Source organism: Protopterus annectens, chromosome 1.part1 (assembly GCF_019279795.1).
Source record: "Protopterus annectens isolate FY-2018-M chromosome 1.part1, PAN1.0, whole genome shotgun sequence".
Classification (NCBI taxonomy): domain Eukaryota; kingdom Metazoa; phylum Chordata; order Ceratodontiformes; family Protopteridae; genus Protopterus; species Protopterus annectens.
The window spans coordinates 633,916,284-633,988,372 of record NC_056726.1 but is presented as its reverse complement, the minus strand read 5'-3'; positions in this window follow the sequence as shown (position 1 = coordinate 633,988,372).

Here is a 72,089-nt window from a genome sequence, read left to right as displayed (position 1 = left end):
CCTGTGTAGTTCAATTTCTAGTTCTCCTATTTCATTGAGCATAACATTAGCATCCAAAAAACTTACTGTGTGTTTAGAATAGTTAGAGCTAAAAGTCAAGAATGAGGTGGTTGTATTCAAATAATTATGGAAGAGTTGAAATTGCTCTGTACTTCCTTTCCGTAAGATGAACAAGTCATCTACAAAATGCCCATAGTACAGAATGTTATAAAACCATGGATTGTCAGTATTTAAAACAAATTCCAACTCCCATTGAACTAAAACTAGGTTCGAATAACTATTGGCACAGGGGGTGCCCATGGCAACCCCCCATTTCTGTAAATAGCTTTGTTCGCCAAATAAGAAAAAGTTATTCTCCAGAATCAACTCAAGTAGGTCACAAATAGTTTGAGTCTCTAATGCACTCTTCCTTGCAGATATTAGTCTTCTTATTGAGTTTATACCGGCTTCATTCGGTATGGTAGTAAAAAGACTATTGATATCTAATGTGGTAAGAAGAAGGCTAGATTTATCCATTATTGCTTCCATCACTGGATGCAATTTATGAAGGAAGTCATCTGTGTCTCTTCACACTGTACCATGATTCTTTAAAATTTCTTTCAGTTCTCTTTCTACAAATAAAGACATATTTTCTGTAATCCAACCTTGGCCGGAAACAATAGGATGTAATGGTGGATCTTGAAGCTTTTTATGTATCTTTGGTAAGCCATTAATACTGGGAACTGTAGGATTTGTGACATCTAGGAAGTTTAATAGATCTAAGTCAATTTGCCTTTGTAAAACCATATCATGTAGATATGATCTAACTTTATGTATAGTTCGGTTGACATCCAAAGGTGTAACAGCAGTATAAGTTTTCGAGTCCTTTAACATTTCTTCCATTTTACTGAAATACCATGAGGAATCCATAACTACTATAGCTCTACCTTTGTCTGCTGGTTTCAGTATAACTTCTCTATTCTGTTGTAAATGCTGAATAGCTTCCCTCTCTTCTGAGGTTATGTTACTGAAATGTTTGGTACGGGGATCCAACCTCAATTTCTCTACTTCATTGGTACATAATCTTGTAAATAACTCAACTGCCGGGTGGCTAACAGGTACAAATGTGCTAGGTTTTCTTGGTTTCTTATTGAGTTCCTGTTTATTACCAAATATATTCTTCAATGTAACATTTCGACCAAAACATTTTAGATCAATGACAAATTCACTTAAATCAGATCTAAAAGAGAAAATAAAAGTCAAACCTTTTTTGCAATATCGACTGTTCAGCTGCTGTTAAAACACAACTGGATATATTCACCACCAACGATTTGTTCACATCAGGGTTTTTTCCTCTTCCGGTCTTGACTTTGTGATCTGTTGCTTGTGTAATAATTCTGCTTCAGAAAAATTGGCAAAGTAGTAGTGACTGGTAAGTGGGCACCCTTTAATTTAGATATAGCCCCTGAAGTAGATGTTTCAGTAGTGTTAGTTAAAATGTTGTCAGAACCTGGAAGTTCCTGCTCTGCTGAGAGTTTCTGAACTTCACTTTCAATACGTGAATTAACCACAAAGTTAATATTGCGTGTCTCCAGATTTACTTTTCCAAAACTGGACAGTATGATAAACATCTGAACAGAGATGGTAGAATTCTAGCAAAAGTTCCCTATTGCTCTTGAATGGATGGGATGAAGTCAGAAACTTATATATACTGACTTTGGATGGATGAAATGAAGTCTGAAATTTGCATACATCGCTAGAGTGAAATAACATACCTATACTCTTCTCAGGAAAAACTTATAGGTAGTCACCATGTGAATTTATCGAGGTACAAATGTGGCCATACAAGACATGGAGCCTTGACATTTATCATCACTTAGTAATTGTCCTGCTATATTTCTGTCTTGAGAAATGAAATTTTAGTAATGACATTGCCTATTTTTTATTGATTGCGATGCTTACTACTATATATATTATTTTTTATCATCTCCATCATTGGACATCAGAGATATGTGAAAAACTTCTTTTGGGTTAATTAAATTAAAGAAAAGAAGTTTCATAGTAGGAATTTATGAAAGTCAGCAGATTTGTTTTTTGCCGCTCCTTGGAAGCCACTATTGGCTACTTAGATCATCCATTTATTGTTTGTGCCATTTTTCCTCTATTGAATATTAGAAATATGTAAAGAACTGCTTTTGGAATTATTTGACAAGTTTTTCAATAAGAACACATGAAGGCTAGCAGATTTGTCTTTTGCTGTTTTTTTGGAAGCCACTATTGGCTGTTTGGTTCACCTATTTTGCATATTCTGACTCCAATACATTAGTGTGTGGCATGCTTCTAAGTATGTATGAAAGCTAGCTGCTTCATCTGTTACTTCTTTTGGAAGTGCTGTTGGTTACTAACATCACCTACTTTGCATATTTCATTAGTACTGAACATTAGCAAGCTGTGTGAGGCATCTATTTAAAAAATGGGATTGTTAACCCGGTTTATGCAAATCAGATGGAAAAATCCAAACATGGATTGGCTGGAACCTTGGTGTTGATATTCTCATTGGGTGAATAATTTTGACTGGCTTATATATACAGATGAATGTCCCATTTGATTATATGATCTGAAGAAGAACTATTTGAAAGCGCTTATTGTTGGACAAGGGACTTAATTTTTATTATTTTTGTTCTTATTTTGTTTTATTTCATTCTTTTCATTAAATTCTGGATTTTAACAGAACTTTTATTACTGGATTGCACAGACAGTTTATTTGCTTTTCAGCACAGTGTTAGCCTGGGTGAACCAGCTGTCTTTTGGTTTGTGTAACTTTGTTTTTTAGCTTCAACAGAAATCACAAAATACGGGGCCAGATTCAGGAAGGCTAGTAGTGTAAGCCTCCGTGTAAGCCTCCCGATTCAGGAACAGCCCAAATCTCCATGTAAGAGACAGCTAACACGTCTCTTACACGGACTGGGCGTGGAAATGCTCAATACCTCATTTGCAGCTCAAAGATATGCAAATGAGGTATCTGAGCGATCCACGAAGCAGAAACCAGTCCGTGTAACGGACGTGTTAGCTGCAGAAATGTACTCAGCTGACAACTGAGTACATTTCTGCAAAATTAAAAACGGAGCTATGTCAGCTCCAAATAAAGGGTGCATTTGTTTCATTAAGCATGCCAATGGCCAAATATTTGGCCATTGGCATGAAAAAGTGTTGCAAAAATATGTAATATAACTTTTTTTTTTTTCACGGGATTTTGAGGTTTAACTGCAGCGCACACCCACGCAAACGGGGTGCGCTACCTAAAACTAAAAACCGAAGCTTATAAGCCCACAATTGTGGGATTTATGTATTACATGGAATGTCAGTGGAGGGACTTGCAGACCAAAAACAATATGGCCTCCGTTTAGTGGTTGTCAAGGGGGGGAAGCTCCGTGTAAGACATGTAACTAGTCATTACTAGGCAATCCTATGTAAATGAGGGTTACAATACTGAATCACACTGCCACATAGGTAATGAGCACTTTCTGAGTAGTGTAAGAGTTAGAGAAGGGGGAGGAACAGAGTAAGAGGTAGGTGACATCACGGGGGGGAAGGATAGATACAAATGTTCCAGATTGGAGGGCAATGTAAGGTGAAAGATGACAGACAGACTTCAGGGAGGGAGGTGTGTCCCAACAGAACACTAGGAAAGTCAAGAAATGGAAGGTCTACGCTATCCCTACACTCAAAGTTTCTTGATATGCGTGCATGCGCGCGTGTGAGCGCGTGTAAGGCAGGCTCAACATATGGGAGCGTGTTGCAAACTGTTTACAACGGTTTGCGCGGGCGTGCACGTGTGGAAGGCTGTATGCACACGTTTTAACATGAATCAGCCAAGTTCACACCGTGTAAGGATGTGTGCACGCATGTAACACCGTGTAAGGATGTGTGCGCGCGTTTAAGTGACTGTGAGCGTGTTTAAGCTGGTGTGCACATTGCTCCCCCTCAGGAAACAGAGAGGAAACAGGAAACAACTAAAATACACGGAAACTGCCAGAGGATACTGGTGCAGTTAATTGTTGGAAACAATTGGAAGCAGGCAATTATGTGGGCAGACTAGAAGCCCAACCCAGCACTTAAAACACTGCAAAGAGCAGTGCAGGGTGTTTCTCACAAGAGATACTGCAAGAAAGTAAGCTATCAGAATTGAAAACTGAAAAAAGCTGAACTCAGAGCAGAAATGCTAGGGGCTGCCATAGCTGTTATAATCAGGCATAGGCGAATTGCTGAGGGTGGTGACAATGCAGATGCTGACAGACAACCCAGAGTGAGGAGAAGGAGAAGAGTATACAGGCCCAGGGTCACCTACCATGGGTTACATGAGCTGGAGATAGTAGAGCGCTACAGAGTGGACAGAGACCTTCTACAGCAGATTGTTGAGCTGTGCAGGCCACATCTCACACACAGAACCAACAGAGGGGAACCCATCCCAGTGGAAACCAAGGTATGTGTTGGCCTAAGAATACTAGCAACAGGTACCTTCCAGAGACCAACTGGTGATATGATAGGGATATCACAGGCATCAGCCTCCAGGGTACTGCACCAGTTCCTGGATGCCATGTCAGCACATGTCGGTGATCATATATATGTCCCTAATGACCGTGAGGTTGTGGCCAGCAATATGCGTCTCTTCCAGCAAATAGCGGGATACCCTGAGGTGCTGGGTGCAATAGACTGCACGCACGTACGCATCAAAGCACCAGCTGGTGAGCGGGGTAGAGTCTACATTAACCGCAAGGGATACCCCTCCATCAACTGCCAGGTTGTGTGTGATGCCCAGGGCATAATAATGAATGTATGTGCTGGCTGCCCTGGGAGCTACCACGATTCCCACATCTGGCATCTGACGCAGCTGTACCAATCATTTGCCAGTGGGGACTTCCCACACGGACACCTAGTGGGGGATGCAGGTTATGCACTTGAGCCGTGGCTGATGACACCCATCAGAAATGCACGCACACCTGAACAGGAGCGCCATAATGAGGCACACGCACAAACACGTAATGTCATAGAGCGTGTGTTTGGGCTGCTCAAGTCACGGTTCCGGTGTCTGGACACATCTGGTGGAGCCTTGCAATACACACCAACTACATGTACCCAAATGGTCATGATATGTGCTATGCTACATAATATGATCCTGTGGAAACAGCTGCAGCAGGACCAGCACCATTGCCAAGGCCACCACAGGCAGAGGGTGACTCGGAGGAGGAACAACCTGACCTTGTCCTAGTAGGCAGAAGGAGGCGTGCCCAGTATGCCCTGGCCTTGGCAAAGAGGCAACGCATAGCACATACACTTGGTCAGTAGGAACACTGGGACTGATACCCGCTCTGACTCACTCATATAGTAACAGGGATGCCTAACATGACACAACCTGCTTCCAAACATGTAGAGGGAGTGTAGTATGTGCATCCGACAGAGGCAGCCCTGCAGCACCACCTGAGGCATGAATGCCATGTGTTAAGTAATGTAATACCATGTACCATATGCACACCTGAGGACCCAACTAACATCCACCCACACCAATCATAAACCACAAAAAACACAAACTACCTCATAGGTACCACAAGCTATAGTAACCTAGATGTAATGCTACCCAATGCCAGAAGTATAAATGTGTGCAGTGTAAACGTACACAGTATAGAGAATGTAGATATCAGTGCTGTAATAGAAAACAGGGTCAAAGCCCACATCAGCACCCTGACACTACCAGGTCGCACCTCTGTCCTAATAGCAGGAACTGCCCCAGGCCTACTCTGGCAACGTGAGTGTCAAACGAAATATTACTGTCAACCTGGGTGCCCAGGACCCTGATAACCTCTTCTGTGCTTAGAGGATTGCCACCTAGATGGGAACTAGGGGTAACCCTGTTGTTCCCGAAGGGTATGACTATGCATTGTTTAGCGTTTAACATAAGGCCATGGCTCTGGCACCAGTTATCTGTGTCTATGAGACCCTTCTGAAAGATGTCTGTGTCAGATGGGTTTCCAACTATGCTTCCCAGTTTGCAGTCATCTTCAAACTTTGTCAGCCATAATCCTCCTGTGTTTGCTCGTACTTCGGAAAAGTAGATGCTGAACAAATGTGGGCCCAGGACTGAGCCCTGTGGGACACCACTTGTGACAGCTCTGGAGTGTGACATGGCACCAGCAACTTTGACCCTGTGTGTTCTGTCACTTAGCCAGTTTGCAACCCATGCTGTGATGTATGGGTTCACAATTAAGCTGGTGATGTTTTCAATGATACCTGAGTGGGGTATTGTGTCGAAAGCCTTTGCCAGGTCAAGGTAGGCTGTGTGGACTGCCTTGCCCACGTCAATGGCCTGGGTGACTGTCTTGAAAAAGTCAACCAAGTTTAAAAGGCATGATCTGCCCTTGACAAAGCCAAACTGGATTGGATCCAATGTCTGCAAGTCCCCTATGTCTTCATTTATTATTCCCATTATGATCCTCTCCATAGCTTAGCAGAACAGGCTTGTCAAGCTGATGGGATGGTAGTTTCCGGGGTTGGTGGAGGCACCTCCTTTGTGAAGTGGGTCCACCATTGCCGTATGCCACTCCTTGGGCACATATCCTGAGGTGAGGCTAAGATTAAACAGCTGCCCTAACTGCGGGCGTAATTACTCATTGAGTTCATGGAGCACACAACTGGGGACACCATCTGGTCCCATGGATAAAGTGTTTTCCACCTTGGATGGAGCAGTTCTCACCCCAGCATTGGAGATGTTTGGGGGGCTACAATCCTCTGGTGTAGATACCCCTCCAGTTGGGGGGGGGGAGAAATCTGCACTGAACCTGTCAGCCAGTATGTTGGCAATGTCTGTAGGTTCAGTGATATTTACATCATTCCGAACTAATTCTGAGCATATCTGAGAGTTCCCTCCCAGGTTTCAAACATAGGTAAAAAAGGCCTCATGATTGTCCCTTGAGTCCTGAGTGGGTTTACTCTCAAAACTCGCCTTGGATGATTGTATGGGGGAACCCAGTGTTTTACTCACAATGAGCAGGGGTGTCTTCCCTTCTACAGATTTCGCTCTATCTTGTAGTAGCTCCTTCCTTTCGTTGTAGAGCTTGTTTATGGCTAGGGTCCACCAGACTGGATGCTTGCCTGTGGTACAAAGAGTCTTTGTTTTGCTTGGGATTGCCTGATCCATGCAGTCCTGGAGATGCTGGTAGAAGGCATTTGTAAGTGATACAGTGGCTTGGGTAATGGTGTCCGCTGGCTTGGGGGCCTTGAAAGAGACCACACCAGTCCTAAGAAATGTGAAGTCGGCATTCAAGAAGGTCTTCACTGTTTGTTTTTCTATCTGGGGTGTGGGTGGGATGTGGACTCCCACTGAGATTAGTCCATGATCTGATCTCACCAATGATGGGTATACTTCTGGTGTTGAACAGTGTGACCCCATGTTCGTGATGATGAGTTCTAGTATGTTGTCTCCACTTGTGGGGATGGTGACCAGTTGTTCCATGGCATTTGAGTGTATGAACTCTTGGAACCTTTGTGTTAGACTGTTGTGGCTTGATTAGTGATCCCAGTCTATATTTGGATAGTTGGAATTACCCAGTAGGATGGTGTTTGGAGATACATTTATCCCCTTCAGTGTTTGCAGGACAGCTGTGTGAGGTACCTGAGTTTGAGAGGGTGGCATGTAACATGCCACAAACTGCAGAGCAGTCTTGCTTACGGTTACTGGCACCTGGATGGTCTCCGATGCATCGTGTGTTGCCACCAACCTTGAGGTGAGGGTGTCCTTGATGAATATGGACACCCACCCTCCTTTCTTGGTGTTGTCCGGATTCTGGTGCCGGAACGCATGACATGAGGTAACACCCGATAGTGCCGGGGTGCTGTCGGAAGCTGTGAACCAGGTGTCAGGCACAGCACAGACATCAATGTGCTACATACTGAGAAGGGCATCGAGTGTGTGCAGCTTGAGGTTGAGACCTCTGGCAGTGAGCAGCATTACCCTTAGTGTCTTTCCTTTACTGTGTTCTAGGGTGGTAGGTGTAGAATCTGAATCTTGCATAAAAAAGGCACAATGGGGGTGGCAAGAGCATCAGCCGAAATCAGGAAGCCCAGGGGTGACAGGTGCAAGCCATCCCTTGAAAATCAGCATGGCCTGTCCAGCATGTCATCCCAGGCAGACAGACATTGGACCCCCTTTGAATGACACCATAGTTTAAGCAAATTATTACAGCTGATCATCTTGTCTCTGTTTATGTGGCATCATACTTGGTGAAGGTAGGATACTGCTCAAGGTCAGGGTCATACCTGCCTGGCCTACATAATCAGAGGGATCCTCTATGTCTCTTTCCATGTAGTCCAGGGAGGTACATCTCAGGTCGTTCACACCAGCATGGATAATGACTGGGTCAGACTTGTACTTGCAGTGGAGTGACCTGAGTGCTTGCATTATGTGGTGGATTCCAGTGCCAGATAGGCAGCTTACTGTGACCTCCACTGTACTCGATCTGGTGAGCGGGACGTCAGTGTGTCTGACTATGGAGTCACTTATGACAAGTGTGTCTGGCATTGTGTTTGGCCTTAAGGGCTGTGACTGTTTGGCACACCGACTCTGTGGTCAATGTGTTGCATGTGCTGTGCCCTGTGGAGGCAGTTGTGTGAGTGTCTGCTGTGGTGGCCACTGCCGTTTTGGTAGAATTCTGATCAGAGCCTCTGAGTATGTCTTTGTGTGTCTATGTGTATGATTTTAAGTTGTGATAGTGCCATGTGAGACTGGGTTTGTGTTGTGTGTGGTTACCTTCACCTTCTCTCTGGTCTTGCTAGTCCTATGTTGAGAGAGCTCAGCCTCCACTTTGGCTATATAGTTGCATCTCTCACATGTATGTGTGTTTTATGGGAGAAGGAGAGGGTTGTCAGTGTACATGAGGCAAGTGTAACATTGCCTCAATATTCCCAGGTTCACCAGCTGAGCAGGAGAGGACACTAGCAACTGATCCCTAGACATGCTAGAAGGAATAGACAAAACAATGTTGGAATACAGGGAGATATCAAGCCCCCAAACCACATCATAGTGCTTGACTGACAATACCTACACATACACCAGTGTTTCATAGTGTCATAGTTTACTACTAGGCTATCTGCCCTAGTGCATGTATAAGCCTAGCCATAGTGATGTGGCTATTGCCACCCCTTATAGTGGTAATAAGTGTACAGAATAGATTCCGAATATTGTGCCTCTGACTTAGTAGTGACACATTATGACCCCTGACGTAATTGAATAACATGACTGTGCCTCTGTCTAGTCTGTGCCTCTGTCTCATATGCAGTTGTCCAGATGTCTCCTGAAGAGAGTCAGTGAGGGACTCTGTCAAACATGAACTGGGATACTCTGCTAGAGTGTGAGATGCCTCTGAGTTATGACTCTGTTCCTCCAGCATGTCCTATACATGTATGTGCTGAGGTTCAAATCCTCAGCTCTCATGGCTCTGGTGGATTTGGATTGCTTGCAGTGGAGCATCTCCACCAAATCCTGATTGGACATGGTCTTGTATGTCAGTCATAGGTCACCTGTAAGTATGCGGTATGACACTGAATAAAGCTGGATGTCCTCTATTCTGGAAGCATATGACATGTGTTGAAGAACCCTGATCGTCATGGTAGGTACTTTTGGGGTCTCTCCAGCTGTTGCAAGTGCTGGGTGAGGTACATACCATATGGGGCTTTGTATTCAATCATGGGCCTGATAAGGGACAAGGATAGTGGAACAATGACCTCCTATGATCTGGATGGAAAACCCTCCATGATAAGGTGGGCAAGATAGAAAGTCTTCCTAACCACTTTGGCAACAGGGGTGTCAAAAGAGATGTCACTATCTACATGTGTCCCCAGGTGTCTGATTTGTTTTCTGTGCTCAGTGGGTTGCTGTCTATGTATTGATCTGTGGGTACTTTGTTCCTCCCAAAGGGGATGAATACACATCAGTTGCATTCAGTTTCAGGCCATGCGTCTTGCACCAGCTATCCGCCTTTGTGACAGCATTCTGTAGGATGTATGTGCCGGCTGATGTATTCTCTATGGTGCCTAGGTTGCAGTCATCTGCAAACTTTGTCAGCCACAACCCCCCTATGTTTGCTTTCACATCTGAAAATTAAATACCAATTAAGAGGGGTCCCAGGACACATCCTTGTGGGACACCACCTGTGACTGGCTTCGAATCTGACAAGGCACCTGCAATGTTGACTTTATGGGTTCTGTTTCTTAGCCATTTTGCAACCTATCCTGTGACATATGCTGTTATATGTCAGCTGTTGAGCTTGGCTACGATGCCTGAGTGGGGTATTGTGTCACAGGCCTTAGCCAAGTGCAGGTAGGCTGTGTGGACTGTGTAGCCCTCATCGATGGCCCTACTGACAGTTTCATAGTAGTCAACTAGGTGCAAAAGGCAGGATCTGCCCTGTACAAAGCTGAACTGGGTGGGAACAAGGGTCCGTAGGTCAGCAATGTGTCAGTGTAAGAGCTCCATAATGACTCTTCCCATAGCTTTGCAGACAAGGCTGGTTAAGCTTGTGTGGTTGTAGTTGCCATGGTCTGTGGAGGCATCTCCTTTGTGGAGTGGGACCACTGTTGCCGTACGCCAGTGTTCAGGTACATATCCTGTAGCAAGACTAAGGTTAAATAGCAGTTGTATATACGGGTCCAGCTCCTTCTGGAGTTCACATAGCATGCAACCGGGGATACCAGCAGGTCCCATTGATGCTGTGTACTTGTCTTTGCTGAGTGTGGCTCTCACATGGACATCAAAGATGACAGTGAGGTTACATACAGCAGTGATAACTATCTTATTTTGGGGGTGAGGGAGGGGGTAAATCGCACTGAAGCTGTCCGCCGGAATGTTGCCAATATCTGTCAGGTCACTGGAATATATGTTGTTGTGTACCAACTCTGAGCATATCTGAGGGTTCCCAACCAGGTGTCTGACATAACTGAAGAAAGCAGTGTGGTTACCTCCATTGTCTTTGGTGATTTATGTCCCCAAGTTGACCTTGCATGTCTTTATGAGATAATGTAGCTTTCTACTAGTGCTGATCACAGCTGTCTTCCCTTTTGGAGATGTAGCTCTGTCTTGCATTAGTAACCCTCATCTGTCATACAGTTTGTTTATGGCTGGGGTCCACCAGACAGGCCACTTTCCCTTTGTGGAGAGTGTCCTGTTTTTATTTGTGATTGCATGGTCCATGCTTTCTGACATCTAGCTAAGGGGAGGTCATCGTGGTTCTGCAGTTATCTTTCATCAGCATTAGAAATGACCACAACAGCCCCTGTGGCGTGTACCTCATGCAGACACATCCAGCACCTGTAAAGTCCACAACAGTACCTCACCAGGAGTATGAAAGAGCTGGAACACATGTAATGTGTCGCCTGATTAAACAGAGTGCAGCTCCACACACTGCCATGCTGTCCACCCAGATGCAAGCTGTGCCTGATGTAGAAAGCCATGTCCAAGCTGGAATCAATGCACATGCTGCACCTTGTACAATCTGAATGGCAGGGAGCTATGCACATGAGGGACCTGAACCCCAGCACTGACATACATAGGACAGGCTGTACTGCATTATCCATAACACAGAAGCCACCCCCACGCATGAGTAAACTACCAGTACAGGTTGTCCATAGAGACACTCGTTGATTCCCCTCAACAGGAATCCTAATGAGTGGATGGGAGATGGGAGGTTTACGCTGGGTATCAATGTTATGTCACAGGTAGACAGACGCACAGTATACTAAACAAGACATATGTCATGGCAAACTACACTTACAATGTGTTGACGGACAAACACACTCTCCGACTAGCATTAGAAATGGCCTAGGGCACATCGGTAGTGTTTGCCAATGTACACCCATGTTGTGGAATACACTACTGATGTTGGATGAGGCTGTTGTAAGAAGTTCACATCTGAACATAATGCAACATGGTCAGATAGGTTCATAGGTACATAGGTTTATACTAGGCTATCTTCCCTAAGGCAGGTATAAGCCTAGCACAGAGTTTGTTGGCGTACACCACCCCTTACATGGAAACAGTACTGTACCCATTATTTTGTCATGCCTCTCTCCAGCAGTGACACAGTGACGATCCCCGGGTTAAACGTATGACCTTCCATCCACAGGTCAAGATACCTCTTGAACACAGCCAGCAAGGTGCTCTGCCTCACATGGACCGGGATTGTATTCCACAGCATAGGGAGTCTCCGGGTGATAACTCCATCCCTCCAACATGTCCAACGTACATCCCTGCGAAGGTGTAAGTCACTTGCACTAGTGGTTCAGGTGGATCTGCCGATTCTGAGGTGGAGCATGTCCATTAATCCCTGTTTGGACATGGCCTTGCATGTCAGGCACATGTCACCTCTAAGCAGACGGTATGTGAGTGAATAGAGTGGGAGTGTCTTCAATCTGGCAGCATATGACAGCTGTTGGGGTTCCTTGATCCTTTAGGTGGGGGACATTCAGGGTGTCTCCAATTGCTGCAGATGTTGGGTGAGATACATCCAGAATAGGGCATTCTACTCGATCACCGGTCTGATAAGTGAAGAGTACAGGGGAACAATGACCCACTAGATCTGGATGTGAATCCCATCCTGATCAGGTGGGCAATGTAGAAGGTCTCTCTAGCCACTTTAGCAACGCGAGTGTCAGAAGAACAGCGACTGTCAACCTGGGTCCCCAGGTCCATGATAACCTCCTCTGTGCTTAGAGGATTGCCACCTATATGGTAGCTAGGGTTACCTTGCCTTACCTGAAGGGTATGTCTACACATGTTGTGCACTGTGACTTCAGGCCATGGCTCTGGCACCAGCTATCAGTTACCGTGAGTCCCTTCTGAAGGATATCCGTGTCTGATGCACTGTCCACTATGGCGCCCAGTGTGCAGTCATCTGCAAACATTGTCAGCCAAAGTCCTCCCATGTTGGCCTGTACTTCTGGGAAGTACATGACAAACAATAGGGGGCCAAGGACTGAGCCCTGTGTGACACCACCTGTGACCAGTCTGGAGTCTAACATAGTGCCAGCAACTCTAACCCTGTGGGTCCCGTCCTTAAGCCAGTTTGCAACCCATCTTGTGACATATGGGTTTACATTTCAGTTGTTAGGGTTTTCCACAATACCTGAGTGGGGTATTGTGTTGAAAGTGTTTGCAAGACCAAGGTAGGCTGTATGGACTGCCTTTCCCCAACAATGGCCTAAGTGACCGTTTTGAAGATGTCAACCCAGTACAAAAGGCATGATCTGCCCTTGACCAAGCCAAAATGGGATGGGTACAATGTCTGCATGTCCCCTATATCTTTGTTTATGAGCTCAATTATGATCCTCTCCATAGCTTTGCAGACTACACTTGTTAAGCTTATGGGGCAGTAATTACCATGGTCTGTAGAGGCACCACCTTTGTGCAGATGTGCACAACTGGACCCTAACCAGGCTGTTGTGCACACTATGGAAATGTAAAGCAGTGATAGGACTAGAGCCCAGGATACTGACCACCACAGTGAAAGTACTGAACCACTACACTATACAGTACTACAGTGTTAGGTCAGTATGAACGGATGTTGACAATTGTGTGCAAAGTATCCCATGCAAAACCTGCAGGCACAGTATACTCCCTGTTGTGTTCACACAAAAAGCATTTGGACAGTAACTACACAACATGGCACAGAACACACAACCATAAACTGGAGGTATTTGTTGAAGGTCACACTCATCCACAAATGTGATGGGCTGCAGATTTCAACATATGGAAAGCCCACACTGGGCATGCTCACACACTTAGATAAATGAGACATCTTTCACACAACATGCCATGGGAAGGCTGAACTGGGCATGCTCACACACTTGGTCCAAATGTTACTCCTAGCAACTGTGAAAACACACCAGAGGATGCTCATTCCCCTTTCAAGACACTGATCATGTAAGCACCCTATAAGTATATCATGGGAAAGGAAATCTCCCAGTAATGCGAATAACGTGCTGTGCTAATGCGTCTGTCTCTAGTGTCATAACATAGTTAGGTAGAGGTTTGAATCCAGCAAGTGTGTGTGAAGGGGGGTAAGTGTGTATGAAAAGAACATCCCTTTTGGCAACTGGGAAAACACACCACAGGATGCTCATTCCACTTTCTAAACTCTGATGATGTCAGCACCCTATAAGTATATCATGGGAACGAGAATCTCCCAGTAATGCGAATAGCACGCTGTGCTAATGCGTCTGTCTCTAGTGTCATAACATAGTTAGGTAGGGGTTTAAATCCAGCAAGTGTGTGTGAAGGTGGGTAAGTGTGTATGAAAAGAACATCCCTTTTGGCAACTGGGAAAACACACCACAGGATGCTCATTCCACTTTCTAAACTCTGATGATGTCAGCACCCTATAAGTATATCATGGGAAAGGGAACCTCCCAGTAATGCAAATAGCACGCTGTGCTAATGCGTTTGTCTCTAGTGTCATAACATAGTTAGATAGGGGTTTGAATCCAGCAAGTGTGAAGGGGGGTAAGTGTAAGTGTGTATGAAAAGAACATCCCTTTTGGCAACTGGGAAAACACACCACAGGATGCTCATTCCACTTTCTAAACTCTGATGGTGTCAGCACCTTATAAGTATATCATGTGAAAGGAAATCTCCCAGTAATGCGAATAGCTCGCTGCGCTAATGCGTCCGTCTCTAGTGTCATAACATAGTTAGGTAGGGGTTTGAATGTGGCAAGTGTGTGTGAAGGGGGGGTAAGTATGTATGACTGAAATATCCCTTTTGGCAACTGGGAAAACACACTACAGGATGCACATACCCCTTTCTAAACGATATCACAATTATGTATAGCTTTTGATTACAGACATGCCATGCGTGTTTTGCCCACACAGAATGCCCATGTGTGCGGGTTGTCCCTCACAATAATGCATGACATTGATTAAACCAGTTATGGCAATGCACACATGATGTATGTGTGTGCCAAATACACATATGTACCTGTGACCTTCAATAGTTACCATGTGTGATGCCTGACACATGTGAATACATGGTATTTGCACAGGGTAACATTATGACTGTGGTCTTCTGTGCAGGTGCTGCATGTGGGATGTGTATATACAGTGTGAGATGTAGATGCTATCAGCCTAGTAGTGAGGGATACACACCTGGTCTGGGGCATATAGTCTACATGTTGTTGATGTACAGGTGCTGCATGTTTCCACCTGTTGTGGGAGTGGTAAGACGTTATTCCATAGCAATGCAGTGACTGCATGCTAAGAACCGTTCAGCTAGGGTGTTGTAGCTACACTAATTCATTAGCATTCAGTAATATGTCAGAATCCCTGGTGAGGGTCTGATGCCAACCAAGGTCAGGGGTCTACCAGCCTGTGTCACTTGCTCAGTGATCCCTTCCATGTTCCCTATATTGTATCCCAGTGAGGGACATCCCACATCAGCTGTGGTGGCATGGACAATGACTGAGTCATATGTGTCCATGCATCTGACTGACCTGTATGTTTGTGTTATGTGGTGGACCACAGTGCCCCATGAGCATATCACTGTGACCTACACATTGTCCAGCCTGGTGAGCATGTTCTCACTGTACTGGACAATAACAGTACCTAACACAACTGTGGCAGTAGTGTTGTATAGCTGTACAGACTGTGCTTGTTTGACACACAGGATTTGTGTGCTATGTGTTATGTGTGCTGTGTGCAGGCCTAATGTATGCCTGTGTGCCAGCTGCAGAGATGTCTGCCAGTCATGCAGGATGCTATCCGTAGGCTCCACAACTGACCCGGTGTGTTTCCATGCTTGTATTGCTGTCCGTGTAGGTCCACATCAGATTGGTATTGCTGTCACTGTAGTATTTCATGCCACCAGACAGGTTATGCCAGTACTGGGTTCAGAGTGCTTAGTCCACAGTTTGGCCATGTGTTTCCATCTCATACATGTGTCGTACATCCATGGGTAGGGGATAGGGTTGACTGTGTACATGTGGCAGCTGTGACATTACTACATGACACACATATCCCACAACTGTACCATAGAGGTGACTGACAACTGACCTTTGCACATGCTACCATAGTATTGAGATTGCATTGGTGATTAACAGCACATAGGGCCAATGGTGAACAAGATACATAGGTCCATAGGTTCATACAGGGATGTCTGCCCAGGGCATGTATCCACCTAGCCAGAATGTGTGTGGCTTTCAACATGCATTGTAAATCTGTCTTGCTATGCCCTTTTCCAAGGTTAGTATACTGTGCCTCTGTCTCACAGTGACACATAAGTGATACCCAGGGTAACCCTACAATGTCACATCCAGTCATTAATATCACTCTTGAAGATAGTCACTGAGTCACTCTGCCTAACCTGTATTGGGATAATATTCAGGAATGAAGGGAGCCTCTGAGTTGTGAATGTGCCCCTCCAGCATGTCCTATGTATATCACTCCTGAGGTTCAAGTCTTTCCAGCGTGTATCCTGATGGGATCTGGATATTCTTAGGTGCAGCATGGCCATTAAGTGAGGGTTTGACATGGCTTTATATGTCAGGCACAGATTGCCTATGGAGAGGCAGTATGCCACTGAGTAGAGCTGCTGTTTCTTTAACCAGTCAGTATGTGGCATCTGTTTGAGCCCTTTGATCCTCCTGTCAAGGTACGTATGTGGTATCTGCAGTTGCTGCAGGTGTCTGGTAAGGTGCATGCCGACAGGTTCATCATAGTCAATTATGGGCATGATGAGGGATGAGTAAAGGGGCACAATGTCCTCCCCTGATCTACATGTGGATCCCATCATGATGATGTGGCCCATATAACATGCTTACATAACCACTTTGTCCATGTTGTTGTCAAATGGTAGAATGCTATCAACCTGTGTACCCCAAGGTCCACAATTCCTTCGTCTGCACTTAATGGATTAACACATATGTGGTACTTTGTGGTCACTTTGTGTTTGACAAAGGGGATGACTATACGCTTTCTGTCATTCACCTTGAGGCCATGGCTATGGCACAAGTCGTGTGTTTGCAAGAGGCCCTTTTGGAGGATGCGTGTGTTAGCTGGAGAGTTGATTATGGTGTCCGGTTTGCAGTCACCTGCGACTTGCTCAACCACAGTACTTCCATGTTGGCCTGTACCTATGATAAATATATAATGAACATGACAGCTCCCAGGGCTGAGCCTTGTGGGACACCACTTGTACCAGGTTGGAGGCTGACATGGCTCCAGCAAGTCTAGCCATGTGTGTTCTGCCCTTGAGCCACTGTGCAATAACCATAGTGAAATAGGGGTTAATATGTACACTGGTGAGCTTCCCTAGAATGCACAAGTGGGGTATGGTATCAAAGGCTTATGCAAGGTCCAGGTAGGCTGTGAAGACCTCCTTCCCCTTGACAGTGGCCTTGGTGACTGTTCCAAAGAAATCAAACAGGTTTGAGAGGCAGGATCTGCCATTAACAAAGCCAAACTGTGTATGGTGACATGTCTGTGGGTACACAATATCTAGATATGTGAGGTTCATGATGATCCTTGCCATAGCTTTGCAGACAAAGCTAGTCGGACATATGGGGTGAATAGTGTCCAGGATCCGTGAAGGCACCACCTGAATGTAGAGGGACCACTGTTGCTGTACGCCACTCTCTGGCCACATATCGCGTAGTAAGTCTGGGATTGAACAGTGGTGTTATGTCTGGGTGTAGCTCTTCTTGTGGTTCATGTAGGACACAGCCTGGGACACTGTCTGGTCCCATTGATGCAGTGTTTATTGCTTTGGGAAGGGCATCTCTTACCTGAGCATCTGTGATGTCAGGGGGGGCAGCACTCTGCCGCAAGACATATTTGCCCTTTCAGTGTGGTGGGGGGGAGAAGGCAGCAGTGAACCTGTCCACTAGGATGATGGCAATGTCTGTGTGTTTTGTATTTTGTGTGACATCTTGGATTACCTCTGAGCATATCTGGGTAGTACCACCCAGGTTCCTAACATAACTACAGACAGCCTTGTGATTATCCTCAGTGGCTTGAGGAATCTTCTCTCAAAGATGGCCTTAGACAATCGTATGGGTGCCTGTAGTTGTCTTCCAATACTCATCAGTGGTGCCTTCACATTTTGGGAGGTTGTTGTATCATGTAGTGGCGTCATCCTTCTATTGTATAGTGTGTGTATGGCTGGTGTCCGGCACCCAGGACATCTGCCTTTGGAGAATTGGGTCATGCTTTCATATGTGGTGTCATGATCCATGCATTCCTGAATGTGTCCATAGAATGCCTTTATACAGGTATGTGCAGTCTGGTCCATATTTTCAGCAGGCCTGGGGCCTTTGAAGGTTTCCACATCATTTATGAGGGGTTTGAACTTGCTTGACATGAGCTGTTGACAGACGTGACGCCCTTCAGACAGAGCAAGGTGAGGGTCACATTTAGCTACCTGTCGGGTGATAGAATGTGCCACATAACACAGGCACACAGGTCACTCCACAGCAAGTACAACTATGAGGCAGTCATTGTCCATGCTGGTGCAAACAACCTGAGACATACCTCCCTGGACCACATGGAAAGAGACACAGAGGAGCTCTTACAGCACCCTCTCAAACTCAGGACTCCCACACAGCCTTCATGCTGACACAGGAGAGTATAGATTTCTCTGCAAACACCATCATACTGGGTGACATCAGCTACCCAAACATAGACTGTGAACATTACACAAGCCACAATACCCAAGCTCTAGGGTTCCCATAGATCAGACATTCTTTAGCTATGGAACAGGTAACCAACCTTCCCACAAGAGGGGCAGATGTACTAGACCTGATCATCACAAACATGAGTACAAAATGCTCACCACTGGCAGTATATCCCTCATTGTTGCAATCAAACCATATACTAATCACACTGGAGTACTGGATCCCCCACATATGCAAACCTCGAACACATTGATGTGTGTGTGGGAAATGCCCCTATTAGAAACTGTGACAGTACAGTACAGGATGCAGATCCCCCTTTTGAAACACTGATGATGTCAGGACTCTATAACTATATTACCTGTATTAAAGTCCTCCAGTAATTCGCATAGCGTGCTCCGCTAATGCGTCTTTCTCCAATGTCATAACATAGTTAGGTAGGGGTTTGAATCCTGCAAAGGGAATGTATGTGTGTTAGTATGAGTGGGGTTTATGTGTGTGCACTATGCTGGGAGGGATAAGTGCCTTTTGCCAACTGGGAGAACACACTACAGGGTGCACATCCCTCCTCCTACACACAGATGATGTCAGCACCCTCTAAGTACAGCATTAGAAAGCATTTCCCCAATTATTGCAAATAGCACACTCTGCTAACGTGTCTGTTTCTACTGTCATAACACAGTTAGGTATGAGTTTGAATCTTGCAAATGGAAAGTATGTGTTTTACTGTGGGTGGGGTTAGTGTGTGTGCACAATGATGGGGGTGGGATGTGGCTTTTGCCACATGGGGCTATGCACTGGAGGGTGCTCATTACCCTTAACAAGCAGTGATGTTGACAGCACCCTATACAAACAAAACTACAAAAGAGAAGGTGGTGGTACCAATAACACATGTAAGGTAACACTTCTTCAAGTAATGTCCACAAAACGAAGTAGGATAATCAAACAATTCTTTTATTCTATACAAACAACATGACAACAGACAACTGCCAGTACTCAGTATAGTGTTACATGCTACTGTAACACACACATGTACCAGAATATACCTAGATAGTGTTTTGAAGCCTGAATGTGGCAAGTGTGTGGATGTGGGATGTGTCTGTGTGTGCATTTCCATATGGGAAACATGTTTGATGTGGCAATCAGGGTACCACAGTACCTGATGCACATTACATCTTTGAACTGATGAGGTTGCCTGCACCCTGTGAGTACAGGTAGAGAAGAGGAAGTCAGTAGTAAACAACATAGTGCACTTCTCAAATGTGTACCTGTCATGTATCGACAGCTACTCATGTAGGGTAATAAATAATGGGAATGGCAGGTGAGCGTGTGCATGTGTGTGGGTAGCAGGGTGTGTATAAATGCATGTGTGACAGAACAGATACATATAGCTGATTCTACATAACAACACATGATGCACATTCCCATGGTCAATGTTAGCATGTGATGGTGTGCAGCTGGTACACTTTGGTAAGTAGTATGGGTGCAGATAACAATTGAGGACATTCATACAGTTACTGCAGCAGGACTGCTGGGATATACACACAATCATACTGGAACAGTGAACAGTTACAAACATGTTACTACTTATACACATCTATGTAGTCACCCTGTGCATCAGCAACGTGTTTACCTTTTCCTGCACCAATGTTGTAGTATGCAGGAGGTGGCACAGTGTCATCATATGCACAGGGTGTGGGTTAGGTATGCCCAAGCCAGCCACTGGTGACACCAATTGACATGTGTGTGTATGTGTGTTTGTGAGGGGCAGCAGTACAGGGTGGACCAGTGTTGGTGCAGTGTGTGTGTGTATGTGTTTGCCCTAAATGTTAGGTTTCTGCATGTGTGTAAGCACGCACACAGTCCCACATAATGGCTGCCATGTACAGGGTTTTGTGGACAGCCACAGACTGCACCTGTCAGGTCATCCAGATCAGTGTCTGTGGGCATGGACACGGTACCTGTGCCTGGCAGGGGTGCTACGGGCCGTATCCAGTACTAACCCAGACTGGGTACTGTCGTCAGAAGCAGGGGTGTGTTGACTGGACACAGTTCCCTGTTGGGACTGTCCAGAACCACGTGCACGTGGTCTCCTGGGGCGTCCAGATGACAGCACAGACCCAGCATTGCTGGGGCTGGTGCTGGCACTTGAGGTGCGTGAGTGGGCCTGTTGTCGTCCGCAGCCACTGCCAGCTGGTGCTGTTGCTGGCATACGGTCACGTCGACGTCGCAAACGCACACCATCGCCCTGGCCCATGGACATCTGGTTGTGGAGCAGCTGTTCTATGCCCCCACAACGTCTGTCAACGACATCTGTGAAGTTACGGATAGCATTCGCAACGTCACGCATGCCGTCTGTCATGGCTGTGCGACATGCTGTCAGCTCACTCAAACCCTGTCTGGTGTACCTTTCCATACGTGCCTGTGCCTGCATGACAGTTCGAAACATAGTGGAGGTTGACATACCTCCTTGGGCATGTTGGCCAGAGGCAGTACGGCCACGGATGCCCCCACGAGAACCCATGGGCGACTGTCTGCGTGGTACCATTGGAGGACCCTGCTCATGGCTGCCTTGTGGGGATGCATGTACCACAGGTACCACATTACCCTGATCTATGCCCACTGCAGACTGTCCATCACCTAGGGACAATGGTGACAAAGGATGTAACGGCAGGATGACTGTGCACATTGACGGGGTTGACAGCTGTGTACTGTCAATTGGCTGACCAATGGTGGACCCAGACACACCTTCCTGCACCATTGCAGACATTTCATCATCATCAGTACCTGGGGCACAAGATTCAGGTTCCCTGCTGCAGGTCACCAGAGCAGCACCAGAACCTACGGGAGGAAAACACGGAACACAGATTACAGTCTCAACACATATTTGACAGAGATGCACTTCAATACTAATGCACACATTCAGAAATGGACACGTGCACTCATGGACACTAACACACATGCACACATGGGCACAGGCACACTCGCACACATGCACACCCCACAGTAAACACACACATCAGTACTGTGTTACACTATGCTTAATTTAGTACAACTGGGTATTACAGGTATTATTAACACACTCACCAGCATGTCTACTACAGAGTTACACTACTCTTACTAGTATTATAAATTGTTTTTCAGGTAATGTTAAAAACACTCACCAGCATGTATGGCCTGCCTCGTTGCTAGATGGGAGGGACCTGGAAGTGTGAAGAGAGTAATGTCAGTGGGCACAAGTGTGCCATTTGTTTTGCACATGATACAGTACAGTAGTACACTAGTTCCCTTATACACATCAGCTGCTCATAATGTGTGTATCACACATGCACAATTACATACCATGATGACATATACATACCACATGCACACCTTATGCGTGCATGAAGTAACAGTGTACAGAACAGTCATATGTACATACCAAGAGTTAACTCTAATCTCACCCTTACCTCTCCTCAAACGACAACTCAAACTGTACTTCCAAAACCACTGGCTTTGTTCTTGTTGGACTCCAGGCTAACGTCCCTCTCCCCACCCTCTCTTTACCTTTAACCCCTCATTGTGCATAGAAACTAGCTTCTACCCTGTTTCTTTCACCTTGATGTCCTTCTATGCTCTGACCTACTTCTCCATCCCTCCCACCTCCTCTTGACTGTCTTCCTTCTTTTCCTCACTTCCCTTCTTGACTCCTGCCTCTTCCCTATTATTTTATCTTTCATACTCCTTCTACTTCTCTACCCTTCTGAGCCCCAAGTGTTATCTATATGGCTTTTGCCTTATTGCATAACCGTTATGCTTTAGGTAGAATTGCTTTGAAACCGACAGTACATTGTGTATGACTCTAAACTGTTTGAGTTCCTTAAATGTATGTTGATTTAATTAACAGGCTGGTGTATATTTCTATTATGTTGGCTGTCTGTATTCACAACTTGTCTGTCTGCCTTTATTATGTTATGTGTGGAGCTTTTCTCCCCAGGCCTCTACTGAAAGTGGACATATATCCAGCTAGACTATCTTGGTCAACAAATGTAAAAGTAATAACAATAAATAAATATGGCATCTTACCTGCACGCTCGGTGTCTTGCTGCTGTGTGGATGCAACCTCCATTATGATGCATGACTGTTGCTGTTGTTGTTCTGGGGCTGGATCCACAACACTTAGCAGTAGCCCCTCCTGTCTGGTGAGGGGGGGATGTGTGGCCACCCCCCCACCTGTGGCAACCTGTTGCCTGCGGATATCTGCAGCACGATGGCGGACATTTCTAATCAAATCACTGCAGTGATGTCTCACCTGCTCATATGTCCTATCATGCATGCCAACATCATTTATCCTGCTAACTAGGTTTTGCCACAGTGCAGACCTCTCCTGCTGATTCTGGGTGGTGCGTGAGAACAGGATGGCATAGTCACGCACCAGGCTCTGGTGAATCACGTCATCCTCTGCAGCAGAATATGCTGGGTTCCTTTTTGGAGCCATGTTGATCTGGAAAAGTACACAAACAGGTTATCAGCATAGTATCTCAGCATTACATGGTACACATTCTATACAGGGAGTATTAAATTGTACTTATTACTGCTTGGTTGTAATTTGATTACAGTGTAGCTATCATTCTAAGTCATTTGGACTAAGCACTTGGCCTTCAGACCAGTTGTTTTACATTAGGGAGGTTTGTGGCAAGCACTGTGGTGGCAGGACACATATCTTTCATCCATTGAAGTTGGGAACTGCTGATTGAGGGCCCAGTGTACAAGTGTATTAGTTCTGGTATAGGCAGTTGGCCTTCAGGCCAGTTATTTAACATTAACAAGGTTTGTGGTCTGCACTCATGTGTGACAATAGGATGTACACTGCCATTCATAGCTGGGGACATCTGGTTTCAGGTTTATAGTGCCTGCATATCTGAGCTGTATCTTACTGACATTGCTACACTTTGTTTGCTGTAGCAAACACTACATCCAGGCCTCCTGGATCTACCTTTGTTTATATGCTTGTTATTTGTTAGCTTGTTATTTCACTGGTATGCTACTTCCACATAATACACAGCTTCTCAACACGTCTGTCACTCACTACTGATATCTGCATTGCTTACTGTACATACTTCCATGTTACACATGACAGCAAGTGACTGCTTGTCATTGTTGCATTTACTTAATTGTGACACATTGCACTTAGGTTACCTGGCACTTGCTCACTGACGCTTTTATATCAGTCGGCAGTTGTAGGTAATATCAGTACACCCTCACTCCCCACTGGACCTTGTTTTCAATTATTACGGAATTCACAATAGTATTCTAGCATGTCCAGAGGTCAGTTGTCAGTTCCCTCCCCAGTCCAGCTGGTGAGTGTGGTACTCCAGAGACAATGTTAGAACAGCTGCATGTACACAGACAACCCCCTCCTCCTAACAACAAATTCAAAGTCATGTGAGTGATGCAACCATATACCAAACTGGAGGCTAGGCTCTGTCTACTCAATACCACCATAACCAGTCAGGTGGTGAGGGAAACCACACTCACTACACTTCCAGTCCCACATAGACCTACCATGACAGCAGAACTAACACATGATCACACATGAACATACTTGTAGGCTCGGACTACGGGTCTGCCTACGCAGCAGAGACCTCCTAAGCAGACAGTCAGGCAACCACTACCACGGAAACGAACACGTGCAACACATATCACACAAAGCCAATGTGCTGAACACTCACAGCCATTAACAATAAACAATACACCTCATACACCTGTACTATCATCAGGCACACCAGGCTTAACGAGGTGAGGGTAACGGTGTGCATGCAGCCTGTCGGGCACTATGATCTGCCACATAACACAAACACTCAGGTAACCCCAAGGCAAGTACAGGTATGACTCAGTCAATGTCCATGCTGGTGTGAATGACCTGACACATACCTCCCTGGACTACATGACATGAGACAGTACAGAGCTCTCTGAGCACGTAGCCCAAGACAGTTTGACCCTGACCTTGAGTAGCACCCTACCCTCACCAAGAACAATGCCACAATATCAAGGCACGATGATCCCTTCCATCAATTGACTGACATACTGGTGTCATTCACAGGTGTGCCAATGCCTGCCATCTTGGGGTGGTATGCTTTGCTAGGGACAGCTTGCACCTGTCACCCCTGTCCTATTGGAATTTGGCGGAGCCTCTTGCTACACCCATAGTGCCTGTATTAGGCAAGGCTCATAAGGCAAACCCACATCCATTTGTATCACAAAGGATGAGGAAGTAAGAGTGATGCTACTCAACACCGAAGTCTAGACCTCAGGATGCACGCACTCAAAACCCTACTTAGCATTCTGGACATCGATATCTGTGCAGTAACATAAACCTGTTTCAGGTTTCACAGGAGCACACCAGTACTACCAAGTTATAGCTGTTACCATTCTTGTCGGCCCCAACACTTGAACAAGGGAGGGGGAGTATCAGTATTCAATGCAGATTCCCACGCCTCCACATTGGTGGCAAAGTACAACATAGGTGTTAGGCCATTGAGTACAGAAGACGTAGTTGGGGACCTGGGGAAGAAACATGGTAGCGGTCTGTCATTTGTCAACCACATGGCCAATGTGGATTGAAAGACATGTTATATAGCCCAGCTAATCATGAGGGATTCACATGTATGGCAGGGGAGGTCATTGTGCCTCTTTACTCATCCATCATCAGGCCTATAATTGCGTACAATGCACCTTTTGGGATGTACCTAACCAGACACCTACAGCAACTGGTACAGGACAACAGTACCTCATCAAGAGGATGCAATGGCTCAAACAGATGTCATATGCTGCCCAGGTAAAGGAGATCCAGCTGGACTCAGTGGCATACTGCCTGTTCAGAGGCAATCTGTGTGTCATATACAGCCATGTCCTACCCAGCGGTAATGAACATGCTGCACCTCAGGCAATCAGAGTCCCATACAGCCACATGCTCAGGAGACCTGGACCTCAGCACTGACATACATGGACATGCTGGAGGGGCATATTCCTAACCAAGAGGCTCCCTTCACTCTGTAATGAGCTCACACTACAGGTTAGGCAGAGTCCCTCATTGACTCTCTTCCATAGGAATCTGGATGAGTGGATGGAGATCATAGTTGTACCCCAGGTATCACTTCTATGTCACTGTTAGACAGAGGCACAGTATACTAACGTTGGACAAGGGCATAGCAGCATAACTTGTAATTGGGTGGCGGAAGACAAACACATTCTACTAGGCTTACCAATGCCCTAGGGCAAATAGCCTAGCATGAGTCTATGAACATGTGTGTACTGCTATAGTACTTCTGCCATATGTTGCATGTGTGTGTGTTGTGGGGGATGCACAGGTAATGGCCAGATATGTCTGCACAGGCGACACATCTGACACACTCTGGGTGTTCATCCCTACATACTGGATGTGTGTTGCCATCCAACCCTGTGATGTGGACACACATTACTCACCCTGGATATACATATCCGAACAACACCACAAGCACAGTACACTACCTTGCTATGTATGCATGTAATTACACAGTTATTCACTAGTTATGACAGTGATGCTATCCATGCAGCCCATTGGCCCAGTGGAGGCAACAACACACACCGCCGGCCCCTTTGCATATGCTTACCACAGACATCCCACATACTGCATGTACTGTGCACACACATATCTAACCCAGAACAACTGCACACCACTTATTAATCCTGTCCAGTGGACTACAGATACAGGCATATTGTATAACAATAGTAGGAGGCTACTGCAGCACAGGGCAGATTCACATGACGGCAAGGCATCTGTGGTCAGCAGTGTTAAAATGCTTCACATTTACCAAATGCACAGATATTGGCAACATTGTTGCAGAAAGTTTAGGTGCAGGTACCCCCCCATTCTCCTACACATGTGGTATTAGTTATCCCAGATGACTGTAACCTCCCTATCCTCTCACATGTCCAGGTGAGAGCCACCCTCATCATTGCAGAACACATAGCATGACTGTTACGAAATGGTATACCTGGATGTGTGCTACATTCACCCCTGGAGGACATAGCACCACATGACAGACTGATATTAATCCCTGGCCATACTACGGGATATGTACCTGAACAGTGCCATACATACACAGTGGTCCCACACCAATGAGGAGTAACCTCTACTGACCCTGGTAACTACTGCATCATATGCACAACTGGCCTTGTGTTCTAAGGGAAGTTTTAAGTATGGGCAACATGTACAGCAATATTACATATGTATATATTTCAGGACTATGTACACACAACCTATCTCATGGACATACCTATAGATAGTGAACTATGATACATTTGGAGGTGTCACAGTAAACACAGTATTAACCTGCTACTTTGCATTACCTGTGTTTGTGGCAGCTGTTGCTGTATCAGTGATGCTGCTTGCTGCTTGCAGTTTTCTGCTGCTGCTGCTGGTTTTGCTGCTGTCAGTCTGTTTATTTTCGTATTTCTGTTTCTCTCTCTCTCTCTCTCTTTCTCAGGTTTGTGCAATGATTGTATTGCATGTGTGGAGTGTGGGTACTGAATGCTTTTGTATGTATCTGCATAGGCCCATGTGATGGCCTCTGCACCAATTGTAAGGCAGCATTGGCTAATTGCAGACAGCCAGTTGTGTACTGATTGCATGTCTCACTGTGATTTCAGGACATTGCTATAAAAAGGTATGTGAGATAGGCGTTGCCCTTTCAGATTGTAAGGGCGTGGACCATGCTGGTATGCTGTTGGAAAATGTTCTGTGAGTGTGAAGGTTAGTACATCTCTCATGCTTCATGCTGTGTTGTGAATTCAGGTTGCTGCATTTCTCCCACCTGTTCCCTGTAGTGAGTGTGTATACATACTGACACCCACAACTATATTTATTATGTATTGCTATATATACATCTGTGTACATATACATACTGTCATATATGTACATTAGCTGACAATATTGGGTACAAGCTAACAATTTTCAGGGCTGTTTCTGTTAACACACACTAGTATGGGAATCCAGTAATTGGGACAGTGAAGGTCTGTCTGACATGCTTAGGGTAGTACGCATACTATATTGCCTTTATCTTCATTCCTACTATTACATGTTCCACTTATTTAGCACTATATTCCTGTATGAGAGTCATGTCTTGCTGGTAGGTCATACAGACTAGTGTTACAATGGTCTTGTGGTAGGGCCTACTAGTATGCTTGTATTTTACTTTCAAATTGAGTACAGGGTGAATGACAGAGGGGGCGTGGCCAAGGATGAACACAGGATAGCAGCAGATTTCTTCAGCTCCACCAATTTCATTACACTGACAGGAATTAATTACTTAAAAAAATAATTTTTGAAGTAATTTTCTTTCTAAATATGTTTGTTTTATATAGTTCTTGAACTATATCTAAAAAAGAAAGGAAATCTTAACAATATCCCTGTCAGAAATCACTTTGGAAATTTTCCTGTCAGTTTATCAGTCTGAAATGAGTTCCAGTAAGACAAATTCTCAAGACTCCAGCATCAAGAAAGAACTTTAGTCTCTGATAATTATAATCCAACAACTTACTGCTAAGATGGATAAAATGGATACTAAAATAGACACCTTCATAAAAAAACTACAAAACAAATAGACTTGTTACATATAGACCTGCAACAACAGAAGATCCAGATCACAGGCATAGAAGAAGCTGTGAATGACATGGAAAATAGAATCCAAGAAGAGGAAATCAACATTGAGTTTCTGCTGAAACAAAATACACATTTACAAACAAAGCTGGATGACCTGGAAAATAGATCTAGGCTAATAACATTAGGATTTTGGACTGCCAAAAATATTGAAGGTAACAATATTACTTCTTTTTAACAACATGGCTCCCTAAAACTTTAGACTTACCAGAAGCATTCTCTTTTGGTATCGAAGAGCACATAGATCTATAGCTAATACTAACTCTAACAAAAAATATCCTAGATCAGTTATAGTTAGATGGTTCTTAAATCTGCTTGGGCTAAAGCTCCTGTTAAGATTAATGAGACAACTGTGCGTTTTGACAATGACTATTCTTCCATGGTAATAGCTAAAAGAAAAGTTTTTCTGCCACTAATAAGGGAGCTTAAAAAAGCACAATTTAAAACATACCTTCTGTTTCCTGCCAAGCTTAAAATCTTCCTTCCTGATGGTCCTAAAATTTTCGATGACTTAGACTCTGCTTTACTGTTTATCAAAAAAAATAAGATTTTGGATAAAATAGAGGAAATGGAATGGGCTAGTCCTTCATTAAAGAAACTGGCAACTGAAACTTCGTGGAAGACTTCAGAGAAGAATAAGAGACTAAAAAACAAATGATTTGTTCTATGTTTTTTTTTTCTCTCATCATTTTATTTCATTATTAATCTTTTTAAATATAGTTCCTGCATTTCCAGAAAGCCACAAATATTTTGAAAAAGATTTAATCAAAGTTATTCTCTGTGTGCAAAGAAATGTTTTGTTTCATAACCAGTCAAAATATCTGAAGATTTAATGGCAAGCTGTGATTCAATTTGTTTCTCTTTCTGAAAAAGAGAAGTAAGGTCAGTAATTTGATAATTGTTTTTCTTTATCTTTTTTTTTCTTCTCCTTTTCTTCTTTTCTTTGTTTAAACAATGACATTCTATTTAGATTATGTAGTGGGTAAAGGGTGGGGGAGGGCAGGGAGAGAAGAGTAATGAAAATATGATTAATAGAATAATAACATATTTATTCCTTGTAAAAAGTTTATATGTTCTTCAAATGCTATTCCTAATTATACTTTCTTGATTATACTGCTTATGCTTGTTTGTAAATAATCTGTCATGCTTTAACTAATAATAATTAGAACTAAATAATAACAACAAACCAACCAATCCAAACAACCAAAGGGATTAACTTCACTGCAACTCGAAATAAAATTATAAAACCAGAAGTCCACATGCAAGTGAAGTGAATGACTGAAATGAATCAATAGCTGTCTCCAATTCCAATAATAGCACCAACACAGCGATTCCAATTTAGAGATTTAATGAACGCTAGCACAGTCAGTAAGCGCTTTCACCTCAACGGCTTTATCAAACTACAAAGTGCATAGTCAGTAAAAACATTTAAATACAGCTAAAACAAACCCAATAGGTTAAAATTAAAACAGATGGAAGTGACATAATTAAATGAGAGCATACATTCCCTTAGTTAACTCTTAGTAGTAAACACATACTAAGGTCTATATATCCTCTTTCTCTTAAGGGCAGGCTTCACTTGTACCTTGTCATTAATACCAGGGTTTTTATCTGCCCTGAGTCTGATAATCCATTTCAGTTCGCATTCCAAGAGACATGTATCTACATCCCCTCCCCTAAAATTTGTCTTTACCTGTTGCAAAACACTGAACGCAAATTCATGCTCAGCTCCCATAATTTTAATGTGTTTCGCTAACGCATTGCTGTCAGATCCTGTCCTAATCGCATATATATGCTCACGTATACGTTCCCTGAGTTGTCTACAGGTCTTCCCAACGTAGAACACTGTACAGGAAATGCAACGGGCCAAATAAACTAAATTAGTACTGATACAACTAGTATCTGTGTTAAATACATACTATACTTTCGTAAGGGGGTGTTGAAAAACATTTCTATCATCTATAAATCCACATTGATTACAGTTATTACAAGGGACGGTGTTACGTACTTCCCTCACCTTCGTATTCCTAATTAGGGGTCTGTTACACAGTTTACTCCTCAAATTCTGTTTGTTCTTATACGTAAACTGTGGACCTTCACCTACCACCTTACCCAAGTTCTCATCCAACCCCAACACTTGCCAATGCTGTCTGATGATGCCAGTTATCTTATCTACATCCCTAGTGTAATAAATTGGCATCCTTATGATGTCCTGCCCTGATAAGCGGCATGGGCTAACACCCTCATTTCTTTCTGAAAAATATGGTTTTGCTAGACCTTCTCTAACAGCATCCACTTCCAACATATGTTTCATGACTTCCTTAGCGTCATAGCCTCTCTCAATCAACCTATTCTTAAGACTTCGTACTTCTAAATCATATCCTATAGGGCTGGGATTCAATCTAGAGGCCCTCATAGTCTGACCTCTCATAATGTTAACAAATACATGACTTGGATGCATTGAACACCTGTGCAGCAGGCTATTCCTAAAACAGGATTTCCTATAAATAGATGTATTCAAAAGTCCATTTGGTAACCTAATAATATTCACATCCAAAAATGGGAGCTCATTTCTAGAATAATTCAAGACAAAATGCAAATAACCACTAACCTCATTAACCTTCTCCACAAACTTTGTTAAAGATGCCTCATCACCTTTCCATATGAAGAAAAGGTCATCCACAAAACGTCTGTAGTACCCCACTTTCTCCACAAACAAATCCAATTTAAACAATACCTCCTCTTCCCATTCTGCCATTACTAAGTTGGCGTAGCTATTGGCACATGCAGTGCCCATAGCTACGCCATCTTTCTGCAGATACAACTCTTCACCAAAAAGGAAGACATTATTTTCCAACACTATCTCCAAAAATAAAGTCAGTATTTCTATAAATGCATCTTCATACTCACCAACCCTCCTCAAATAACTCTGACACCTAATAATCCCTTCAGTGTTAGGAATAACTGTGAAGAGGCTGACAACATCCAGAGTGACTAGAATATACTCCTCATGGTCATGCAGTTCTTTCGTATATTCATACAATTCTATTAAGAATTGCTTACTATCCTTCAGTACATATTTATTCTTATCGACCATAGGCCTCAGGAAATACTCCACTAGAATGGAGAAAGGTTCAGTAAACCATCCCTGACCTGCGACAATTGGACGCATAGGTGGATTTGTAACTGACTTATGTACCTTGGGAAGGCCTTTAATTTCTGGAATCTTAGGGTTCTTGACCTTCAAGTAATTAAACAAAGGGTCAGGAATCATCTTATTCTGATATAAATCATCCAACACATCAAATACTTGGAACAATTTCGTACCAACTTCATTCAAACTTATCTTAGTATAGAAACCTTCATCTTCTAACAATCTAGTCATACTCAGTATATACTCCGTCTTATCCAGGACCACTACTGGTCCTCCCTTATCTGAAGGTCTAATGACAATGTTACTATCTTCCATTAAACCATTCAGTGCCTTCCTTTGCATATAAGTGAGATTATGCTTCACATTTCTATAATCATTATTAATTCTCTTCTTCCTATTGTCATAATATTCATGTAAATCATTTTCCACCAACTTATAGAAGGTTTCTAATAACGGGTGCAAAGGGGGTATATACATGTATATATATATATGTTAGAGAAGGTCTAGCAAAACCATATTTTTCAGAAAGAAATGAGGGTGTTAGCCCATGCCGCTTATCAGGGCAGGACATCATAAGGATGCCAATTTATTACACTAGGGATGTAGATAAGATAACTGGCATCATCAGACAGCATTGGCAAGTGTTGGGGTTGGATGAGAACTTGGGTAAGGTGGTAGGTGAAGGTCCATGGTTTACGTATAAGAACAAACAGAATTTGAGGAGTAAACTGTGTAACAGACCCCTAATTAGGAATACGAAGGTGAGGGAAGTACGTAACACCGTCCCTTGTAATAACTGTAATCAATGTGGATTTATAGATGATAGAAAGGTTTTTCAACACCCCCATACGAAAGTAGAGTATGTATTTAACACAGATACTAGTTGTATCAGTACTAATTTAGTTTATTTGGCCCGTTGCATTTCCTGTACAGCGTTCTACGTTGGGAAGACCTGTAGGCAACTCAGGGAACGTATACGTGAGCATATATATGCGATTAGGACAGGATCTGACAGCAATGCGTTAGCGAAACACATTAAAATTATGGGAGCTGAGCATGAATTTGCGTTCAGTGTTTTGCAACAGGTAAAGACAAATTTTAGGGGAGGGGATGTAGATACATGTCTCTTGGAATGCGAACTGAAATGGATTATCAGACTCAGGGCAGATAAAAACCCTGGTATTAATGACAAGGTACAAGTGAAGCCTGCCCTTAAGAGAAAGAGGTTATATAGACCTTAGTATGTGTTTACTACTAAGAGTTAACTAAGGGAATGTATGCTCTCATTTAATGATGTCACTTCCATCTGTTTTAATTTTAACCTATTGGGTTTGTTTTAGCTGTATTTAAATGTTTTTACTGACTATGCACTTTGTAGTTTGATAAAGCCGTTGAGGTGAAAGCGCTTACTGACTGTACTAGCGTTCATTAAATCTCTAAATTGGAATCGCTGTGTTGGTGCTATTATTGGAATTGGAGACAGCTATTGATTCATTTCACAGTCATTCACTTCACTTGCATGTGGACTTCTGGTTTTAGAACTAAATAATAGTAAATAATATGTTTTATTTTTAAGTCTATTAATATAAACAGTAAGTAATATTCCATTGTATATACTTCTTATAGCTTTCTCTTACATTTTTTTTATTTCTGCCTTACACCCTTTTATTTTCTACTCTCTTTTTCTTTTCTTTATTAATATATAGAAATGCTTTTGATCATATAGACACAGTAAATAATAAGATTTGCATAAAAATTGAGTTGGGACAAAAATATTGAGTTTTATTACTTATTAATAATTTTGGGCTTAATTTCACTTACATAGAGGCTGTAATAATCTGTAAAATACATTGTGAAGGTTTTGTCATGTATAGATGCATTTACACTGCTAAATGAATGTTTGTCACTAGTTTTTAATAAGTTTCCTGCCAAAATGTTAAGGGAGACAATCTGGGATGTGGGCTGTCTCATGCAGAGTGTCCATGAGCTACTACAAAAGCTTCAACTCTCAGAATTCTCACAGAGAAGCTGAAAGCAGTTAGTCTAACCTTTGACCTAGATATCACACTGACACATCACAGATTCAGGAAGAACACTCTACCAGGAAATAGAAATGATGCAAATGCGACTATGTGAAGGAAAATGAACTCTTTAACATCTAAATGTGAGTTATTTTATATAATTACTTAAATATCTATGTTATAATTCATAAAATATGTCAGTTATAATGAGTTTAAATGATGCAGTTTCTTGTAGTAAGTAAATGTCTTATTTTAGAAGGCATAGAAAATGAAACATTTATTCAAGTGTTTTTGAAAATCTACTTAACAGCAGCATAATAATCTGTGTTAAAAACTTATGTTCCAAACATATACATTACTATAACTCATTTAATTCATCTGATTGACAAGCATAAATAATTTTATAACTCTATCCTGGAAGAAATTGTGATGTGATATATTTTAAAGCAGTAGTATAGCATGGTTGTAAAATCTGCTTACTAAAATGTGTTTGCTGTGCATTATTTTGCATAAAGCAGACAGATTTATTGTAGGGACAGCAAGTAGGATAGTGCTCAGCAAGGACACAACTCAGTGAGATCAGATATATATATGTGTGTGTGTGTGTGTGTGTGTGTGTGTGTGTGTGTGTGTGTGTGTGTGTGTGTGTGTGTGTGTGGGTGTGTGTGTGTGTATGTGTGTGTGTGTGTGTGTGTGTGTATGTGTGTGTGTATGTGTATGCATATATATATATATATATATATATATATGTGTATGTGTGTGTGTGTGTGTGTATGTATATATATATGTGTATATATATGTGTGTGTGTATGTGTGTGTATGTATATATATATATATATATATATATATATATATATGTGTGTGTGTGTGTGTGTGTGTGTGTGTGTGTGTGTGTGTGTGTGTGTGTGTATATATATATATATATATATACATATATATATGTGTGTGTGTGTGTGTATATATATGTGTGTGTGTGTGTGTGTGTGTGTGTGTGTGTGTGTGTGTGTGTATATATATATATATATATATATATATATATATATATATATATATATATATATATATATATATATATGTATATGTGTGTGTGATGGCTTCTTTTTTTTTTTTTTTTTTTACAATAATGCAAGTGTTTCTGAGAATCTGCATAACTATGCAGTATGATTTATAACAATTTCTATGAATACAATATTTTATTCTATTGACAATAATGAGTTTGAGTAAATGCTCATATACAAGCAATTCAAGGTTTTTTTGGAAGCTGTTAATTGCATTTACATGACAGAAAATAGATGCATCTTAATATATGTAATGTCTGAATCATATTAGCCAAAGTTTTTGATTTAAATGAATGTTAGAACTTATTTTTCTCTCCTCTTGATTTCTAACATCAAGATTATTTGAATGCTATTTGAATACAAGTGTTTTATATTACATAGATGTATATAGTAGTATGAACAGTTTTTTTAAAAAAAAGTTTATTTTAGTTTATATGATGCTGTTTTACCAAATCTGTAGTCTTGTCTTGCTAGATAATTGAATTGAAAACTGTTAACCTCAGTTAAATATAACTAGTATTAAATTGATAAGGTGGTAGCTGAGGTACTGCTGCTTAGGGTAGGGGGTTAACTTGAGTGGTAAATACTACTCTAAGTTGGAGTTTATAACTCCAGGCTGGATGCAAGGTTTAATCCTTACATTATTTTCACTTGTTCATTGTTATTTGTATATAGTTTTGACATCCACAATATATTTTGTACACTCATTGTCACTACAAACAAAATTGAATCCTATACAAAATCCCATAAGAGATTCAATAAATACAGCTATATTTAAAGGTACTCCTAAAGGAGGAGATGTAACATTACTTATCTTGTTATTTGTTATTTTGATCATAAGATTCTTAAGTTTTAAAAATGCCAAATGACATCTTTAAAAGGAATTTCTTTAAACATTAATGGATTGAATAATCCGTGTAAAAGGGCAAGCCTAATAAGATACATTAATTTACATAAGGCCAACTTAGTCTTCCTGCAAGAAACCCATCTCTTGAAAAAAGATATTGATAAACTAGCCACAAACAAATATACAGTACTGGTTAGTTCAGAGCACACTCAGAAAAAAAGAGGAGTGGCTATTTTATGGAATAAAAGTATGCCCATTCCTAAAACCATTATGTCTTATCAGGATGACAAAGGAATGTTTTGTATGGTTACAATACAAATTAATGTGAAGACTTACACTTTAATTAATGTATATTGGATACCTGGAATTGGTATTAATACAGTGAAACATCATCTTGATAAGATCATATCATTCTCTATAGGAGATATTATTTTAGCTGGTGACTTTAATTGTATACTACATGAAAGTGATACTACCACTATAGGGAAAAGAAGAATTACATCTAATGCAAAACATTTAAATGATTTTGCTAATTCTTATCATTTGAATGATATTAATAATCAGATAGATTCAAAATCATTACCATACACCTTTTTTCTAACAGATACAAAACTTATTCAAAATAGATAGGGTCTTTATTTCTAACCAGATGGTAACAGATTTAATTAATTCCAAAATCATTTCATGTCCTATATCTGATCATAATTCAATTGTTTTTGAATTCATGATAAAAATACTCATAATGTTCAGATCAAAAGGATACCAGCATACTTAACTCAACAAAAAGACTATAAAGAATATATACTTTCAGAAGTAAAACATTTTTTAGACATAAATAATACTCCTGAAGTCACCATTGTTTATGTTTGGGATGCCTTAAAATCATATCTATATGGACAAACTATCAGATGGTATAATAATAAAAGGAAATCTTGGGATAAGGAATTGTTAGATATTCAAAGTAAATTAGACTCTTATAAACATAATAATAAAGAAAATATTATGGACAAGAAAGTTATTGAAGAAATAAACAAACTAAATGAGAAATACAAAGAAATTTTAACTCATAAAGTTAAAATAACTTTAGAGAAATACAAGTTTTTGTCTTATTCAATAAGCCCCAAATACTTACATAGACTTAAAAATAAAACAAAAAGGTTGAATAAACAAAACCATATCAAAGAAATATTTTCTCTAAGGAAAAAGAAGAATGTTTCTAGTATACCAGAAATACTAGATGAATTTAGAAATCACTTTCACAAAATTAACCATAATAACATTAACATGGAACCTAAAGATAAAATAAAGGAGTTTATAACCACAAACATGAATAAAAAGCTTAATAAACAACAGATTAAACTATTGGACAAGAGTATTTCATATACAGAAGTTATCACACAAATAAATAAGCTTAAATCAAACAAAGCACCAGGTAATTATGGTATTATACCAGAGATATATAAAATCTTTTCTAAAAGTACATATTCATTAATACATAAGGCTTTTATTTTGGCCCAAACTGAGTTAATAACCCCCCCGTCTTGGCAATATACATTTATTTCGCCAGTTTTAAAACCTAATAAAGATCCAACTAGATGTTTTTCATATCGGCCCATCTCATTACTTAATGTTGATTATAAAATGTTTATGAGTATTTTTGCTGATAGATTGAAGACAATCATTCCCGGCATTATAGATATAGATCAGACAGGCTTCATTGTAAATAGAAATACTTTTGATAATATAAGAAGAACTTTAACATTAATTGATTTTGCAAATAGGAAAAAGAAAGATTTAACACTTATTAGTCTTGATATAAGTTCAGCATTTGATTCAGTAAGTTGGGACTATCTGTTTACCTTACTGAAGTGCACAAACTTCTCAGATGCATTTGTAAATCTAATTGAGCATTTATACAAAGGAACGTTGGCTTATATTAAGGTAGGAACATATGTTTCACAAAAAATACCCATTCTTAAAGGTACAAAACAAGGATGTCCACTTTCTCCACTATTATTCACTTTAGTAATGGAGCCTTGGGCTAATTTGATCAGAAACAGTACTGACATAGAGGGTTTTGAAATAGATGAAAATACAACATCCAAAATTCAACTTTTTGCAGATGATGTTCTAATTACATCAGCAGGATCTAATTTTTCTATGCAGTCTCTATTTGATAAAATTATGAATTTTAAAAGTATTTCTGGTTTAATATTCAATGAAGAAAAAACTAAAATACTACCTATATATACACGAAAAAATATTCTCATTAGTGATTTTACTAAATATGTACCCAATTCCGGTCAGATAACTTATTTAGGTATAATACTATCTAAAGATATTAAATCTATTATATATAATAATTATAATACCTGTTTTCTTAATATACAAAATCTTTTTAATACCTGGAATAATATGTTTTTTACTATGGAGGAGAGACTTACAATTATTAAAATGATAATATTCCCCAAGATTTTATACTTAATACAATCAATAATACTTCCACCTACAAAAATAATTATTAAGAAACTGAATACACTAATCTTAAATTTCCTATGGGCACCTAATAGACCTAGGATTGCATTAAAGAAACATACTAATAGCTGGTCTCAAGGGGGTATTTCTTTTCCAGACTTTAATTTATATACTATCTCTTCTATTGTAAAAGTTATTACTTTATTAATAGATCAGTCATATGTCGCAAAATGGAAAGATTATTGGGAGCTAATTAGTATGCACTTCATGAAAATCTCCTTAACACATAAAAATATGATTGTAAATAACTCCATGTTATGGTTACTAAAGGAATTTTGTACTTCACCTATTACACCTAAACATATGGTTTGTTACCCATTAAATATTATTATTAGCTATCGTAACTTTATATTCATGCACCCTAAGTATAGGGAATGGAATTTTATTGTATTCCCTATAATGTATACTCAGGATATGCTTTTGTCATCTACTTCTGAAGGAACTCATTTAGCTATAGATAATGATCTAAAGTACTGGTATCAGTTGATATCTGATAATAAAGTTAAAAATCTAGATTTCTTAAAACAAGAATTTGATCTAAGAGAAACTTGCTGGTTAGAGGTTCAGACCTTTAGACAACATCTCATTAATAAAATAGATCTAATGTCTATAACAGTTAAAGAATCTATTCCAACACTGATTGATTACTTGATATTAAATTTACAACATAAAGTTTCTGATAAAGGTAAACTTTCATACATACATAAAATTATCAGACAAGAAACTTTTACAGTGTAGATTCATACTGGAATTATTTCACTTCTATTAATGGGGACCCACCAAATCAACAAGATAAACAATATATATTGGAATCTGCTTATAGAACTACGTCTTCCATTGTCTGGAGACTTTATACATGGAAATTTTTACATAGATCTTTTATACACCTTTGATGATGAATAAAATAAATAATAAAGATAATTTATGTAAGAGATGTAATGTAGAAATTAATGCTGACTGGGCTCATATGTTTTATGACTGTATAAAATTGAAAGAATACTGGAAGTCAATTAATGAATTTTTGCAGGCTCTTTTTACAGATAATTTCATTATTTCTAAATCTCTTATATTATTCAACACACCTGTACCGCAAAGTGTTAAAAAGGTTAAGCTTCCCTTGTTATGGTCTATTCTAGCAGTGGCTAGGAAAATAATAACTAGAAATTGGATTTCAGATACACCTCCTTCGTTCAATGAATTTAAAAATGTTATGAATATAGTGTGCCATATGGAAATAAACACAATTAGGACAAGAACAACTAGAAAAACATCTTATTATATTGTATGGGATAATTTACAAAATTTGTTAAAAAATTCTAATTTCAATAGCACGGTATTTTAGTTTAATTAATTGATCTGATTGTAGTGGATGTCTTTGTAAATACTTTAGTTGTTTTGTTGAATATTATAATAATACCTATTTTTAATTACTTGTTTAAAATTGTTATGATATTTCTCTTATATGTTAAAACAATAAACCTGTTTTGAAAAAAAAAAAAATTGAGTACAGGGTCTATCAATCAAAGTGCTGGAGGCACCTTCCAGCAGTTAAGGGGTTAGTAGGTCTCACAGGAGTCAGGCTGTGTTGCAGATTCTGGCTGCTGCATTTATCTTCACTGTCTCCTGTAGTGAGTGTGTATGGATACTGACACCTACGACTATATTTCATGTATTACTATATATTTATATATATGTATGTGTACATTTACATACCTTCTTATGTGTACATTACCTTACATTATTATGTACAAGCGAACAATTAGTAGGGCTGTTTCTGTTAACACTGAACTAGTGTGGGAATCCAGTAATTCGGCCATTAAAACTCTACCTGAAATGCATTGGGTAGTATACCTCCTATATTGCCTTTATATTGATTCTTACTATTACATGTTATATTTATTTTAGCACGATGATCTCATGTGGTAGTCATGGCTTAGTGATAGGTCATACAGACTAATGTTACCAAGGTCCTGGGTTTGAGACTGGCAGTGGGACTTTTTCTTTCCAAACCTTCAAAATGAGTACAGGACCTGTCAATCAAAGTGCTGAAGCCACCTTTAAGCAGTTAAAAGGGTTAGTGGGTCTCAGAGGGGTCAGGCTGTGTTGCAGATTCTGGCTGCTACATTTATCTTCACTGTCTCCTGTAGTGAGTGTGTATGGATACTGACACCTACGACTATATTTCATATGTATTACTATATATTTATATATATGTATGTGTACATTTACATATCTTCTTATGTGTACATTACCTTACATTATTATGTACAAGCGAACAATTAGTAGGGCTGTTTCTGTTAACACTGAACTAGTGTGGGAATCCAGTAATTTGGCCATTAAAACTCTACCTGAAATGTATTGGGTAGTACACCTCCTATATTGCCTTTATATTGATTCCTACTATTACATGTTATATTTATTTTAGCACTATGCTCTTGTATGGCAGTCATGGCTTAGTGGTAGGTCATACAGACTAATGTTACCAAGGTACTGGCAGTAGGAATTTATTTTTCTTTCCAGACTTTCAAAATGAGTACAGGACCTGTCAATCAAAGTGCCATAAAGGCACCTTTAAGCACTTAAAACCAGGTCTGCACTCGTTTGCGCGGAGCTCACGTATGCGCACTGACGGCGAGCTCCGCTAACACAAGCGCACACCCGCGCTATTTTCTTTGAAAGAAAAGAAAAAGGGGTGACAGGAAAGTGGTGAAAAAGGGGTCACAAAGAGGGTAAGACAGTATGGAAACAAGTGTGTGATTTGCAGGAGGGATGTAGGTAAGGCCCATAGATGCCCATGTCTTTAGCAGCAACAGCTGTGCATTTCCATGTATTTTGGTGAGACATTTGAAACCTTCCACCCCTGAGAGAGGTGTCAGGACAACATTAATGTTTGCTGTAGAGCCAATTGAAATTAACAGTTTCAATGTCAAGCGGACATGTGTGCGACATGGACAGCTATGTATGGGGCGTAATTTTTTTGTGGGTACAGAGTGCCCTTTTTTTTTTTTTTTTCAGGTGAGAGTGGTATGTCAGGTGAAGGAAGTAGGTATAGCTGGGGAGGTAGGTTGGGTAGGTTAACAGACAAGACAGACAAGACGCATACAGGGGCGGTGTATGACACACGTGGGGGGGTTACACAATTGACGGGGACGGAGGTTGGGATATCCAAGAAGCATGAGCCCACAAATGGCAACAGTGGAACTGATATCCCCACCTATAGGCAGTTGCCACTGTTCCTTCACAGCCCAGGATGGGGCTGTGCTGGGGGCTGTGTAGGCGGGGCAATGGGCAGGCCCGTTAGCTGTGCCACACGAGCCTCGAGCTGGCGTAGGGGCCCAAGAACGGAGTCTTGGATCTCCCTTTGCACCACAGACCGGACACCTTGGAGGGTGAGTGGACGAACTCCTCCGGCCATGCTTGCAGAGGGGGAACGGGCCCCATCCCCTGCAGCGCTTCCACCCGAAGGTGGCACAGGGCCACCGGAGGAGGGTCCGGCCTGGGCACTAGTGCCAGGTGCAGTCGCCAGCTGAGGTGGGAGAGGTGGGTCCGCTGGGACCTGCCTTCCCAAGCATTCTAGGTTTGTGAGTAGTTATGTTAGTTTGGGTTAGTGGCATATTATTCCATTCAGATTAGTTGTAACAGCATGCATTGGTATTCCCATTAAACAAACACCCAGATATTAACACCATTGAACAAGGGGCATATCAATATCACATGCATTATTTGAACGGAAATACACAATCAAACAACATGCAGGGTTGATTAATGGCAACAGGCCATCAGATTTGCAGGTATGAACAGGGCACATGCACGAACAGACATGCATATATTTTTGAAATGGACAAATGTCCATGGTTAATGAAATGTTCACATACCAATATTTATTGGGTGTTGTTATATGGAATTATAGGGTTGGGTGGAGATAGAAAGTGATGACACATTCATAAGTTACACATTGATATACATTTGTAATAGGTACACAATTAAGTTGAGGCTGATGTTTCAAAATGATTTTTATTTGACTGTCATGCTACACCTGTTATAAATACATCACTATCCTACTTATTTTTAATTTGATCAGATACATCATCCTGCTACACTTTGATGACAGGACAGGGGACAACTATGGCTGTTTAGTCTGTCAGATAATCATTCATTCTATCTGCAAATTGTTTACTGTTATCACCATATATAGATTTTGGCCTAGACATTCCAGATTCAGACACACTGAGATCAGTTTGGGATGTCAATTTGTACTTCCCACATGCATTTAGTTCTGTGGAAACACACTGGGGCTAATATATTCAGGGGTTATTACTACTTTATTTATTCATACATGACCCTTTCTGTCACTCTCACACATCCTGCAACTTCACAGTTCAGGTTGGTACTTCTAGGCTTTGTTCACATATTAGACCTGTGGTGATTCAAACACTTTCCAACAGCCTCACTTCTGTCATGATTCAGCATTTCAACAGGGGATAAATCACACACGTGACTGCCTCAGATTCTGAAGCTGTACTCTGGAGACTACTGCAGGTTATACTACATTTAATTAATGGTGGGACATCTGTATTACAGCACTATTTATTTCTATAAATTATTTTTCCAGTCACACTTGCATACTGATGAACATGTTGCAGCCATACCTGCAAACTTTCAATTCTTGCTTGCACATTAGATTACTTTTAATCAATACACTGCAGTGTTCTGATATATGCTACACTATAATATTTATTTACAAGTACTAGATGGGGTTACTAACCTGCATGGTGGCGCAGCCGCGCCAGCCTACGGTCATGCATCTCACGGTTCGCAGAGCGGACACCTGCAGCTGTAATACAAAGGAGGTAATATTGGACTACACATCTCCATGGTATCAGCTAGTTGAAATCCTTACATACATGAGTAAAATGTAACTTACTCAGTAGTGGGGTGTTGGGCATATCCTGGGCCTCCTGGATCCATTGGGTCAACTGGTCTTGCTTACGCCACTTCAGGTCCGCATGGTGGTGACGGACCTGCTCACCAGTGCATGGAATGCCAGTAGCACTGGTCAGATCACGAGCCAACTGGTCCCATGCCTCCACCCTGTACGCTCCCCATGAGACCTAGCCCTACATGAGTTGGGCCTCGTGATGATGGACAAGGAGCCAGACCATGTATCTGGACTCCTCAACGCCCCAACGCTGTGCTTGAAAGCAACGTCCCTCACCTACTCCACTCATTCTGACTGCAGGTCTGTTCTACAATCGGTTCTGGTGTGTATTCCCGCCTATGGGGCTTATATATGCCGCTTTTCCCGCACATTTCTCTGATTGGCCGTTTTGGAATTGTATCTACTTCACTGGAAATGCTTTATCATGCTCCATTCTGGATTTTATCCCATATATATGCTATTTCTGCATTTCTAGGTATTGCTGTCATGGCTTAGTGGTTTAGTACCTTGACTCTAGTGCATGGTATCCTGGGTTCGAATCTAACCACTGATTTTTAATTTTCCTGACAGAAATGAGTTGAGGACCTGTCAATCAAACATGCCATAAGCACTTTTAAGCACTTAAAAGCAGGTCTGCGCTCGTTTGTGCGGAGCTAACGCATGCGCACTGCCAGTTAGCTTGTGGGAGCGGCGCGCAAACGGTGTGCGCTAGGATAAACCTTAATTGGCTAGTGACACACATGTTAAGCTAAGCACAGCTAGTTGCAAACAGTTTCAGCCTGTTAAACCGGTGCTTAGCAACGGGCATACCGATTGCAGCTTTTTAAACACTACGCAGCTACGGGCACTGTGTCTCACAGCAGCTTAGCTATCAGTACATTTCTAATTATTTTTATTATTGTGTTACTTCAATATATATGCTCCATTTCATTCCATTTTACAAAAGGGTATACTTTTACATTTGGACAATACTGTCAGGGGCTTTTTTAGTGCTTATTTACAAAAAAAAAAGGTTGTTGTGTGGGCTCGAACCCTGCCTGCCTACTCTTAAGCCGGCAACTCTACCGCTAAGCGATTTCTTCTTGGCTTACTTTGCATATTTAGCTCTCATATCCTTTTCCACTGATTGCTAACTGCAGTTGCGCTAGTAGCACACCCGCGCACACGAGTGCACACAGTAGCACACATTTACGGGGGTTAAAAAAAATAAAACAGTTTTTATTTTCATTTTATAGCCTCTGTTCACTTTGTACACTGATGGTCTGTGGGGGAATGTGTTGTGTAGTGTGTTTGTTTACATTTCCATGGCCTCTCTCGTGGCTGTTGACTTTCAGCCATTCTACACTTATGGGGGCGTGTCCGCATGCAGGGCTTAGCCTACGGACACGCCCCCTACTCTCTTACACGGACCGTGTAAGAGTTATAGTGTGATTCAGCATGCCTCATGCACCTCATGCATATGCATGACATGCTGACATCACACCGTTTAACTGCAGCCTCCGTGTAAGAGTTATAACTCTTACACGGAGGCTTCCTGAATCTGGCCCACAGTGTTTGGGAAATAATTACAAAAGAAGTTTACCCCACAAATCTATCTGTCAGCAGTCATGCAAACAAACACAACATAATGCTGATAATGATTATAAATTCCTGTCACTGTCTCTGATGTTAAAATTTGGAAAGCAATGTCAGTAGGTTTTGATATGATACTCATTCAGGGACAAGCATAAGTGTCCAGTATTGGGAAACTTGGAAAGAAGAAGAAAGTTCAAATGCTACTTCCATTGTTCTGCACCTTGACTGCAACTTTGCTGAGTCTGTGGTACCCATCTGACACTACCTTCATTCACTTCATCTCTGTTCTACGGAGGCCTGTTGGTAAGTACTACTGTGTGATCCTCACTTATTATTAATCTAAATATCAGCCTTAATCCATATGCTCAAGCAGAAGGATTTGAACACAACTGCTCCTCAGTAGTGGCAGCCATTATGGTATACCACTTGCTTCATTCTGATACCTAATACCAGTCAGTTCAGAAATATTTAATTAGCTAGCAACTTGAGCCATGGCCTTGGATGAAGTTACTAATGGATTAGGTGAAAACATGGAGGGCCAGTGTGGGATGACTTCAGACAGGCCAGTATTGTTCCTACATTTTGATCGAGGCTCTGATTTGACCAGTTTGGTGCATTCCGTAGGATCATCCATGATTTGCTGCTCCTTCAGTGGATCTAGGGACAAATGCATCTATTCATCTTGGTTAAGTGCTTCTTAAAATGAAATCCCTGAACAGGCAAATCTCTCTCACATTGGCAATCACAAATCTCACAGACTGGTGCCTCAAATGTGAAGTTGATAATCAGAAAGTACTTTGGAAGTCTGGTACTATAACAGATGATTTAGCTTATGAGTTGCTAATGAACTTCTTCCTGTAAACTTGCATTTGGCTTCCTCAGTACTTGGTTCTATTTACTTATTGATTGATAGAAACAGAATTTTCCCAATATGATATCTCAAGGCATAACTATGCCCCCCCCCCCCCCAAGCAGTAACAGCTATTTTGTGACCAGTAAGTGAAATGGTTTTGTGGACTCTTTAGAGCCATAATTCATGTAAAAGACAACCAGACATCATAACATAAACTGGAATTGTGTGATAAGAAAATCTTAATAACATGCTAAGGACACTTTTATTGACAGGAGATTCTAAGAATACTCATCTAAAACTGTGTATTAGGCAACAGAAAACATTTGCCGTAAAGTACAGCATTGATAGCATTGGCAGAATATCAGAATCAGGAAGTCTAAGATGGCAAACGTTGAACATTATTTGCATGTGCACTAAAACTCTCAGAAGAACACTGTTAGTGGCAAAACAGATAGCAAACTCTCTTCAGACAGCAAGGCTGTGTCAGTTCTACTCCCACCTCTTATGCTTGGCTATAAGTGGAGATATCAAAGATTCATGCACACAAAGTCTCAAAAAATCACAAGGGTAAAACTCACTCTTCTCCTGGCCTGCAGCAACTTAGATTTTGTTAAGGGAAGCTTGGCAAAGATGTTGTGAATGTATTTACCTGAGCTTTGCGTGAAATGGATCCTTGGCAATCAGTGCCCCACCCTAGTGAACTGCCATAAATAATAACTACAACATATATAACTAAATAGTAAAATATTGCCTTCTTACTGACCACCAAGAATTACAGACAGAATAATTTAACTTCACAGTTTGATTTAACACTCAATTACCTGAACATTACCAGGACTGGATATGATAAACATTTTCTTTAACTTGAAGTTATTTCACTAGTCCTCCCAGTACTGTCTGTCCTTGACAGAGGTAGATGACATAACAGCAGTAAAATGTGAGGCACTCATTCAGTTTCAGCAGCTGATATTTGTGCCCTAAGGCAGTGCCTATGATCAATGTCCTGAGCTCATTTTACTTCAGCATCTTGTTTCAAATCCATGATACCAAAAATGAACAAAATGGTTTCATTCTGTCAGCATTTGCTATGTCATTAATATTGATTAGTGCCTCAAGCCATGGGCACAACAACAGTCTGAATGCATCCCTTGACCACGACACCTCTGCATCTTTAATGCCTGAAGCTTGGACTGCTGTACTGGTAAAAGGGTGGGGACAAAGAAAGTTGTTAAATGATGTCTGCATTTATTTTTGAAGAGAAGAGCATCACATAATATAAATGTACTATTCTGCTAAATGGATGTGGAGTTACAGGCAAGTCTTTTAATGCCTGCCACTATGTTTGGCGGACACTGGGTAATAACCGTAGGTTGGTACGGTCACTGAAATGACAACACGGACTGTGGAGAAGAAGCAAATAAATATGTGAAACAGTACTAAAAACCAAATCCTGAAGGCAGTGATGGAAAATGCTACTTCATGAATGTGTGCCCCTATGATACTTCATAAAAAACACACTCTGACATGATGCTGTCTGACTTTTAACTTAATGCTCAGGCATAGCAAGATGGTTGGTTTTGTGGTGCTTCTATCTGCCATCTAGGCTTTTAAATATTCAGTACTAGTATGAATACATATGGAAACTCCACTTCACATGGGTTTACTAAAGTAATACTTTGTGGAACTATTGACAAAAATGGCATAAAGGAAATTCTAGGCAGTGCAAGACTCTGCGCAGGCTGGTTCTGCTAGTGGAACGTGTATTTTCAAATCATGACTTAAAATGTTACAAAGCTGATAAAGTTAGTCAATGTTTATAAGTTTTACAGAATTTTAAACTTCTGATGGATAGCATCTAATGTTAAATTGTCAAGAGATATATTACAGTATCTTGTGTAAATAATGACTACTACAAACATCAAAATTCTCTTGTGCGTGTTATCATTGAATAGCACTGGAATAGCAAGTGTACACTTTGGTTAGTGGTGTAAGAATAAAAATAAACCACTAGAGGGCACTACTGCTCTCCTTGTGAATATTAAACATTGCATCAAACTGGAAGAGTCAAGGATGCTTGTTTTTGAACAAGACGTTTTTTATTAATAAGGAGATAGCAGAAATTTTCTAATACTAGCCATCAAACAGGGAAATCTAAATCAAAAGTGCTCTGCATGAAACAACTGAACTTACCTCTGGTGCAGCGACTATGACAAAAGCATCCAGTAATACATTATTTACATCAAGCATAGCGCATGTATTGTTGGCAATTTAGTATTCTTAAGGTTTCAGACCAGAGGATTAAGAACTACAACCCAGGCAGAAGACAGTAGCGAGCTCAGATGAAGCAAACTGTAGTAATATTTTGTGCCACTGTTCTTCATATGAACAAAACTGAAAAGGGTATGTATAGAGAATACATTTATTTATTAACCAGGATAAACCACTGATCCATGACAACCATTCTCAAGTTCAGCGTGGGTATAAAATTAAGCATAAAAACAAGTGAATACATATATTAACAAGAGAAAACAAACAGTATGAAATAGTTACGACCCTGAACTCATATTAAATGAGCGCCCAACGTATTTGTAGAGGTACAATGCTAGAAGTCTGTAGAATAATACACTTATTTAGACAAGATATTAAAGAAATACTTATAAAAATAGCAATGGAGTCATACAATAAATAAGAGACAGCTTGTTAATTAAGAAGATGATAGAGATGTGAACCTCTAAGGACTATGCAACATTTCTTTCGAGATACATTTACATTTAGCTTGTTTAAAAAACATACTTTCAGTTATTTCCTGAATTTGGGAACGGGCAGGGTGTTGCATATTTTATTAGGAATAGATTCTCACATTCTGCAGACCATGACAGATATGGAGTGTTCATTCTACTATAGTTTGGTGAATGGATTAGCAAGATTAGGGGTGCAAGAGGAGAAGGCTCTGAGACTGTATATAAAAGATGTCTTTCTAAGAGTCTGCTGGCAAACAAGCAGAAGGATTCCATGCTGCTGAGGTTGTAGAGCATTTGATATTTTACTAAGCTGATGATGGTCACTGCTATTCTGAGGCATGGCTAGTGTGAGGAGAAGGAGGCAGCCACCCAGGGCACAAGATGTCAGAGGGCACGATCAACCAATGCCAAATGGATGGTAGTTTAGTACAGGCATTAAGAAATTAATGCTGATAGTGCATTTGTGGTCAGGGCAGAAGTGCTTCAACACTCTGTGTGGTATTTAGCATTCAGATTGTAGCAGACCACTACTTACGCTGTTGTTTTAGGAGGGGACATTTTTCTCTTCCTCTTTTTTTTTTCTTTCCTCAACAAGGGAACTGCACTGTTCTCAGAATAAACTGGCTACAGTTCTGCTGTCATTTAAAGCTGCACCCTTTAGATGACAGCATAAAACATAAAATAACATTCATGAAATGTGAAACATATATAAGGGAACAGATATTAAATTCTCACCCTCCGTTTTCTCACTGACAGGCAGTCTGCAATCATTTAAATGTTTCCTTATGCTGTTGTCCAATGAATGTAGCATAAGTTATCACAGCAGTTATAAAATTATATCTTAGTAAATTAACAGAAATGAAATGCTATTATTGTATAATATAACTAAATGCATGTGATTATAACAAGTATAACAATATTATGCTGTTTATAATTCAGAGATTTTTTGTTACATATTTAAAGTAAGGTTACGTAATATCTGCAACACTGAATTTATTTTTCCTTTCTATATCTGATAACCACTTACAAAAGCTGTTAAATATCTTTCTGATTGGCAAATAAGGAATAATACCTATCATCCTATCCAATGAGTACGTTTCTGTTGTCTATTAAGTCAAATTCTATTTCTTTCCAGTAATTTGTTTTATTTGGCTTGTAACATATCATCTAGAACTGCCTAATATTTGATGCCACTAAACTTCTTCAAAAAGATTATGGCACATAACCACTGTCCTGTCTAAGAAAAATAAAGCAGTTAATATTACCACAGAATTGTCCACTTTTTACTTTCAAATTGTACTGCTATTCGCTGTATTTTTATTTTTATTTTTTCATAAAATTACTTATTCTTGTGGTCTGTACAGAGTCATTTACTTCCTTTCTTCATAGGTGTTTAGATAAACTTTCTATTTCTTTCTCTTTTCATATCACTTCATATAGAGATAGTATACAATGTTAGCTCTGGACAGATTTTTTTTTTTTTTTTTTTACATTTGCTTTGCAGCCTTGAACGGAGCAACTTGTTAGTTAAATATTTTTGGTAACTTCTGGGTTCATTCTGTCTTCAAAACACTACAACAGCTTTATATTAAATCTAAACTGACAGACATTTGACATTTCTCTCAGCCTTTTTAAATCCTGCCTCACCTTTTGTACCCCATCCTGATCCTGCATATCAGCTATACTAAAGATATTTGTTTCCTTCAGTTTGTAAACCTGCTATTACAAACTGTTCTGCATATTTCTGTCTTAGCCGATGCAGTGATATATATATATATATATATATATATATATATATATATATATATATAGAGTTCACTCAGAACTCATTTATTTAAATATATATACATACATACTATATATATATATATATATATATATATATATATATATATATATATTTAGAAATATCTATCTATCTATATAGTACGGTGGTGTAAGAAATTACTATAACAGTATACACCCTATTGATCACTGTTGCAGTATTCCAAACATGGATTTTTCATCGCTGACATCTGGCCAGGGTACAAAATCCAAAGTCTAAGCCTTCCCAGTGTCATATGTCTGATGTATAACCTCAGCTCGCAAATCGTATGGGTTTATAAGTGGATATATGGCATAAATCCTCAGAGTATCTCCAAGCCAGTAGCCTGAAGACCTCTGATAGAAAAATAGTCAGCTAGGAAGGGTATAGCAGGAGAAGAGGAGACTCCCTTGGTCCTAAGAAATAAATCTCAAAGAAAAGGGGAAGCAGTGTGCGAAGGAATACTACAACAGTGATAAGTGGGACATCTTCTGTTATGGTAAGTTCTTGCACATGTGCGCTGCGTCCTGACTGAAATGACTGTTGCAGTATTCCATGCAGATTGGTGGTTTACAAAGCTTAAGGGAATGGAAAGGAGGATGGTGAAGAATGCTGAGAACTGACCAAGGGGCCATAAAGGACTGACCTGACGAAGGCTATCCTTGATCTGAAAAAGGCATCAGTTCTGTAGTGTTTGGTGAAAGTGTGAATAAAAAAACAGGTAGCAGCTTCCAGGATGGTTCTAGAATCCACGCCTTTGTAGAAAGCTCCAGGAGAGGCTTCTTCTTTCGGCTTTTCCTGGTCAGGGGTCGCCACAGCAGATCACCTGTCTGCTCATGACTGGCAGTGTAATTTTTATGGTGTCGAGTTGCCAGCCCGACACCCAACCTTCTACAGAAGGCATACACATGCACGCACTCACACCTAGGGCCAATTTAGAGTGTCCAAAGAGGCTACTGCTCTAATTTTCCCCTTGGGGAAAAGGTCAAGGATTTGCCATGGTCCGAGTAACAAAGGAAAATAGACTTAGAAATCCAGCTTGCAATAGCTTGTTTGGATACCGACTGGCCTATTTTAGAATCTTAGTTGTCTATGTACATCTAAGAAGTGAAGAAATATTTTGTTCCTTTTCTGTGGATTGGGAAAGAAAGTAGGCATGTTGATGGCCTGGTTGAGGGACATCTCATTTACCATTTTTGGCATGAAAGAGGGGTTGATCCTCAGTTACACTCTGTCTTTATGGAAAATAAGAAAAGGAAGACCAGCTGTAGGTGCCGGCAACTCTGAAACTGTCCTAACAGAGATGAGAGACAGCAATAAAATATTCCAAGTGCAGAATTTGAGAGTAGAAAAAGAGTCTGGTTTAAAGAGAGGTAGATGAGGTTTTCCAGTACAGGTCCAGGGGGGAAGACACAGATCTTCTTGAAGGGTTTAAGTGCAAAACCCCTTTTAAAAACTGTTTGATCACAAGCCTGGATATAACATGTGGGGTGAGGGGAAGTCAGGCTGAAATGTTTGAAAGGTAGGCTTTAATAGAAGAATAAGACAAACTGCTTTTCATGAGCTCACATAAATAGGATAATAAAAGGTGGGGGGGGGGCTCTAATTTTATAGGCACTTTATTGTTTGCTTGACACCATATTGAAAATCTCTTTCATTTGGCTATGTAGGATTTTTGTGTGGTGGTTCTTGTCTCCTGGAGGACCAGGAGCAGGTCTTCAGAAAAGTGATGTCTGCAAGGGAATCAGAATCCTTTCATCCACAGATGTAGGCTGAGGGATGATAGACTGAGGTGAAATAACAAGTCCTTCTGCTCCGTGATCATGTGCACTTTGTGGCAAAGCTTGTGGTGATTGCCCCTGGCTATATCATAGAGGAGGGGGAACAAATGCTGTCTTGGCTAAAGGGAGTCACCAGCAGAAATGTTGGCTTTTTTATCTTTAATAGAACTTTTGGTAGCAGAGGACAGGGAGGGAAGGCCTAAAGAAACTTCCCTGTCCTTTGAAAGGATAATGCATCTGTCCTCCAAGTCAGTGGCAAGAAGTCCTGGTACAAAAGTGAGGGAGATGTTTGTTGCTCTCCAAGGCAAACAAGCCAATCTGTGGGACTTTGATGGATATGCTGAGACAGTAAGCCAGAACACTGTCCTGGAACGAGAAGTAAACTGCTTGTAGGGACATGCATACCTTGGTGGCTAGGTCCCAAGTAATCTAAGCCAACCTGTATAACTGGTATGATCTGGTTTCTCCTTGCTTGTTTATGTACCACATAGCTGTTGTGCTGATTGTGAATACCCTTGAAGGTTCAGGTTTCCAGAGGTGGGCAAAAACTTCTGCAGCCTGAATGTGGGCTCTCATCTCTTACAGGTTGGTGTGCTTTTTTTTGAGGTTGGACTACCAACATCCCTGTACATTATGAACTCTTACCCAAGCCCCCCAAATCTCATCTGAGGCGTCTGGGTACAGCTCTTGAATTGTGATATGTGACATGAAGTGCAGGCTTGAATTGAGGTTCACCTGTGTTACCCACCATAGGATCCCCTTCTTGAGACAAGGCATGAGTAGGATGTGTGTGGCCAGTGGGTGAGAATATTGGGACCATACATATTGCAGGTACCACTAAATTTTCCTCATATGCAACTTGGCCAGCAGAAGCAATGGTATGGTTGCTGCCATCAGTCCTAATGCCCTGAGAATCTTCCTGGCTGAGCAAGCTTGTAGGGCAGTTAGAGAATGGCAGTAAGTAGTAAGGCTCTGCACTTTTTTCCTGGGGCAAGAAGGTCTACATGTTTTTGTATCTAGTCTGCAATCCAAGGAAACTATGTCTTGAGTTGAGGTGATGGGAAGACTTCTTGAAATTGAAAATAAATCCCAGATGTTGTAGGAGGGTGAGATTAAACTCAGGATGCTGCAGTAAGGCCCAAGTCAAAGAGGCCAGGATGAGCAGATCATCTAAGTAGGGGAACTGTAGTTCCTGAAGGATGGGAGGGAGGAGTTTTAATTGTTTGTGAGGCAGAGATGGAAAGCCTTTGAAGGGAGGTAGTTCCTTTCAGGACATACTGTAAACATTTTTGATGGTAGTGAGTACCCACTTGTTTGTAGTAGTCTTTTCCCAATTTATAATGGAAAGAGGAAGACTTTTTGATAAGGCAAGGGTAGGACCGAGGGAGAGGGGGAATGGATTTGTAGGATAGTCACAGAGATTTATCTGTGAAGGGAGGCCTCCCAGATCTGGGGTCCCTTTATGTTTTTTTTTTTTTTTTTATAAATCTTTCTCTGGGTGACCTGGTGTTTCTGAGAAGGCCTATGTTCCCTTCTACAAAGGAAGTGGGTTTGGCTGGGTAATTACTCTAGTATGTGGGCACAAAGGTAAGAAGAATCTGTCTGCAGTTTTTCTAGTCTTGCCCTGTCCTTGCCAGGTTTTGAATGAGCTAACTGTAAAATCTTCTGACTTGGTACGTGACCAGACATATCTCTGAATGACTGAACCAATAGCAGCTGCCCTGAAAGAGGCCTAAACAGTGTCATAGATACATTCTATGCTGTGCTTAGCCTGATTTACCAAAAGCAAAATTTGTTGCTTAGAGACTATTCCTGACATATTAGTCACAGCTTTGTTCAGACTGTTAAGGATAGATAAGAGGTATTTGGTCATTTAGGTGTGATAATTAATTGTCCTGAAGGCCAGTGTAGAAGAAGTACAGTAAATTCACAGTTAACGGAACTCAAGCAGCCAGAAAAAAAAAATCTAAGAAATACAGTACAGTATGAACAATTCAGTTTTTCATATGTTGCACTTTCTGTTTTCATCCCACAGAAACATATCTTATGTTTTTAGAGTTTCAGAGTTTTAAAAAGGAAGATACAAATAAATTCCTTCTCTCCCCAACTTGCTAAAATGTCAACACTCGCTCCATACTCACTCAGTTTGCATCAGATTGCTCATTCACTCTCAGATCTCTCACACACAAGGGCACCCGCAGGCAGGCGCAAGGGGGTGCACTTGCACCCCCCTGGAATCAGCTGGCTAGTAGATTAATCTTCTTTAAATTAAAAATTTTTTTTTTTTAGGGCGTTCTTCTTTAAGAATGCCCTTCAAGTCCAGTCACACAGACGCTTTTGCGTCTGTGCGACTGATGTTTTATGTCTTCATCTTCCATGCCCGCGTGAATTTTGAATAACAGAAGAAGACATTTGGACTGGAGTTCACGGACAAGATGAATGGACAAATAACAGGTGAGGTTAGCTATTTGCTCTCAAGACAATGTAGTGGCATCTTTAGATTAAAAGTTACTTTAGGTGTTCTGCTGCTACTCGAACTTTCCACAGTATAGCTGTGTTTTCTACTTAATTGTTACCATCAGGGTTTTGGTATCATGCCACACACAACCTTAAGCTTATTTTTGTTGTCAGTGTACATCCTTTTGTTTTACTATGTCCTGGAGCTTTATTTGATGTTTCCTAAATTTACTGCTGATTTGGGTTTTTTTTCTCTTTTTCTGTTTGCATTGTTAATTTTATTGTTTTTTTTTTCTGTATTTTATCTTTTGAAATTGTGGTATTATTTTTGTATTGCTGTTTATTTTTTGTTATTTATTCAGAAATGTTAATATTATGTTTACACACTACACGTCAGTTTGCTGTTTTATACCTTTGCTGAACCACAGGTTTCTTAATTATAACTGGAACTGATTTCTTGTCGTGCCATGTTTACTACTTCCCTGTCTTCCTGCCAGTATTGATTTTACCTGCAGGAGGCTGAGTGTTGGGAAAAGGTACACAGCTTGTATTCATCATGACTGATGTTTGGGGAATTACTCCAAGCATGGGCCTATTTCAGTGTTATGCAACTCTTCACATGGAGTGAAACATGGTCCATGACCTTATGATATGGTTATGCATCACATACATGTGGATCCCTTTCTTTATCTGCATAAAGAAGCAGGACACCCTTCTACTGTAGTGCTGGACATAATTCTGTATTATATCTTACTTTTTCTGTGATACTGACCAGCTCATTACCATCTAAAGTTGGCTTGTTTCCCACTACGGACTTATTCATGTGATGAGGATCCCAGTTGTGTGGTTCCCTAGGAGGATCAGTGTAGAAGAAGAACTGACATTTCCATTGTTCAGTTGTTGGCCTGAAAATGTTCTTGGCTGGATCTGACATTTCTTTTAAATATGTTATGGGGTACAGGAGCAAACTGTTGGTAACTCCTTATCTAGCATGCACTCAGTAGTGCAGGAATGTTCCTTTATGAATTCATGTACTTCCTTGTGCCCTTGGTCATGATGTCACACAAATGGCTAATTTTGGGTTAATTCAATATTAGGTTCAATAATGAATCAGTGGCAGCTGTGAAAAAATTCTTTTGTATTATGAATGATTTAGCTTTGTTCAAGTTGTTAATTCTGCTACCACATATATGGTCATATTTTGATGTTCCGTGTGGGTGTTAAGATCAGTAATCTGGTGAGGAAATGCATAACACGGTCTGACCATAGCCTTCTTTTATTACAACTGAAGTACCTGAAACAGTATCCACTGACCACTGTCTGGTGTTTTGAAGGAACCTGGCATGGGCCTCTTGTTATATAGTGATTCTTGTCTTTCAACAGCATTTCAAAGGTTCAGTCCTGGAGATGCTGCTCAGGTGGCCAAAGTGTATAACAAGGCCTTGACTTCCTCTATCAATCTTTTATCCTCATGTCTTGACCCTATTTATCTTGTGCTGATTGAGAAATAGTCTGATTTTCAGGCAGAATGAAGGCAATAGCACAGATGGAGTAGCACAGTAAGCTCCAAGACAGGCTTCTGCTAGATGATCAGATCAATTTATCTGTTCATCAGACTGGGCTCTACTGAAAGAAGTTAGTGTTTGTCCCAGGTGATATCTGTGCTGGCAAACTGGCCCGCAGCACTCCTAGTTGGTGCGTGGTTTTGGGTACTCAGTCTGTCTTGCTACCCAGAAGTCTTTTTTATCTGAACAGTGCAAGCTTGATTCTTAGCACCTTGTCTTGATTAGATGAAGAGTCATCCCTAAGATGCTCCCAGGTGCTTCCTATGGTTCTGCAAGGGAATTACTGTCTTGGTCATATCTGATTGCAATGTGCATTATTCATAGTCCTGGTCTTTAGTTGTCAGTAGTGGTAATCTGAGAAGAACAGCTCTACATTGGTATGCAAATGTAGTCAGTGGATGTCATTGAAGCTGACAATATAATTGTGCAGGTGTGTTGGAAAAAATGTCTACTTAAAGCAAAAGTGTAGATTCCTGAAGATACGCTTTATGTGAATTAAAGCAGGAAGGCAGTTACACGCATAAGGAGCCATGCACATTTGCGTATCACTACGATTCATAGAGATAGCTTAAAGGGCCTTATCTGCATGCATATTGTGTAAAGAACCCTGTACTTACATGAGTAAGTTTAGCAACATCATATCAGTTTGGGATTATTTGAGTTAGCAGGCAAATTAATTAAGATACCACAGACATTTTAAAGTAAGAAAAATATTAGAAATATTGCAAATTATTAGGAATAGTTGAAAATGAGGTAAGATTATTGAGTTCACTTCATAAAATGTTTGTTTTATTTATATGATGGGCATATCACAATAATGTAAACTGTTATTTGTAAATGGGAATGTACTACAGCAGCAGTGTGACTTATTAGTGATCACTGAGAACATCTTTTAATTTGGTGTCTTTTAGTGATCCACATACATGGTAGAAATTAGTGATTGAAGTACTGACGTGGCAAGGACAGTTTGCTTGTTGAACATGTATCTCTACTAGGAGATTCCTGAGGGTCTCTAACAGTATTTCAATTACAAAATGTGGTAGGGGCAAATGAAAAGTCAGATGTGTTAACAAAATGCTTTCTGTTTTTTAAATGCTTTCTTTAGTATTGTTAATGTTTTCATGATTGTGCAAATATTACTTCAGCACAAATTTACTTGGTTGGACTTTTCTTCTGGATAAAATTATGGAGGTTGTGTGGTAGCGTACATATTCCAATGAAATTATTCAACATTGTAGACAATGGAGTTATCTGGAGTACTGGTTGAAATGCATTAGAAGAGGTTGAAAAAGATGTAGTATTTGTAATGATATGATAAATGGTCTAATAAGTGTAGTAAGCTTGACCAAATATTTAAAACAGATTAGTTTTATGAGGAATTTTTCAACAAATACTGGCACATATTTTGATGAGAAAATGTAATATCAGGAAGGTAGTGGCAGAGGACTTTGTATCACCAATAGGAAATCATAGAAATCAAGGAAATTATTATTATTAATAATAATAATAATAATAATAATAATAATAATATAGTACATTCAGCACAAAGGCTAATTGATACATTTAAACATGGTTTGTATACCAGTTGCCATTCTGTACCTAAGAAAAGTAAGAGTGTCCCCCAGCCAAAAACAGCCCATAAATTTTATAATTAATTGTTTTTGTACTTGTGGTAGGTGTGTGGCCATGGCTTTCTGTGTCATTGTGGTTAGTTTGTGACTGATGGCGGTAAACTGCAGAAAATAAGTATCCTGGACGTGCCAATAAATGTGCAATTAATGCTTGCAGAGCAATAATTTGCTATACTATTGACTTCCCTATCTGCATGTACTAACTGATATACATTTTTTATATATAACTTTTTTATATATACGTTTTTTATGTATACCTCATATATGAGATTGTTTTTAAATAATTTTATCTTTATTAGATTTATATATTAAGCCAGGTCTTTGATGTCTGCCTGCTTCTTTAAATAATCATACCAATTAACTTACTTGATTGATTAATTGTTTAAAACCTGTGTATATATAAGATGTGGAATCTTAGAATGAATGTAAGATCTGATGAAGCTACACAGCGAAGGCACTTATCTTATTAATTATTGATAATAAAGTACTTTGAACTTTAAGTGTTACACTTGTTTTCGCTCAGTCCTGCTATTTTGATTTGCTATTATTACTAGTATGTTTTTTTAAGTCTGTGCAGTGTGCATATGCAGTTTACCCTAAGGTCTTTGGAGGAAGATATAAGTTATAAAAGTCGAGAAAGTTCACTGGACTCAACAAGCAGCAGCCTAGGGAAGAGGAGCAAGTTAGATTTGTCTTGCAGCGTGTCAAAATTGACATCAGAAGGTTAAGGACAAATTAAAAATATGGGCTGAAGGCATTGTCATAAAAGGGGTATTGCTGTCTTAAAGTCAGAACGAAGCTGTCCTTGAGCTTAAGGTCCTCCAGTTAGTAATTTGGCTGGGGGGGGGTCTTTAAAGGCTTAGCAGTAACAGTTTTTAAAGGGAACTTGGAGTGAAGTGAAGGATTTGTATTAGGTTTCATTACATTTACCATGGTCCAGGGAAAATAAGGATAAGCAAAGATGGACTAAAGACATGTTTTGTAGAAATGCGAATGCATTTGTGTCTGTGTATCCAACTTAGGCAAATTCAATTTGTCACTAGCTGGGTTCTGAATTAGACAAGATCCTTTCAGCTTCAATCAAGCTAGCCCGTCTTTGATTTAGTAGCTGACTGTTTTTTTTTTCCTACAAAAAACAAATAGAACTGCACTGCAGTTTGAATTTCAGTCCTATTTGTTGGGTTGAAATTGAGAAATATTTGATGCATGTGAAGTTGCTTGGTAACCTTGCAATTCTTCCATGCTTTGTCCCTGGATTAGATTAATTTTAGCTGGAAGTTTCTGGTGCCTTTAATTCTTCAGTTAGCCACTTTTAATTATATTGCTGTCTATGTTCTTTGAAGTGCATAATTACATATCTGAATAAACCACCTGTCCTAGACTGCATTTTTATTTTATCTTTATTTGAAATTTGTTTATCAGGAAAGTTCGACTGTGTATAGAATCCATTCTCAGTGGTGGCCCGGGGAAGAAAAGCTCCAATAATTAACATTTAATACATGTACAGTAATACACAATTTGTAATACAAGTGTGATGACAGAAGAGACAACATTCTGCTCCAGTCCACTTCTAGACTGGTTGAAACCAGAGGGTCTCTGGTGAGTGAGACAGAGCATTCTGTATTCAGCCTGTTACATGATCAGAAAGTTTACTGAGCAGTGATCAGTTATAGGATTAACCCAAACAATTATTCCATAGCATCTGCCTGGGTTGTTAGCAGTAATTATATCTAAGATTGTGTCACTGACAGTCAAAGGGTTAAGTCTACAGTAGGAAGTGACCAATGTTGTCATATAATTTACAAAGGCAAAGTGCAGGAGTTATCAGTACAAACATTGTCTCTGTTTAAGACTGCAGTCTTCCAAAATATAAAATTCTTTTTACAGATCCATGGCTCAACAGCAAAAGTAAATTCTCAGTAAGTGTTAAAGTATTTTACTACTAGCCAGCTGAATGCACAATTGTCATTTTCAGGGCTTTCTGGTGACTTCTTAAATAAAACAATACTCCTTCCACTACTATAAGGCCTGATCGGTCACATATGAAAGCTTGAAAATTACTCCAATTAAATGATTTGGCAAGATGGAAATTGGTTGAAAACATCTTGGTCAGTGCATTCCTCTCTACAAAGGACCTCAAATGTTAACAAGCCCATCAGTCACAGATGTCAACACCTGCAGTCAGAGTGTGAGTATGTAAGACTAATAAGTAGCTGCTATGCTACATCAGCAAATAATTTAGAAACCAGGAAGCAGTAACTAATACCCAGAAGGAAGGAGGCTTGTTGGAAAAGGCTGTGAAATATGTTGCTAGTGAAGCTATTGTTTTGGGAGTCATTTAGACAGTGCAACTACAGAGAGGAGCATACGTGGGAAGACAGTGTTAGTTCCTGTTAGCTTTCACTAGCATCTGGAGTGATGTTAGGTGGTAGTAATTCTGTGCTCCCATGCACACCAAGAGATACAAAGGAAAGTCTGTTACTTTAACAGTGGCAAAGAGGGAAGAGCTCCTCAAATCATATAGCCACCACAACTCTCCAAATGTGTATTAGGTGATGGAAATGATGGAAGAAGCCCACACCAGCCAAGAGGGACCAGCAGCCATAACAAATGAGGTAGCCAACAATGTCGATCCAGATGTGGTCTTGTATCCTTCTGCCTGTAAAATCTGTCAAATAGATTATTCATGAAAAAGGAGTGGGCATTGAAGATGACAAAAACACTTATCAAAAGGACTTATAAAGGTGCAGAGGACAATCTCTAAAGAGAGGAAATCATTGTCATATATTAAGTATCTGGGATAAGGGACTGATCCCAATGTTGGTGACTGCCACTAAGCAAAATTTTTAATTTTAATTTTTTCTGATTGTCTCAGAAACTTTATAGTTCTAAGATTTAGAATGGTTAGACCTGACTAAACTGTGTAGAGTGCAAAATATACCTACCTGATAGAAATGCACTACTAAAAATAACATTTCATGGTTTATAAGTGGCAATAGTTAAACAAGTGTCCCTTTTTGAAGTTTTAAGAACAGATTTTTGAGTATATTTTTAAGTGGTAGCTAGCTGGGTGGTGTATGGCAAATTTATGACGTCTGAGCACAAAATATCGAATTCTGGCCACTCTGCTCTATATATATATATATATATATATATATATATATATATATATATATATATATATATATACACACACACACACACACGCACACACACACACACACACACACACACACACACACACACACACACACACACACACATTTGAAGTTTGAACTAAATTTGTCTGCTAGTAAATTGCCTATGTCCAGGAATTTAAAATAATTTACTGGTACTTATTACGTATTATTGCAACCAGATTTTCACAGTTGCAAAATTTGCATACTGGAATGAAAACGACTGCAACCAACAAAGTACGGTGTTATTTTACATCATTACTAATAAAGAATAACCTTAGATTACATTCAGGAAGGAAAAACATTTATACAAATCTTCTTCCTGTTTGGCGTGCATTACACATGCACGCTTCAAATCTCGCATACTGTTAAAAGTTGTTCTGCACCTTTTCTTTTAAGAAAAAAAGAAAGACAACACGAAGTAATGCTGTTTTAACTGCATGAATTATATTCATATGCAGTGAAAAACATTTACTGAACCTTTCTGGCCATATTTCCACACATGTTTAATTTAAACAGAACTAGTGACACTTTTACAAACACTTGTTGCCGATAATAAGAACGTGATTCCAATTTTTTCGAGTCCTGCCTGCCGTGTCTCACTTTGCTGGTATCCATCATCTGATGTGGGTGAGTTTGAAAGGGTAAAGCTTTCTGGACAAGTAAGGAAATGAATTAAGTGCTTGTGTACTCTGAGATTGTAAGCATTATTTGTTTTTTGTGACTTATATTAATATACTAGGACTTTCAGGCATGTCCAGTCTTGGTATAGTTTATTTCAGATTAGGGACAAATGCCTGTCAGACTGCCAGCTAAAATCATTCTGATGAATGAAATTAAATTTGACTACTGGCCATGAACATTCAGACGGCAAGCTACAAGTTAATTTACCTTGCCTGTGCTTGTAATAAGGAAGGCAGGATCTGTCATGCAGTGCAGCCGTGTGGAGCTCACCAGCAAAGTGAGACACGACAGGCAGGACTTGATAAAATTGGCAGTTATTCCTCTCCCAGCCTCATCCCATGTGTACCACACTATTACTTATGTGTTTACACTCGTTTCCAACTTAATAAACCTGTTTTGTCATTAACATTATGAATTTCGCAACGGCAAAAATCTGGTTGCGATAATACGTAAGTACCCATTTACTATTATTTCTGTGCAATGCTGCAAATTGTTTCTGAGGTTTCTAACATAGTTAAAGGAGGCTTTCTGGTTGTCCTTCACCTAGTTGGTTATTTATTACCTCATATCTGGCTTTCATTGATTTGATCAAGGTAACAAGCTCCCTATTAAGTTTAGCAAGAGTGTCTTTAGCATCTTGAGAGTTAAATTTATTTTTGCAGGCAATATGTTTTCTTTTATTACAGAGCCTGTTTATATTTAGGTTCGACTAAATGGAATTATTCTTAAATGTGGCTTTCTATTTACTTCAGAGGGGGATAGATGTGTCTGTGCAGCTATTTATATGTGCATAGAATTTGACAGTAAAGGATTCCACATAATTCAGGCCATCGCTTAGTTTTAGTAGATTAACCTTAGCATAATATCTGAAAACAGAGGTATTGGAAGATGCTTTTGGCTTTAGTCTTTTAATGAATGTGACTGATTTGTGGTCCAGTTTAACCAGGGAGGAAGTGGCAGTTGGTGGACACTAAAGTTGTCCCATATTGTTAAGGACCAAGTCCAATATTTTATCACTCTTGTTTGGGTACAGACTAACTGATCCAGATATCCTGTATTGATGAAATCCAGAACTGTCTGGGAATACATACTCAAGGATTTAAAAGTTTTCATAGGTTCGTACTAGGCTAACTGCCCCTGCGAGCCATTTTATGCCTAGCCAATTATCCCCTGTGAAATTCAAATCCTGTACCTTGTGTTTGCAAGGCAAACACCTTAACCATTAGGCCATCCTCCCAACCAGTTAATAGAGGAGTAGTTGATTGAAGTCTCCTAGAATAATGGTGTTGGCTTAATGCATAGGGACACCATATTAGTTAGGTAGGAGATATGGACTGATGGGGTACATAGAGGGGACCTATAGTTAGGTATGACACAGTAAGGAGTTTTGTTAATGCTAAGTTGGATGTAGAGGAATTCCATGTTATCTCACCTAGCAAGTCTGGAGATGAATTGTTCTTTAAGAATATGTAGACACCATCACTTTTTCATCCAAGGTGGTAGGCCTGAACATGTGGCAGGTATTGAAATTCTGCATTAAAGGAGTGCTGTCATCGGTCTCTGTGATGATGTATATATAGATGTTTTCTAGGGGAAGGAGTGCTTGTAAGGAGTGGACTTTTTAGCTTAGGCTCTGAAAAAGAAATTGGTTATTTTCTAATTCAAGTAGCTATAAAATTCAGTATAAAAACTGTAAGTTTCTGAATGCACACACACTATTTATTAAAGCAGCATCATGGTAGGGAGTACTTCAGTACAGAGAGATTCAACTATATACATAGCCATGAGTTCCTTTATACCTTTCTGTAAAAAAATAACAAACAAACAAACACCAAGTTCACACAGAGTACCCGCGGTGGTGGTGCTGCGGTAGCATTGTCACCTCACAGTAAGAAGCTGTCCAGTTCGATGCTCAGCTAGAGCGTCTTCTGCGTGGAGACATGTGTGAATGGGCGTACCTTCGTTGAAGGTTGTGCATCAGGGCTGGTAACTCGGCACGTAAAAGTCAACTATCAATCATTAGTGGACCGGAGTTCCGCTGTGGCGACCCCTAACCGTAAAAAGCCGAAAGACACAACAACCAAGTTCACACAGAGTTTAAAGTTGTTGTAACTTTGGCAAAATCTATTTATGTACATTGTCAAGGCTGGAATGAGTAAACATTGTAAACATATGTGGAAAGGACAGTTTGACAAAGTCTCTAAGGGAGGTAGCATACCCCTCAGCTGTCCAGATGTTTGCCCTATATTCCTCCAAAAAAAGGATTGAAGTTGCTAAATAGTTTTAGACATCATATCCTTTAAAAATGCATACCAACACAAATCCTGTTATTCTAGCAATACCAACACAAATCCTGGTATTCATGAAAGCAATATTTGTAATCTGTCCCTGTTTATTTTAGGCTTTGTCCAGATTTCTTGCACTAAGAAGTTGAGGTGTGTGTGTGTGTGTGTGTGTGTGTGTGTGTGTGTGTGTGTGTGTGTGTGTGTGTGTGTGTGTGAGAGAGAGAGATAGAGAGACAGTCAGACAGAGTAAGAGAGAGAGAGAGAGAGAGAGAGAGAGAGAGAGAGCAATGTCCTAATTTTATCTAACAGGTGGAATTTATTTTCAAGTGCATTTTCAAGGAATTGTGAGCTTCAAGTGAAGCAAAGGTTACTGCTGCTGATGTTAGTCTGCTTAAAATGTGCAACTGTTTTGTTTAGCAAATGGTATCATTATTGTAGTAGAGAATTTTAAAGCAGTGTTAGCACAGCAGGTAGCATGCTTACATCTTGATGCAAAGGGCTGTAGGTTCTATTCCTACAGCATGTGCATTTGTATTTTAAGGGGGTATATGGCTCTGCAGTTCTTAGTATGTCATTCTTTGGATGAGACACCTAATAACTATGAACCTGTTTTTCAGCTTGCCACTCATTCCCTATTTTAATATACCAGCTTATCATTTCTTTTAATGTAACATAGGCAATTTATTCTTCAAGGGCAACAGGGACTGAATTTGTAAATGAAACACTGAAATATAAAGTTGTTTTCTAGCAACCACCTCTTCATTGGTTTCAGATCTCTTTAATGTGGAATTCAGATGACTTTTACTTCTGCAGAGATTCTGCATATTGATTGATATTGGTGGATTGTATGACAGAAGTTTGAGTGGCCCTTTATGGTTGAAATGTTCTGAATTGGGCAGGTTGTCATTATTGGTTCATATGATTTGTTTCATTGCTTAAAGGAAAAATTTTCAAAACTATAAATTTAAAACACACTCTAAGAAGTGGTGCCGTGTTATACAAGGGATATAATTCAATTATTATATAGTATAATTAATGCAGTCAGGAAGGTGAATCAAAGAACTTTTGCATGGTTCTAAAAATGTGTGCAAGGAGCCTATGATTTGAAAACAGTCCAAAGGTAAACTTACCCCGTCACTGGCCAGATGCATTTTCTTTAAATGTGGGTTTCAATGCTGTTTCAGTGAATGTGGGTCTCAAAGGTAAAGTTTTAATGCTAAGTCTGTTTTCATTGTAAAACTATTGCTTTGTTTAGGTTTGATAAATGCCTATCAGTGTTTGTGCTATAACATTTGAAATAAAAGTTGTAAATGAAATCCAAATATCTGTAATCATTGAAGAAGTAAAGCATAAAACAGTATGCACACTGAGAGATTTGAACAGTGTCTATGACAAATGGGGAGAAATATCCAAGTAATGGGACACTGGAATGGCTGCATGGGTGGAGGGGGCAGGGCTCTGGGGCGGTGTGGGTGGGGCTCTGGGGCTGCATGGGTGGGGCTCTGGGTTTGCACCCCCTCCTGCAAAAAATTCTCTAGTCTCCCTTGCTCACACACACAGTCGCTTCAACTTTCATGCATGCATGCACTCACTCTCTCTCACACACACACACACTCCTCAGCTTTCATACATCTCTCTGATCTCTCATGCACTTTCACTTCTGCTTTCATACATAGGTTCATAGGTTAGTACTAGACTAACTGCCCTTGCAAGTCATTGTAAGCCTAGCCAATTATCCTTTGTGAAACTCAAACCCTGCACCTTGTGTTTGTAAGGCAAACATCTTAACCATTAGGCCACCCTCCCAACCCCATGCATTCACTCTCTCTGTTCAGTTCATTCAATTCCAACCACTCAGCATGCCACTGAAAACTAGGGCTGCCACCTTTCGTTGTGGGTAAACCAGAGTAAAGCCACACCCCTTGCATCACCAGAAACACCACCCACCCACCCCCCCTCTTCCACCTATTTTGTGACATCATAATTACATCACCTGGTGGGGAAGGCCCTCTTTTTCCATTCCTGTTGCCTGTTTTTGGCTGATTTACTATGCTTTTCTGTAAAAAAAGAATAGTAAATCAGCCGATTTACAAACTCTGATAGTCTGCTTCCTTTTCTGAAACAGAATACCGAAGTTTGTACAGTGTCTTCCGGACTACCAGAGAATCAATTTGATTTCTGGATAGTCTGGAAAAAAACGGAGGGGTGGCAACCCCACTGAAAACTGTTCCATGAGCCATGTTTTCTATCAGAAATATAAGTCTAAAGTATTATTTCAGCCAGGCTTTTAATTACTGCATTTCAATATTAAAATCAAATCAATACAGTGTTCATGGTATGGTATAGTATAGTGTACAATATTTGTCAGATCTATTTTTAATAGTAACTCTCAAGCAACCAGAAACTACATTTATCTGGCATCTACCAATCCCCATGTGTGCTGGTTAACTGAGAGTTTACTGTATAGATCTTTTCTCCCCACCTATTCATAGCCCCATTGTCTTGTCTGATGGGAAGACATTGGCATTTGGCAGCATTTGGCAGTAGCTTAGACATTTTGTCTGAGGTTAAGCTGAAGGGTCAGCCACAGGATTCTTAAAAAGGAACTTAAGGTCATCTGGAACCTTATAGTATCAATCTGGCCTTTTGGAAGCTGGGGGCTGAGAGTCAGGAGCAGTGAATTTGGATGTGAAGACTTCCAAAAAGGCCTCCAGGACTTGAGGGACAGAAGAAGAGGCTGGAGTGCCCATTTCCAACAGACTGTAGTATTTCTTTTGGACATCAGAGATTTCCTTAGACCCTTACAGAGAATGTTTAATTTTATTTCTAATGGTCTCATCAAAAGATACCTCTTCCACAGGGGAATCAGAAGAGAGAGAGAATCCTCATCATCAGAGGGCACCTGGCCAGGAGAGAGAATTTGAGAGGGGTAAGCTAAAGAATGGTCATCAGAATTTGAAGTCTTCTCCTCTTCCTCAGAAGATGATGATTCCACAGTAATTTTCTGTGGCGTGAGTGGAGTAGCTGAAAAGGAAGACGTTTTAAGGGCCATAACACTTTTAACAGGCCATGTGAAAAGTCCATCCACTGCTTTTTCCTAGAAGGGGAAGAGAAGAAACATGGCTTGGTCTTTTGCTGTTTTTTTTCTTTGGTGTGATGTCCATCTGAATCAAGCACTGGGGCTCCGACCCATGACTTATTTGGGTCAGTTTTCTAGGAATTTCTTTCAGTACTAAAGTATGAGGGATGCCTTCTGGTCCCTTTGAAATAATGATCTGCGGTTCCCCCTTCTCAGTTGCAGTAGCAGTCTCTTTAGGTGTGCAGTCCTCTGATGCCATACTGGTCTTTAAAAGGATCATGATAAAGGGCATCTGAGGTAGAGTTGGATGTACTGTGGGTTCTGTAACCTCTGCAGTAACTTAGGAATCAGATTGGACAGGCTGAGTCTCAGGCCTTGGCTTTTTGAGGATGGAAGGATCTGCCATCTTAGATTAGGCCGAATGCTTCAGTCATTGGGTGTCTAACAATGATGCCATACTGGTCTTTAAAAGGGTCATGATAAAGGGCATCTGAGGTAGAGTTGGATATACTCTGGGTTCTGTAACCTCTGCAGTAACTTAGGAATCAGATTGGACAGGCTGAGTCTCAGGCCTTGGCTTTTTGAGGATGGAAGGATCTGCCATCTTAGATTAGGCCGAATGCTTCAGTCATTGGGTGTCTAACAATGTGTTTACAAAGACAAATAGGAGTGCAACATCTTGGGAACAAAGGAATAGCAGATGGAACAAGATCTGTAGTCGTGTTCAGGGCTTAAGCAGAAAAGACACTGAGTATAGAAGGATTTGCAGGGTATCTGCCTACTGCACTCCTACTTACTCCTCTGACATCTATCAAATCTCACCAAAACAGATTAAACAAGAAGGAAAGTTCTCCAGTGGGACACTTGTATGAATCTGAGAAGGATTATGGCACAAATAACAACACAAAGATAAGACCACTGGGTGCAAAACCTGTGTTTGGGCTGGCAGCGAGATAGTCTCGGGACTTACGCTGTTACATCTGCTTATATATCCTCCTACGCATATGAGCTGAGGTCATATGTAGGACGTATGCTACTGGGAAGGTTTAGGGTTTGGAACCCCAGCTGGACATCAGTGGTGGCAACCCTTATGTTTTGAATACTGCAAAAGTGATCTCAGTCAGGATATCTATAGCAATCTGTTTCTCTTTCACTACATATGTAGATAGATAGACATAGATATAGATATTACTATCAATGTGTGTGTATATATATATATATATATATATATATATATATATATATATATATATATATATATTATATTATATTTTATATATTATGTATATATATATATATATATATATATATATATATATATATATAGATGTACTTCACAATACTGAAGTACCTAAACATTGAACTTTAAAACCTCAATCCAAAAAGACCAAACATCAAAACATTGAAAAATAAATAAAACAGCAACTAATGTTTTTGCAGAGGCGCAAGTCCCCCTGCACCCCAGACATCTCCTTCTAATTATATATACCAACTCTGAAATCACAAAACAGCAGGGTAAGGGCAAATCCTCACTCCCTGCTACTCCATGACCTCCCACACAGTGATGTCGGCAGAGTCGCTCAACGATTCTGTGATAAATTCTGCTGGCATTACACACATTTGATAATATAAACCACTACTATATATGTGTGTGTATGTAAACACACAAACACACATACACACTCACACATGGGTCTATATGACATTGTCTTGTGACCATATGTTCAACTTTCTGAAAAGTTGAATACAAGAAAAATTACAAAAATCCAAGTTTTTGCAGGAGGAAGCCCTCTCTGCATCCCCAGACCCCCTGCAAATTATATACACATACTCTGAGACTGCACTACAGTGGGAAATGGGTAACTTCCCCATTCCCCACTGTACTGAGATCTCCATACAAATGCTTTGACTTTCCAAAAAGTCATGACCATATGACTTTAGTCTCTCTGAAAAGTGAGCAATGTTATAATGACCCATAGATAGACCCATACAGATACACACACACACACACACACACACACACACACACACACACACACACACACACACACACACACACACACACACACACACACACACACACACACACACATTTTAGGTAACTTTTGAGCCAAAAAAACAGATCTTTGATGGCTCATATGTAAAAATGCACCCCCACACACACACACACAAACACACCTACCCTACCCATCCCCTAATTTTCCTCCCTCTTTTGGCCACCTAGGTGCACGCACACAAAGACACACACACACACACACACACACACACACACACACACACACACACACACACACACACACACACACACACACACACACACACACACACACCTTACACCACACATACCCTGCATACATTCACATTTGCAGGTGCACATATACACACACATGAACAAACACCCCCTACAATATCTATCTGCTCAACTCCTAGGCACTTCAAATATGATTAACTGAACACATGAGTTTCTTGGCTGTTGTCTCTACAGTTGTGTGCTTCTTTGGCTGTGTATTATGGATAAGACTTTGGCCTTCCAAAAGAGTTTGTGGTGCAGGCACGAGTTGCTCTGTTAAGGTACTCATAACCACTGTGTGTATTACTTAGGAGTCACATATATCAGATTGACAGGCCTGTGCTGCCTTTGGAGAAGCACAGGCCTGGCAATCTGACATATGCAACTCTTAATTATTGAGGTTTAGCTGGATCTAAAGACCTCAATGCCTTTTAGCTTCCTCAGCCTATGCTTTGGATCCGGAGTCAGTAAGCCCCCAGAGTTACAACTCCATCTCTGTTGTTTTTGTCTGCCACTGGATATCTTGTCAGGTTTGCAGAATCTGGTCAGCTCCACTCCCGTTTTATAGACATTACACCAGACCCAAAGTTCTGTCCAGACCCCTAACCTCATTGGGTCCAGGCGTCTCCCTTCCAGACCTAAGAGATTCATCAGCCATTGCCTCAACCTAGTAAGCCATTCTCCATGGCTTCCTCAAGACCTGGCTAAGCTTTTGCAAACCTTCCTGAATGGCTAGATGGGCCCACAGTCCTCTAAGGTAGGGGGATCTGTCCGTTCAGCTTCAGCATACTTGTTGGTCATCTTCTGGCAGACCTTTTAGCACAGGTTCATAGGAGTGTACTAGGCTAATGGCCCTGGAACCTTTACAAGCCTAGCCCATAGAAGTGCCCTGGCATTGTGCCGCCAGATGTTAGTTCCCAGTGTCTCTATCAAGTAGAGCCACTGGAGTGATCTCCGGAGTGAACTTTCTATTTCCCATCCACTCATCAAGATTTCTCTTGAAGAGGGCCAGTGAGGTGCTCTGCTTGACATGTATGGGAATTCTATTCCAGAGCATGGGTAGTCTCTGGGTTATGAACCTGTTCCCCCAGCATGTTCTGTTGATTGTGGTAATGAGTTTGTGGTCTCTGGAGTGTGTGGTGCAAAGGGATTGGGATTTCTTTAGATGTAGCATTTCTAACAGAGCTGGGTCAGACATGGCTTTGTAAGTCAAGCAGAGATAACCTCTTAGTAGACAATATGAAACAGAGAATAGCTGGAGTTTTTTAGTCTGTTCATGTAGGACATGTGTTTAAGGCCTAGAATCCACTTTGTGAGGTACTTTTGTGGCCTTTCCAGTTGTTGCATGTGTCTAGTGAGGTACATGTCAAATGGGGCATTATACTTGATGACTGGCCTAATGAGGGAAGAGTAGAAAGAGATGATGACCTCTTTTTTCCAGGATGCAAGACCCTTGGTAATGAGATGTGCCACAGAGAAGGACTTTCTGACCACAGTGGCAATGTGGTGGTCGAAGGAGAGGTTGCTGCCAACCTGTGTCCCCAGATCTCTTATAACGCCTTCAGTGTTCAGTGGGCTCCCATCAATGTGGTAATTAGTGAGAACTGAGTTTTTCCCAAAGAGGATGACAATGCATTTTTTTGGCATTAATCTTAAAGCTGTGGTTTCAACACGTCATTGGTCTCAGTGAGGCCTTTTTGTGGGATGGCTGCATCACTTGGGGAGTTAATAATGGCTCCCTGCTTGTAGCCATATGCAGACATGATCAGCCAGAGTCCCTTCGTGTTGACCTGGACTTCTGAGAAGAAGATGCCAAACAGGAGATGACCCAGGACCGATCCCTGTGGGACTCCACTCGTGACTGGTCGGCAGCCTGACTTGGAGTCTGCTTCACACTGTGGGTTCTAGCTGTGAGCCAATTTTCAACCCAACTAGTGATATAGGGGATGATGCCTAGTTTGGTGAGTTTATCAATAATTCTTCAGTGGGGAATTGTATCAAAGGCCTTGGCCAGATCGAGGCAGGCTGCATGAACTGCCTTGCCCTCATCCACAGCTCTGGTGACCGACTCAAAGAAGTCAACCAGGTTGAGCAGGCATGATCTTCCTTTCACAAAACCAAACTGTATGGGATCTAGAGTTTGGAGATTCCATATATCCACCGCAATTATGCCTTCATAGCTGGCTTTAGAGGTTATGATGAGGGATCTCAACTTTTTGTTGAGGCTAATAAGGGAGATTTTCCAGTCTTGGGACTTCACCTTTTTCTGCAAAAGTTTCTTCCTTCTGTTGTAGAGTTTATTAATGGTAGGGGACCACCAGATTGGCTTCCTTTCTTTGGAAGAGAGCGTCTTGATTCTGTTGGGGATGGCTAGTTCCATGCATTTATGTACGTGTCCATACAGTGCATTAGTGTATGATTCAGCAGTCATGCATCTGAAGTTAGCCACCTCTGTTTTTAGGAGCCTAATGTCAGCTTTGGAGAAGTTTTTCATGGTGGTTACCTTTGCGGGGGGGGGGGGGGGGGTGTTAGATGTGGATTTCCATGGTGATTAGTTTGTGGTCAGATCTAACCAGGGAGGAATTGACTACTGGTGTAGAGCAATGGTTGCCCATGTTAGTAATAACCAGGTCAAGGATGTTGCTTCCTCTAGTGGGGGTAAGAATGAGCTGGTCCAGGGCATTGGAACTGATGAATTCCAGGAAGCGTTGTGCCATTGTATTGGTGCATGAGTAGTTTTCCCAGTTGATGGAGGAGTAGTTGAAGTCACCTAGTATAATAGTGTTGGGTTGGACCCTAACAGTTTCCAGGGTGCATAGGAACGTGAAGTGAGAGTCTTGGGGCATGGTTGGGGGCCTATAGCAGGCTACAACCTGAATTGCCATCTTACCCAATGTTAATTGTACCTGAAGTATCTCAGATGTGTTATGCTGGGCTACTAGTCTGGAGGTGTGCATATCCTTTATTAATATGGAGACACCACCACCTTTGGGGCTTCGGTCCATGTTCTGGGGCCAAAAGATGTGGAATGAGTTATAGCCTGGTAGCACAAGGGTGCTTTCTGCTGCTTTAAACCAGGTCTCTGATACAGCACAAATGTCGATGTTCTCCATTTTGAGGAGTGCTTTGAGCAACTGCATCTTGAGATTTAGACTTCTAGCATTGAGCAGCATGACCCTCAGTTTGCATTTATTTATAGCTGCTACGGTGGTAATTTGGTCTTTGGAACATCGCCTAAAAAGGCACTATAGG